This window comes from Pristiophorus japonicus, chromosome 16 (assembly GCF_044704955.1).
Source record: "Pristiophorus japonicus isolate sPriJap1 chromosome 16, sPriJap1.hap1, whole genome shotgun sequence".
In the NCBI taxonomy this organism is placed as follows: Eukaryota; Metazoa; Chordata; class Chondrichthyes; family Pristiophoridae; genus Pristiophorus; species Pristiophorus japonicus.
Genome location: NC_091992.1, coordinates 10,326,809 through 10,392,844, shown reverse-complemented (window position 1 = coordinate 10,392,844; position 66,036 = coordinate 10,326,809). Strand labels below are relative to the sequence as shown.

The 66,036-nt window shown below is 48.6% G+C and overlaps 2 protein-coding genes across 2 annotated transcripts in view; one reads left to right on the top strand and one right to left on the bottom strand.

Moving 5' to 3' along the window:
- Positions 1-5,342: 5,342 nt before the first annotated feature.
- Positions 5,343-41,842, bottom strand: nle1 (notchless homolog 1 (Drosophila)). Its single transcript, XM_070858052.1, has 13 exons — positions 41,646-41,842; positions 34,631-34,785; positions 32,137-32,354; positions 30,580-30,659; positions 26,751-26,827; positions 25,277-25,374; positions 21,207-21,399; positions 18,724-18,859; positions 15,971-16,017; positions 12,155-12,357; positions 10,115-10,274; positions 8,161-8,231; positions 5,343-5,530 (listed from the first exon to the last, which is right to left on the bottom strand). The coding sequence occupies exons 2-13, from the start codon at positions 34,763-34,765 to the stop codon at positions 5,518-5,520; spliced, it is 1,431 nt and encodes a 476-aa protein (XP_070714153.1). The 5' UTR covers positions 34,766-34,785; positions 41,646-41,842; the 3' UTR covers positions 5,343-5,517.
- Positions 41,843-53,409: 11,567 nt separating this feature from the next.
- LOC139226312 (aldehyde dehydrogenase family 3 member A2-like) overlaps positions 53,410-66,036 on the top strand; it is a 28,424-nt gene continuing 15,797 nt past the window's right edge. Inside the window, exons 1-5 of the mRNA XM_070856974.1 lie at positions 53,410-53,573; positions 60,631-60,803; positions 63,023-63,254; positions 64,566-64,651; positions 65,636-65,844. Of these exons, the coding sequence (XP_070713075.1) occupies positions 60,642-60,803; positions 63,023-63,254; positions 64,566-64,651; positions 65,636-65,844 (689 nt within the window). The 5' untranslated portion in view covers positions 53,410-53,573; positions 60,631-60,641. The remainder of the gene's footprint in view (positions 53,574-60,630; positions 60,804-63,022; positions 63,255-64,565; positions 64,652-65,635; positions 65,845-66,036) is intronic.

Sequence of the window (66,036 nt, the reverse complement as noted above, 5' to 3'; positions counted from 1 at the left end):
GGTGCCGGATAAGGGAGTTTTGGATTAGGGAGGTTCAACCTGTAATACTTTACCGACACCATTTTTAAAATGTTTGGTTCGTTTGGAGATTTTGCATTGTGGGGAAACACGGGTGCAACCCAGTGTCACTCCTCGCTGCAACTCGTCGAATATTGAAGTTCCAAGGCACTGGCCCACGACAAATAATTTCCTTATTTTAGTTGAGTTTAATTCAGAAGGTTGTGGGTTCGAGTCCCACTCCAGGGACTTGAACACATAAATCCAGGCCGACACTCCAGTGCAGTACTGAGGGAGTGCTGCACTGTCAGAGGTGCCGTCTTTCGGATGAGACATTAAACCGAGGCCCCGTCTGCTCTCCCAGGTGATTGAAATAATGACGTGGGATCTTTTACAAAGAAGAGCAGGGGAGTTCTCCCCAGTGTCCTGGGCAATATTTATCCCTCAAGCAACATCAGTATACAAGTAAATGATCTGGTCACTATCTGTTTGTGGGAGCTTGTTGTACGCAAATTGGCTGCCACATTTCCTACATTACAAGTTATTGCACTTCAAAAAGAACTTCATTGGTTGTAAAGCACTTTGGGACATCCTGAGGTCGTGAGAGGTGTTATATAAATGCAAGTCTTTCTTTTCCTCAATCACCAACTCCAGTTGGGCATTGTACAGGCCTCACAAACCTCCATCTAACAAAAAAAAAAGTTGCCCCTGCTCTCTATCCTAAATTGTTTAAAATTCTCCTGGTTTTGCAAGAGACGAAAGAAAGGAAAAAAAAAACGTAAATGAAATATTCACCACAAAGGTGAGGGAGCCAAGGTGCATGATGTTGGACATCACCCAAACTGGAAAGTGTAGAAGACAAGGTAAATTAAAATGTAGTATTACACAGAATTACATCGAATGTACAGCACAGAAACAGGCCATTCGGCCCAACAAGTCCGTGCCGGTGTTTATGCTCCACACCAGCCTCGTCCCACCTTACTTCATCTCACCCCATCAGCAAATCCTTCTATTCCTTTCTCCCTCATGTGCTCATGTAGCACACCTGCAATACTGCGTGCAGTTTTGGTTTCCATATTTACGAAAGGATATACTTGCTTTGGAGGCAGTTCAGAGAAGGTTCACTAGGTTGATTCCGGGGATGAGGGGGTTGACTTATGAGGAAAGGTTGAGTAGGTTGGGCCTCTACTCATTGGAATTCAGAAGAATGAGAGGTGATCTTATCGAAACGTATAAGATTATGAGGGGGCTTGACAGGGTGGATGCAGAGAGAATGTTTCCACTGATGGGGGAGACTAGAACTCGAGGGCATAATCTTAGAATAAGGGGCCGCCCATTTAAAACTGAGATGAGGAGAAATTTCTTCTCTCAGAGGATTGTAAATCTGTGGAATTCGCTGCCTCAGAGAGCTGTGAAAGCCGGGACATTGAATAAATTTGACAGAAATAGACAGTTTCTTAAACGATAAGGGGATAAGGGGTTATAGGGAGCGGGCAGGGAGGTGGACCTGAGTCCATGATCAGATCAGCTATGATCGTATTGAATGGTGGAGCAGGCTTGAGGGGCCGTATGGCCTATTCCTGCTCCTATTTCTTATATTCTTATGTTCCCCTTAAATGTATCTATACTATTCACCTCAACCACTCGCTGTGGTAGCGAGTTCCACATTCTCACCGCTCTCTGGGTAAAGAGGATTCTCCTGAATTGCCTATTGGATTTAATAGTGATTATTTTATATTGATGTCCCCTCGATCTGGTCGGCCTCCACCAATGGAAACACCTTCTCTGTGTCTACCCTATCAAACCCCTTCATCATTTTAAAGACCCCACACTTCAGCCATCTCTTGCCTAGAGAAAAGAGCCCCAGCTTGTTCAGTCTTTCAGGGACTGTTTCTAGAACATTACAACAGTGACTACACTTCATTGGCTGTAAGGGGCGGCTAGATAAGTATATAAGGGAGAGGGGAAGAGAGGGTTACGCTGATGGGGTGAGATGAGGAAAGACGGGAGGAGGCTCGAGTGGAGCATAAACGCTGGCATGGACTGGCTGGGCCGAATGGCCTGTTCCTGTGCCGTAAACAATAGTTAGATTGGTTTTACAAAGCTTGTGTTTTCAAAGGCGCTATATAAATGCAAGTTGCTGTTGTCGCTCTTTGTAGGAACGTAAGAAATAGGAGCAGGAGCAGCCCATTTGGCCCCTCGAGCCTGCTCCGCCATTTAATAAGATCATGGCTGATCTGATCATGGACTCAGCTCCATTTCCCGCTCCCCATAACCCTTTATTCCCATCACTCAAAAATCTATCTATCTCTGCCTTAAATATATTCAATGACCCAGCCTCCACAGCTCTCTGGGGCAGAGAATTCCACAGATTTACAACCCTCTGAAAGAAGAAGTTCCTCCTCATCTCAGTTTGAAATGGGTGGCCCCTTATTCTGAGACGATGTCCCCTAGTTTTAGTTTCCCCTATGAGTGGAAATATCCTCTCTGCATCCACCTTGTCGAGCCCCCTCATTATTTTGTATGTTTCGATAAGATCACCTCTCATTCTTCTGAACTCCAAGGTGCCACACAAAAGGTTACTGCAGAAGATAGAGGTACGCGGAGTCAGAGGAAATGTATTAGCATGGATAGAGAATTGGCTGGCTAACAGAAAGCAGAGAGTCGGGATAAATGGGTCCCTTTCGAGTTGGAAATCGGTTGTTAGTGGTGTGCCACAGGGATTGGTGCTGGGACCACAACTGTTTACAATATACACAGATGACCTGGAAGAGGGCATAGAGTGTAGTGTAACAAAATTTGCAGATGACACAAAGATTAGTGGGAAAGCGGGTTGTGTAGAGGACACAGAGAGGCTGCAAAGAGATTTGGATAGGTTAAGCGAATGGGCTAAGGTTTGGCAGATGGAATACAATGTCGGAAAGTGTGAGGTCATCCACCTTGGGAAAAAAAAACAGTAAAAGGGAATATTATTTGAATGGGGAGAAATTACAACATGCTGAGGTGCAGAGGGACCTGGGGGTCCTTCTGCATGAAACTCTTTTAGGAGCAAACAAAAAACATTAAACCGTGCCCCCCGATCTGGGGGAAACACCAACATTTACAAGGCCCTTTTTTTATTTTTTTGGTTTTTCTTTGGGCACAGAATCAAAATTTTTCTCCAAGTGCCCCCTATAAAAAGGGGAGGGGGACACTAAAAGCACCGGCAATTAATCCTTCTGCATGAATCCCAAAAAGTCAGTTTGCAGGTGCAGCAGGTAATCAGGAAGGCAAATGGAATGTTGGCCTTCATTGCAAGAGGGATGGAGTACAAAAGCAGGGAGGTCTTGCGGCAACTGTATAGGGTATTGGTAAGACCGCACCTGGAGTACTGCGTGCAGTTTTGGTCACCTTACTTAAGGAAGGATATACTGGCTTTGGAGGGGGTACAGAGACGATTCACTAGGCTGATTCCGGAGATGAGGGGGTTACCTTATGATGATAGATTGAGTATACTGGGTCTTACTCGTTGGAGTTCAGAAGGATGAGGGGTGATCTTATAGAAACATTTAAAAAAATGAAAGGGATAGACAAGATAGAGGCGGAGAGGTTGTTTCCACTGGTCGGGGAGACTAGAACTAGGGGGCACAGCCTCAAAATACGGGGGAGCCAATTTAAAACCGAGTTGAGAAGGAATTTCTTCTCCCAGAGGGTTGTGAATCTGTGGAATTCTCTGCCCAAGGAAGCAGTTGAGGCTAGCTCATTGAATGTATTCAAGTCACAGATAGATAAGATTTTTAACCAATAAGGAAATTAAGGGTTATGGGGAGAGGGCGGGTAAGTGGAGCTGAGTCTACGGCCAGATCAGCCATGATCTTGTTGAATGGCGGAGCAGGCTCGAGGGGCTAGCCGGCCTACTCCTGTTCCTAATTCTTATGTTCTTATGTTCTTGTGTGTATAGGCCCAACCTACTCAGCCTATCTTCATAAGTCAACTCCCTCATCTCTGGAATCAACCTAGTGAACCTTCTCTGAATAGCCTCCAATGCAAGTATATCCTTCCTTAAATATAGAGACCAAAACTGTGCGCAGTACTCCAGGTGTGGCCTCACCAATACCCCGTACAGTTGTAGCAGGACTTCTCTGCTTTTATACTCTATCCCCCTTGCAATAAAGGCCAACATTCCATTTGTCTTCCTGATCACTTGCTGTACTTGCATACTAACTTTGTGTTTCGTGCACAAGGACCCCCAGGTCCCTCTATACTGTACCACTTTGCAATTTTTCTCCATTTAAATTATAATTTGCTTTTCTATTATTTCTGCCAAAGTGGATAACCTCACATTTTCCCACATTATACTCCATCTGCCACATTTTTTCCCCACTCACTTAACCTGTCTATATCCCGTTGTAGATTTTTTTGTGTCCTCCTCACAATTTGCTTTCCCACCCATCTTTGTATCATCAGCAATATTGGCTACATTACACTCGGTCCCTTCATCCAAATCATTTATATAAATTATAAATAGTTGAGGACCCAGCACCGATCCCTGCGGCACCGCACTAGTCAGGGTTTGCCAACTGGAAGATGAGCCATTTATCCCGACTCTCTGTTTTCTGTTAGTTAACCAATCCTCTGTCCATGCTAATATATTACCCCCAACCCCGTGAGCTTTTATCTTGTGCAGTAACCTCTTATATGGCACATTATCGAATGCCTTCTGGAAATCCAAATACACCACATCCACTGGTTCCCCCTTATCCACCCTGCTCATTACATCCTCAAAAAACTTCAGCAAATTTGTCAAACACGATTTCCCTTTCATAAAACCACATTGACTCTGCTTGATTGAATCATGCTTTTCCAAATGTCCCGCTACTGCTTCCCTAATAATGGACTCCAGCATTTTCACAACCACAGATGTTAGGCTAACTGGTCTATAGTTTCCTGCTTTTTGTCTGCCTCCTTTTTTAAAATAGGAAAAAAGGAAGACTTGAGGGAGATGAGGAGTTCCACAGTTTTAAATCCCTGGGCAAAGAATGAAGAGTAGACATGTTGTAATGGATGCTGATTTCAACACCAGGGTGAACAAGCATGTGTTTGAAGCTCTGGCTTATGACATTCACTTTTTTTTTTAAATAATCCTGAATCACAATCCTGCAGGATAGGTTTCCTTTGTTCCCTCTCGTATCTACCAGTTCCGCTATGAGATGGTGGGGCTCCCTCACAGCAAGAAACCCTACACATCACATCACATGCAAGGCCGCTGATCCGCAACTTTCTTTGGGGGAGAAGGGCGGGGAGAAATGGATGAAGCTACGTAATGGTGACCACCCAAAACACTGGTAAACTCCTGGAGCCCCATGTGATTGAAAATGGACTTTGGTTTATTCCGTCACCATGAACCAGCTACCCCAGTCCTTAACTGAAAGGTGTACATTTGGTGCAGCAAAGGGAGTAAAGCGAGGCACAGTCTGCAAAGGTGAAATTCCAGGCCAAAGTCCAGCGATCTCTTCAAAATGGTGGCCCTGCTCTGCTCCATCACCACCTCCAGCTGTAAAACACAGGACACACAGCTCAATACAAGATCGCGCTTCTTTTTATGCTCGCATTATATATTAACAACTTAATATATATATACAATGTTCCCGGTTAAGCAACGCCTCGATTTAAAAATTCTCATCCTTGTTTAAAAATCCCTCCATGGCCCTCGTCCCTCCCTATCTCTCTAATCTCCTCCAGCTCCACAACACCACCCCCCCCCCCACGCTCCCCTGCCCCGCCCCCCCCCCACCCCCCTGCCCCGCCCCCACCAAGATGTCTGCGTTCCTGGGCCTGGGGCAAACTGATCTCAATGGGCCTATAGTTATATTTCTTCATGTTCATCACATTACGTGTATGATTCGGATTCTGACTATGGAAACATAGGCCAGTATATTCAACAATGAAAGCATATATTCTGTAACAAGTAGGTATATATTCTGGTTCTGGTAACATTGCAATACTAGATTCCTATACATATATGTACATTTCTCTTAATAACATGTGAAATAACACAAGCTAGTATATATTCTGTTCTGTATATAGGTACATGAGTGTATTTAGGTACTTCTGTATATAGGTACATTAGTGCATATGGGTCCTTCTGTATATAGGTAGATTAGTGTATATAGGTACTTCTGTATATTCGTACATTAGTGTATATAGGTCCGTCTGTATATAGGTACATTAGTGTATATAGGTCCGTCTGTATATTCGTACATTAGTGTATATAGGTCCGTCTGTATATAGGTAGATTAGTGTATATAGGTACTTCTGTATATTCGTACATTAGTGTATATAGGTCCCTCTGTATAAAAGTACATTAGTGTATATAGGTCCTTCTGTACATAGCTATAAACAAGTGAATCTATTTTCCTTGGTCTTGTATTTCCGATCATTGTCTATTCTATTCAGCCTATTTGGGAGGCCTTATATTTTTTTCCCCACATTTATTTGGTGGGCCGATGTTCTTTGGTGAGCCTGGGGCTGCAGTCCCATCCGCCCCGTGGTTAATCCGCCCCACGGTGAATCCGCCCCAGACTGCAGCAATAACTCATCGTATTGCCGATCAGAGGTAGGGAACATGTCATGCTATTCTGTGCTGTAGCGCACGTGAAATCCAATACATTGCAATGACCTCCCCAGTCTGTCCCCTTCTTCCAAATCCTAATCCCTTGCTGATCTCATGACCTATCCTCGTCTCTTTCACTACCTCCTCGCTACATTAGCTTCGATCAAACTTGAACACAGAGACTCCCAGCTCAGTCCCAAATCAACAGCTTTTTGGATATTAAGGGAATCAAGGGCGATAGGGATAGTGCAGGGAGGTGGAGTTGATGTAGAAGATCAGCCGTGATCTTATTGAATGGCAGGGGCAGGCTCAAGCAGCCGAATGGCCTACTCCTGCTCCTAATTCTTACGTTCTTAAACATGGTCATACCGACTACTCCAAATATGGAAACAAGTTAGAATCGTAGAAATTTACGACACAGGAGGCGGCTATTCGGCCCATCGAGTCTGTGCCCTGCATTAAGGAGAGAGGGGAGCATGATGCCAATGCTGCATCGCTATCACCGCGGCAGCAATACTGGACCGTGTTCGGCACCGATTTATGGGAGCTTTCCACCCACTATTTTACTTTAATTAATTTTCGCTCGCCTCATCAGTTATTTTCTGGGCCATGAACTTTTGTGGATTGTTTCGAAACCCCATGTTATGATTCCTCATTGGAACTTCAACTCAGGCATTGCATGATCCAAGGAATTAGTACTGTGCACCCAGTGTTAGCCGTGGCTCTCGCCTCTGAATCAGAAGGTTGTGGGGCTCAAGTCCGACTCCAGAGACTTGAGCACAAAAATCTAGGCTGACACTCCCAGTGCAGTGCTGAGGGAGCGCCGCACTGCCGTCTTTCAGATGAGACGTTAAACCAAGGCCCCGACTGCTCTCTCAGGTGGACGTAAAAGATCCCATGGCACTATTTTGAAGAAGAGCAGGAAAGTTCTCCCCGGTGTCCTGGCCAATATTTATCCCTCAATCAACATCAGATTATCTGGTCATTATCACATTGTTGTTTGTGGGAGCTTGCTGTGCGGAAAATGATTGCCGCCTTTCTCACATCACAACAGTGACTACACTCCAAAAGTACTTCATTGGCTGTAAAGTGCTTTGATACATCCGGTGGTCGTGAAAGGCGCTATATAAATGCAACTCTTTCTATCTTTTTCTTTTAATAATAATTTAAAAGCAAAGTATTGCAGATGCTGAAATTCTAAAATGCTGTAAACACTCAGCAGGGCAGGTAGTATCTGTAGAGAGAGAAACAGAGTTAACGTTTTAGGTTACCAGATCAGAATGTGACCTGAAACGCTAACTCGGTTTCTCGCTCCACAAATGCTGCCTGATCATCTGAGTGTTTCCAGCATTTTCTGATTTATTTAATAATTATTGAACACTAACTTTCAGCTATTTATCATCGCTGAGAGCAAGGAGAATTTGAAAAAAAAGTTAGAGGGTGGCATCCGTGTATTTACAAATGTAAAGACAAAAAGTTTGGAGAAAGTTTAGTTGAAGTTCCAGTCTCTCTAACTTTCTCATTCCCACATACCATTCAACAGATCAATCATACCTCCTTTCCCTACTTACATTCTCAACACTTTGTCTTTTCCACCACTTGCTACTCTTTGCCCATCGGGACTCCAATCAACAGCATAAACCTGAAAGTACAAAAACAGGAAGATTTTTATTCTCTGAAGCACATGTGTATCGTAGTCACTGCCGTCCCACAGCCGTCAACACGACAGCCAAATGGCTATTTACTTACAAATGGTTCCTGCAGCATCAAATTGGCACTGCATGGGCTGAGGGAATCCCTGCAAATATAACTACAATAGTGTGTGAATACAGGCACAGACAGACTGATAGAGATCACCCCTTAAAAGTTCCCGGAAAAACGACAGATAATTCAAAGTTACTCAGGGTATCAGGTATGGTAGCATAGCGGTTATGTTACTGGGCTAGCAACCCAGAGGCCTGGACTAATTGATCCGGAGACGTGAGTTCCCACCACGGCAGCTGGGAAATTTAAATTCAGTTAATTAAATAAATATAAAATCTGGAATAAAAAAAACACGAGTATCAGTATAGGTGACCATGAAACTAGGATATCTGTCGCCCTTAACCGGTCTGGCCTACTACTAGGCAGTCCCTCGTAACGAGAATGACGCTGTTCACACCAAAAAAAGATGGCTCACAAGTGTGACAATGAGTTACATCTTAAAGGGTGGAAGATGCCTGTGCGTGGATTTTTTTTAAACGTGTGGTGACCATTGCTTGAGTAGACGTTATTGAGTAGACTGGATCTTTACTCGTTGGAGTTCAGAAGGATGAGGGGTGATCTTATAGAAACATTTAAAATAATGAAAGGGATAGACAAGATAGAAGCAGAGAGGTTGTTTCCACTGGTCGGGGAGACTAGAACTAGGGGGCACAGCCTCAAAATACGGGGGAGCCAATTTAAAACCGAGTTGAGAAGGAATTTCTTCTCCCAGAGGGTTGTGAATCTGTGGAATTCTCTGCCCAAGGAAGCAGTTGAGGCTAGCTCATTGAATGTATTCAAGTCACAGATAGATAGATTTTTAACCAATAAGGGAATTAAGGGTTATGGGGAGTGGGCGGGTAAGTGGAGCTGAGTCCACGGCCAGATCAGCCATGAGCTTGTTGAATGGCGGAGCAGGCTTGAGGGGCTAGATGGCCTACTCCTGTTCCTAATTCTTATGTTCTTATGTTGCACACCAGCCACCACGCGGGCTTGACAGAGCTAGGTCTTGGTCCAGTGGCAAGGATTAACCAAGACGACTGGAGACCAGCTCTGCTGCATGGACCCAGTGCGCGCACATATCGCAGTGTGGGCTGGCCCGTGCTGCCCCTGGGCCCTCGGCTCTTCTGGGCCCCAAACTCTCGCCTCTCCTGGGCCCCGATCACAGCCCTTTACGAACTCTTGCCGCTCCTTCGCCCCGAACTCGCCGCTCCTGCCCGCACTGCAGTCAGCCGTCGCCCTCCTGCAGCAGCATGCGCTGCTCCCTGCAGTGCTCCCTCTAATGGCCCCGGCCTGCTGATGGTCTTGCAGGCTGGGACCGCGCCGATTTCTGGGACCACGCCGATTTCCGGGCCGGGCCGGGCCACCGCACACTGTTCCCTCTAATGGCCTCTTGAACCACTGCAGTCCGTGAAGGTACTCCCATAGTGGCGAGATTGACCAAGACGACTGGAGACCAAGCTCTATTGCACCTCCCGTGGGCCACAACCCTGCCGCTGTTAAATGCTGCTACGCTCCTGGTCCACGACCACTCCATTGTTAACGGTCTGGCCTATATGTGTCTCCAGACCCAATGCAATGTGGTTGACTCTTAGCTGCCCTCTGAAATGGCCTAGCAAGCCACTCAGTTGTACCAAGCTCCGACTGTGGGAGTATCTTCGCCACAAGGACTGCGGCTCACCATCTTCTCAAACACAATTAGGGATGGACAATAAATGCTGGCCTTGCTAGCAACGCCCACATCCCAGGGACAATTTTTTATTTAAATCGAAGACAGCTTACCTCATCTGCATGACCAGGAAGGTCAACAGACAACTTCTGCGCCTTCACATCCCACACCTTCAACGTGCTGTCACTGCTGCCACTCGCTAGCAGACGGCTATCCGCTGACCACGCAATCTGATACACCGCCGACACGTGACCGCGGAGGGACGCCAGGTATCTGCAAACACACACAAGTTTCAGATTACTCGCAAAATGGACAGACGCTAGCCCCTGCGTCATCGAACAATTACCCACGTCAACCAACCAGCATCAGTCTACTGCCCGGGTCAACATCAAGAACAACTTCCAGTTATACAGCGCCTTTAATGTTAGAAAAACGTCCAAGGTTGCTTCACAGGAGCGATTATCAAACAAAATTTGACACTGAGCCACATGAGGAGATATTAGGTGACCAAAAGCTTGGTCAAAGAGGTCAGTTTTATGGAGAGAGGTAGAGAGGCGGAGAGGTTTAGGGAGAGAATTCCAGAGAGGGCCCAGGCAGCTGGCCACCAACGGTGGAGCGATTAAAATTGGGGATGCTCAAGAGGCCAGAATTGGAGGAGCGCAGAGATCTCGGAGGGTAGTAGGGCTAACTGAAGTGTAGAGCTCCCACAGTTCTGCCCCAAGAATGTACCTGCACCCCCAATCTCAGTGGACCAGCCCTACTGTCCCCAGAGTGGATTTTTCCATTTTCCCTCATCAGTCACTCTCATCGTGACGTCTCTGAGTAAATTGGTGCTGAAGCAAGACCAGTTTTGGACTTTTGGCTCCACAGAAAGTAGGCACTGGATTGGAGAAAGACAATGTTCATCTCACCTTGCTGACACCATGGGAGAGGATCACCTCATTCATCTGGACTTGACTCAACAGCTCAGAGGTGAAGGGATGCTGTGCCAATCCACCCCATCCAATTCACCCATTGCTTCTTTTTAAACCATTTGGACAAGATTCTCATGAAGAAATACTTGCGTTTATATAGCATCTTTCACAGGCCTCAGGGCTTCACAGCCAAGGAAGCACTTTTTGGAGTGTAGTCACTGTTGTAATGTGGGAAACGCGGCAGCTTAATGGTGCACAGCAAGCTCCCACAAACAGCAATGTGATAATGACCAGATAATCTGTTTCAGTGATGTTGGCTGAGGGATAAATATTGGCCCCAGGACATGTCCACCCAAAACATTAAGCTAGCTTTGCACACGCTGATGGGATCCGCTATGTATTTCCAACATTTTCTGGTCTTGCATTCAGCATTTGCAGTTTTGTTTCTTTTTTTATCTGCACCCCATAGTCCCGACGTTAAGGTGAGACGGAATTAATCCAAGTATGTGGAGTTGCCATGCTCCCCTAACCCCGAGAGTTGGGGCACTTTGCTGCCATCGCTGAACAGGACAGTTCGGTCTCGACTGACACTGGGCCAGTCTCCGACCAGTCCATGCCACTGAAGGTTGGCACTCATCAACACATCGAGCTGTAACAATCGCCCCCACACCGTACGCTGTTCCAAATCAGAGGTGGCGTCTTTCAATTGAGACGTTAAACCGAGGCCCCGTCTGCCCTCTCAGGTGGATGTGAAAGATCCCACGGCCAGTATTTCTCATTTATGATTCCAAACCCTGCTTCAGTGGCTCCATGGGCTGCACTCTCTGTTCTGAGTCAAGCACCACTCCAGGGGCTTGGGCACCAGTGCAGTGCCGAGGGAGGTGCCGTCTTTCGCATGAGACGTTAAACCGAGCCGCCGTCTGCCCTCTAGGATGGATGTAAAAGATCCCACGGCCACTATTTCAAAGAAGAGTAAGGGCCGGTGTCCTATCCCGCAGTCAACAACATAAAAAAAAAACAGATTATCTGGGTCACTACCACATTGCTGTTTGTGGGAGCTTGCTGTGCGCAAATCGGCTGCCGCGTTTCCCACATCACAACAGTGACTACACTTCCAAATAGTGCTTCATTGGGTGCGCAGCGTGTTGGGACGTCCTGAGGTGGTGAAAGGCGCTATACAAATGCAAGCTCTTTCTTTCTTTTAAGGTCGGACTTGTTGCAGCAGCTTAGCATCCTTACTTGCCCGTCCTGCCGTCCCACAGTTTCACCGATTTGTCAAACGACGCGCTGGCGACAAGCCTGGTGTCGGGGGAGAAGCAGACTTCGTTTATCAGAGCCTGGTGGCCTGTCATTCGCGCCAGGGGCTTCTTATCCTCGGCGGGCGCCCACAGGAAAAGCGTGAAGTCGTCCGACCCGGAAACCAGTCTCTCGTGCCCCTGACCCTGAGGAAATGAAAGAGAGAAAAGGTCACTTGGGGAGGGGGGGGGGGGGGAGGGGGAGAGTCATTTCGCCGAAAGCGACTCCAATATCATAAAGCCAGTTCTGACACAGGATCCAACATTCCCAGCCTTGCCATTCTCCTTGGATTCTCACCATCCCACACGATTGGCCCACTGGGGAAAGAAAACGTATAAGATTGCTTCTATGTCTCCGTCACCAAGCACACACAGACTGGTCTAGGGTAACTCATTGGCTTTACAAACCTCTCCATAACGAGACACCCAACCACGACTCACTGTCCTGCTCTGACAGGACACACAATCGTTGGGATCTCATCGCTCTGAAGGTAAGGGAGAAGGAGCTACGGGACACAAGCCCGCGCTCATCACTCTGTAGGACAGCATGCCATCTCTCAGCGTCTGACATTGTGAGAGTTCAGCTCACTCTGGTGGAAAAGAAATGAACTTCTCCAGCACCTTTCACGACCTCTGGACGTCCCAAAGCCCTTCTCTGTCTCAGCCGTGGCTCAGTGGGCAGCACTCTCATCTCTGAGTCAGAAGCTTATGGGTTCCAGTCCCACTCCAGAGACATGAGCACCCAAATCCAGGCCGACACTCCAGTGCAGTGCTGAGGGAGTGCTGCACTGTCGGAGGTGCCGTCTTTCGGATGAGACGTTAAACCGAGGCCCCGTCTGCTCTCTCAGGTGGATGTAAAAGATCCCAGGGCACTATTTCGAAGAAGCGCAGGGGAGTTATCCCCGGTATCCTGGGCCAATATTTATCCCTCAATCAACATAACAAAACAAACAGATTATCTGGGTCATTATCACATTGCTGTTTGTGGGAGCTTGCTGTGTGCAAGTTGGCTGCCATGTTTCCCACATTGCAACAGTGACTACACGCCAAAAAGTACTTCATTGGCTGTAAAGCGCTTTGAGATGTCCGGTGGTCGTGAAAGGCGCTATAGAAATGCAAGTCTTTCTTTCTTTTTCCCAGCCAATGAAGTATTTTTTGAAGTGTGGTCTCTGTTGTAATGTAGGAAAATCGAGACCATTCAGCTCCTCGAGCCTGTTCCGCCACACAGCTAGATCATGGCTGATCTGTACCTCAACTCCAATCCTGCCTTTGATCCACATGGCTCCGGTTGGGGTGGAGTGTAGAATGTTTCAGTGTAAGGGGTGTCACAGTTGTGTGAGGTGGACTGGTTGGGCTGGGTGCTCTTTGCCTTTCCGCCATTGTTCGTGGGTTTATATGTAACCTTCAGGGCTGCTGACCGAGGGCCGCGTGGCTCTTTGTCGGCCAGCTCGGACACGATGGGTCGAAATGGCCTCTTCTGCGCTGTAAATTTTTATGTTTCTATGATTCTAATAAAAATCAGTCTTAAATTTTGATTGTATCCCAACATCCACAACCTTTTGGGGAGAGGTCCAGATTTCCACTACGCTTTGGGTGAAAATGGGCTTCCTTATTTCACACTTGAACGGCCGGCCTAGCTCTAATTTTCAGATCGTGTTCCCTCGTTCTTCATCCCCCACCAGAGGAAATAGTTCCTGCGTATCTATCCTATCAAATCACCCCTCAATCCTCTATGCTCAAGGGAACACGAGCAATCTGTCCTCATAATTTAACTCTTGAAGCCTTAGAATCATTCTGGTGAATCAAGGGCAATCTATCGTTTCTGTGGTGCAGTGCCCAAAAGTGAACACAGCACTCCAGCTGCTGTCTAACCAGAGCTTTGTACAACAATAACATAACTTCCACCCCCATTGAGGGCCCGAAGGCCTCCTCCTGTTCCATTAGCCTTTGTGATTACTTTTTGTCCCTGTTCACTAGCTTTTAGCATTGTGTGTAGCTGGACACCCAAATCAATAACCAGGGGGCATAGATTTAAAGTAATTGGTAGGAGGTTTAGAGGGGAGTTGAGGAGAGCTTTTTTCACCCAGAGGGTGGTGGGGGTCTGGAACTCGCTGCCTGAAAGGGTGGTGGAGGCAGAAACCCTCATTGCATTTAAAAATTACTTGGATGTGCACTTGAAGTGCCGTAACCTACAGGGCTACGGACCAAGAGCTGGAAAGTGGGATTAGGCTGGGTAGCTCTTGGTGGGCCGGCACGGACACGATGGGCTGAATGGCCTTCTTCTGTGCCGTAGATTTCTATGATCTCTGCTCCTCTACAGCTCCTCGCTGTTCAGAAAAATGTCCTGGTTTGTCTTCCTTGGTGAGGTCAGACTTTCCCACGCGCAACTCCATAAAGCCACAGTACTGCCCACTCACTGAATCTGCCCGTGTGGCTTTATAAATTGCCACTTCCGTCCACACAACTTGCTGTGCCTCCTAACTTTAATGTCACCTGCAATCTTGGGCATACAACTCTCTATTCCTTTATGCAAGTTATTGCTAGGTGTGGTGACGAGCTGGATTGATTGATGATGAAAAATCTGTCCATCTCCACCTTAAATAGATTCAACGATGCAGCCTCCACACCTCTCGCGAGAGCTGTGGAGGCTGGGCCATTGAATATATTTAAGGTGGAGATGGGCAGATTTTTGAATGATAAGGGAGGCAAGGGTTATGGGGAGCGGGCGGGGAAGTGGAGTTGAGTCCATGATCAGATCAGCCATGATCTCATAGAATGGCGGAGCAGGCTCGAGGGGCCGTATGGCCAACTACTGCTCCTATTTCTTATGTTTATATGGAACACCATGCATCACATCATGCTAATCAGCATACGTTCCCTTGTAAGCGCACTCTCTGTCTCCTATCTCCCAACCAATTACCAACGCACGTCGCAAGTTTGCCTCCAATTCCGTGCGCCCTCAGATTTACATAAGAACATAAGAAATAGGAATAGGAGTCGGCCATATGGCCCCTCGAGCCTGCTCCGCCATTTAATACGATCATGGCTGATCCGATCATGGACTCAGGTCCACTTCCCTGCCTATTCCCCATAACCCCTTAATCCCTTATCAGTTAAGAAACTGTCTATCTCTGTCTTAAATTTATTCAATGTCCCAGCTTCCACAGCTCTCTGAGGCAGCGAATTCAACAGATTTACAACCCTCAGAGAAGAAATTCCTCCTCATCTCAGTTTTAAATGGGCGGCTCCTTATTCTAAGATTATGCCCCCTAGTTCTAGTCTCCCCTATCAGTGGAAACATCCGATCTACATCTACCTTGTCAAGCCCCCTCATAACCTTATACGTTTTGATAAGATCACCTCTCATTCATCTGAATTCCAATGAGTAGAGGCCCAACCTACTCAACCTTTCCTCATAAGTCAACCCCCTCATCTCCGGAATCAACCGAGTGAACCTTCTCTGAACTGCCTCCAAAGCAAGTATATCCTTTCGTAAATATGGAAACCAAAACTTTACGCAGTATTTCAGGTGTGGCCTCGCCAATACCTTATATAGCTGTAGCAAGACTTCCCTGCTTTTATACTCCATCCCCCTTTGCAATAAAGGACAAAATTCCATTGGCTTTCCTGATCATTTGCTGTACCTGCATTTGCTAACAGCCTTTCGGGGCTGAACTTTATCAAACGCAAGTTAAATGTCAGGCCACCTACAGCAGGTCTGGGAAATCAATAGCTTTGAGCTTTTATTCTGTTCCCTTACCCTGGTTTGCTCATATCTCTGCAGAGCCTTTCGCTTCAGTTCTTCCGCTGAAAAACAAACCATTCAGAGAAAATGAGAAGGGGACAGGCTCCAGTAGTTTCATCAATAGACCTTTACCCGCTCACTCACACGAGCAACGTTGCAGTTCCTCAAATTAATTTTAAAACATTTAATTGTGCCAGTGTGCAGGGAAGAGGCCTCCCACCTGCATTGTTTTCTAGTGCCCTGTATGACGTGACTAAGCTGGGCTATATTTAGAACACATTGTGGAGCGGGGGAAGGGGAGAGACTCTGCCTCTCGCTGCTTTTTATATACAGGTCGATGCTGGCTTGACAACAACAACTTGCATTTATGTAGCTCCTCCAACGCAGTACTGTTGCACCTCTCTAGTCCGGCACCCTTGGGGCCAGACCAGAGGATTTTCCGGACCACGGGAGGTCACGCCGACCCTAGCGTTGTCAGCAGTACCCTAGACTTACCGGGTGCTGCTGACAACGACCCGGCCGCGTTCTGCGCATGCGCGGCGCAGAAACCGACTGTGCAGCATTTCTCAGGCCCCGCTCCTCGCTCCCTCTCCGCACCGAACCAACCAAGGAGGGAACACCGGAGGAAGCGGCGAGAAGAGGAGCAACCAGCCCCAGGACACAGCGCTGGACGCGACCCCCCCACCACCCCCGCCGGGAATGATGCCGGACCAGGGATGTTGCTGGACCAAAGAGTCCCGGACTGGAGAGGTACAACTTGTACAATGTCCCAAGGCACTTCACAGGTGCGATTATCAGACAAAATCTGACACCGAGCCACACAAGGAGATATTAGGACAGCTGACCAAAAGCTTGGTCAAAGAGGCACGGTTCTAAGGGTTATCTTAAAGGTGACGAGCGAGACGGAGAGGTTTAGGGAGGGGATTCCAGAGCCTGGGCAGATGAAGGTACGGCCACCAATAGTGGAGCGATGAAAATCAGGCAGCCGGAAGAGGTCAGAATTGGAGGAGCGCAGAGATCTTGGAGGGTTGTGGAGCTGGAGAAGGTTACAGAGATAGGGAGGGGCGAGGCCATGGAGAGATTTTGAAAACGAGGGTGAGATTTTTTCAATCGAAGCCTTGCCGGACCGGGAGTCGATGTAAGTCAGTGAGCACAGGGGGTGATGGGTGAACGGGACTTGTTGCGAGTTAGAATATGGGCAGCAGAGTTTTGGATGAGCTCGTGTTTACAGCGGGAGCAAGGAGGGAGGCCGGCCGGGAGAGTGTTCATCCTGCTACACTCAGCACCGTTAAGCGGGCGGCAGACCCGCAGCCCGAGTTTATCCAGGGGTCGGATTTAGCAGCCTGTGCACCAGGCTCTCGGACTTCCGAATTAAACAGGGTCGATGTAAAATCAGCCACGGAATCGCGGGCAGTGTGGGCGAGATCAGAAACCGAAGCACTATATCCTCCGCAATCAAAAAGTATATAGAGAGCCCTGGAAAAGGTGTACGTAAGATTGGCGAGGACAATACCAGAAACTGAGAAGTTATCGCTACCAGGAAAGGCTGAGGCTCTTTTCTCTAGAGAAGAGAAGGTTGAGCAGGTGACCTAACAGAGGGCTTTATAATTATGGAAGGGGTTCGATAGGGTAGACGAACAGAAGATATTTCCACTTCTGCGAGGAGACCAAAACTAGAGGCTACAAGCATAGGATAGTCAACAATAAATACAATAGTCAGGAGGTTGTGGGTTCAAGCCCCACTCCAGAAACTAAAGCACATAACCTGCGTTGCATTGGATGCAGTTCAGAGAAGGTTCACGAGGTTGATCCCCAACATGAAAGGGTTGCCGTATGAGGAAAGGTTGAGCAGGTTGGGCCTGTACTCATTGGAGTTTAGAAGAATGAGAGGTGATCTTATTGAAAGATACAAGATTCTGAGGGGGCTCGACAAGGTAGATGCAGAGAGGATGTTTTCCGCATGGGGGAATCTAGAACTCGGGGGCATAGTTTCACAATAAAGGGTTGCCCATTTAAGACAGACGAGGAGGAAATTTCTTCTCTCAGAGGGTCGTGAGTCTTTGGAATTCTCTGCCCCAGAGAGCTGTGAACGCTGGATCATTGAATAGATTTAAGGTGAAGATAGACAGATTCTTGAACTATAGTGGAGTCAAGGGTAATGGGGAGCAGGCGGGGAAGTGGAGTTGAGGCCAGGATCAGATCAGCAATGATCTTATTGAATGGCGGAGCAGGCTCGAGGGGCCAAATGGCCGACCCCTGGCTCCTATTTCTTATGTTCTTATGACAGGCCAGTACAGTTGCAAACCACCCAGTTGAGTTACAGGGCGACTGTAACTGTCTGTATGTATCAGGCTTCAGGTCAGTGACAGAGTCTCATCTTTTGATATTTTGGAGTGTGGAGGACATGTAGATCCCACCACCGTGGAACGAAGAGAGTGAGCAAATGGAGGAGGTTGTCTTTCCGTGTAAATTTGAGTACAGGTTGGACCTCCCTTACCTGGGACTCCCTTATCCGGCACCACCCCTCGTCCGGCATGATTCTAGCAATTGGGGGCGCGTGCGCAGAACGCAGCCGACCTCCACCCCGACTTTGTGGCCGCGCCGACACTCGCTGGGACCGCGCCGACCTTCTCCCGCCCTCCCGCCTCCCCACATCCGGCAAAATCCCTTATTCGGCACAGGCCAGGTGCCGAGGATGCTGGATAAGGGAGGTTCAACCTGTGCAAATATTGATTAAGGAAACACGCCAAGGAAAGGCAGCAACCTACGAGAATCATCGATGTCCTGGGGGACAATTGTGGCTTCGGCTGGCTCGAAGGCTCCAGTCCGCAGTACGTAGTCGGTGCTGAGAGCCATTGTGTTCACCCAGTGGGCGTGACCCTGCAGTGTTCTGCACAGGACCCCCTGAAAACAAGCCAGACAAACAATCACCAAACCGCGCTCAAATTATTTTGTACAGAAAGAAAAAAAAATGACTGAGACCTTAATATACAGCGCTGTACATTCACAAGGTCATGCGTATAATCCAAAACACAATATGTACATAAAACAGTCTGGGCACAAATTATTCCTTTTCAACACACAACGCCTTGATCCCTAAACTCTTAAAGCATTAACTCACAAACCAGGTGAAGCAGTTTGAAGATGATCTTGAATGACACAGAAGAACTCAGACTGTTGACCATGGGAATGGCTTGGAGTGAATGTACAGCCAGCAATGAGAGCAACTGACCCAATACAGGTCGTTATCATTATGAAGGGGGTTGATAGTGTAGCGGTCGGGAAGATGTTTCCACTTTTGGGGGAGTCCAGAACTAGAGGACACAAATTAAAGATAGCCACTAATAAATCCAATAAGGAATTCGGAAGAAATCATTTTTTATTAATTTATGGGATGTGGGCGTTGCTGGCAAGGCGGCATTTATTGCCCATCCCTAATTGCCCCTTGAGAAGGTGGTGGTGAGCCTCCTTCTTGAACCGCTGCAGTCCCGTGTGGTGAAGGTGCTCCCACAGTGCTGTTGGGGAGGGAGTTCCAGGATTGTGACCCAGCAACAATGAAGGAACGGCCGATATATTTCCAAGTCGGGACGGTGTGTGACTGGGAGGGGAACGTGGAGGTGGTGGTGTTCCCATGCGCCTGCTGCCCTTGTCCTTCTAGGCGGTAGAGGTCACGGGTTTGGGAGGTGCTGCCGAAGAAGCCTTGGCGAGTTGCTGCAGTGCATCCTGTAGATGGTGCACACTGCAGCCACGGTGCGCCGGTGGTGGAGGGAGTGAATGTTGAAGGTGGTGGATCGGGTGCCAATCAAGCGGCCTGCTTTGTCCTGGATGGTGTCGAGCTTCTTGAGTGTTGTTGGAGCTGCACTCATCCAGGCAAGTGGAGAGTATTCCATCACACTCCTGACTTGTGCCTTGTAGATGATGGAAAGGCTTTGGGGAGTCAGGAGGTGAGTCACTCGCCACAGAATACCCAGCCTCTGACCCGCTCTTGTCGTCACAGTGTTTATGTGGCTGGTCCAGTTAACTTTTTGGTCAATGGTGACCCCCCAGGAGGTTGATGATGGGGATTTGGCGATGATTCTTTGCCCAGAGAGTGGTGAGAATGTGGAACTCGCTACCACTGGGTGTGGTTGAAGCAAATAGTATAGATGTATTTAAGGGGAAGCCAGATAAACACATGAAGGAGAAAGGAATAGAGGGATATGCAGACAGGATGAGATGAAGGAGGGTGGGAGGCAGTTTGTGTGAAGCATAAACACCGGCACAGACCAGTTGGGTCGAATGGCCTGTTTCTGTGCTGTATATTCTATGTAATTCTGTGTAAAAACTGGTGAAAAGCTGGCTGCCACAAAATAAAGTCCACGCGTATTTCCGTTTCTTCTCCCCTTTTCTCCAAATGTTGAATTTTAAGCATCAAAATGGTCCCTCGGAAAATCTGATTCTACCAGCGAAGGGCATTGTTGTTTCAGGGTGTTTACTGTCCCACCCAATTCCTGCACACGTGGTGAGAGATCCCAATGCTCCCAGTCGATAGCTTGTTCTCATATTGAACTCTGGACACCTCACAGCAAACCAACAAGATGCGGCAGTGTGAAGGAGCGCTCAGGAACACACATCATCGCTCCTGCCAGCAACTTGACTCACTCCATCACACCAACCCCTTTCCACCCAAGATCACTACCCTTTAGCCCTGCTCTCCTGGATAGAATCACAGAAATTTATGGCACAGAAGGAGGCCATTCGACCCATCGTGTCCGTGCCGGCCGACAAAGAGCCATCCAGCCTAATCCCACTTTCCAGCTCGAGGTCCGTAGCCCTGTGGGTTACGGCACTTCAAGCGCACATCCAAGTATTTTTTTAAATACTTGGTGAGGGTTTCTGCCTCTCCCAACCTTACAGGCAGTGAGTTCCAGACCCCCATCAACTCCGGGTGAAAGAAATTCTCATCTCCTCTGTAAGCTTTCTACCAATTACTTTAAATTTATGCCCCCTGGTTGTTGGTCCCTCTGCTAAAGGAAACGTGTCCTCCTTATCCATGTTATCTAGGCCCCTCATAATTTTATACACCTCAATCAAATTTTCCCTCAGCCTCCTCTGCCCCAAGGAAAACAACCCCAGCCTATCCAATCTTTCCTCACAGCTAAAAGATCCTCCAGTCCTGGCAACCTCCTCGTAAACCTCCTCTGCACCTTCTCCAGTGCGATCACATCCTTCCTGCATTTCAGACCCGCCGTTTTAAGTGAAGCCTACTCACGTCTTGGGCTCTCCATACTTTAATCGTCCTGTCCTGCGACGCGGAGAAGATCAGACCATCACCGCCCCACTTCACACAGGTCACCGACTGCGTGTGCCCGCTCAGGATTTTGTTGCAGTGTCCCAGCACCGTGTCCCACACACGGATACTGCCGTCCTTGGAGGCGCTGGCCAGGTAACGGCACTGCGGGTTTCTAGCAGCGCAGGGGGAAGAAGAGTTAATACAGGCTGAATCCACCCCCTCCACCTCCCCACCGCCCCACCCCCCGCCCGCCCCCCGCTTATCCGGAACTCTCGGGACCTGGCCTGTTCCGGATAAGGGACATTTTTTCCGGACGAGGGGTGGTCACGTTAAATTGGATGGTACATGTACTGAGCAAGGGGATATTGGGGCCTGGCTGGCTTGGGGCTGGGAGTGCGGCAGAGAGATCATTGTGGCGGGGGGGGGGGGGCGCGGGTGACGGTGGATTACTGGGTCAGGCCAGTGATTGCGGGAGTCGGCAGCAAGAAAGGACTTCAATTTGTTCATGTCGGAGTTCTGCGCATGCGCCACCCAGTGGCCAGAAATGGTTCTGGACAAGGGGTGGTTCTGGATAAGGGAGTTCTGGATAAGGGAGTTCTGGATAAGGGAGGTTCAACCTGCACTTCATTTAAAAAAGCCAACTTCTCACCTTAATCAGCATTGATTAACATAGGGCTGGATCTTCCCTTTGAGGGGGATGGAGTATAAAAGCAGAGAAGTCCTGCTACAACTGTACAGGGTATTGGTGAGGCCACACCTGGAGTACTGCGTACAGTTTTGGTCTCCGTATTTAAGGAAGGATATACTTGCATTGGAGGCTGTTCAGAGAAGGTTCACTGGGTTGATTCCAGAGATGAGGGGGTTGACTTATGAAGATAAGTTGAGTAGGTTGGGGCCTATACACATTGGAGTTCAGAAGAATGAGAGGTGATCTTATCGAAATATATAAGATAATGAGGGGGCTCGACAAGGTGGATGCAGAGAGGATATTTCCACTCATAGGGGAAACTAAAACTAGGGGACATAGTCTTAGAATAAGCGCCACCCATTTAAAACTGAGATGAAGAAAAATTTCTTCTCTCAAAGGATTGTGAATCTGTGGAATTCTCTGCCCCAGAGAGCTGTGGAGGCTGGGTCATTGAATATATTTATGGCGGAGATAGCCCGATTTTTGAGCAATAAGGGAGTAAAGGGTTATGGGGAGCGGGCGGGGAAGTGGAGCTGAGTCCATGATCAGATCAGCCATGGTCTTATTGAATGGCGGAGCAGGCTCGAGGGGCCAAATGGCCGACTCCTGCTCCTATTTCTTATGTTCTCATGTTTGCGATCTGGGTTTCGCCCTGCTGCGATCCTCGGGTCGGGTTTTGTGGCAGCGTTGAGCGGACCGCCTTGAAGAGCTGCGCCAGGTGTGTATATCGCCCGTGGCTGCGACCCCGGCAGTACTTTGGACTTTTCCCGATCCGCCCGCCCAGAAATGCGCCCCGCAATAACCACCTGGGAGATCTGAGCGGTCCGGCATAGCCGGCGGCCGTGAGGAAGGTAAAGTTCTCCGAAGGTTGTGGTGGTGTGGGCAATGTTTTCGTGGGGGAGGGGGGCGGGGGGGGGAGGAGGTTTAAGGTTTTTTTTCCCCATCTCCCGCGGCCTCTCTCGGAGCGCACACGGCCCGGCACTGTAGTTCGCGAGATTTCTATCCTTGTGCCACGAAAGATGTACAACGCCTCCCTTCGCGCTACGCTCCCTGACACAGGGCCCAGATGCACAAACTTACATTCTAAAGCGCAAACTATTCCCGGCCGCTAACTTTCCCGCCCCACCGCCATTATCGCCCGAAAAGAGAAAAGATTAAAATCCAGCCGATAAACTGGAAGCACTGGCCGTACCGACTGAGAACGAGAAAGTTAAGGGCACAAAGCAGTGTTCCCCGCAACGGTATCAGACCCACCCCCCCAATCCCATCACCAATCCAGCTTGTCATTAGTATTTCAATAAAACATTTTAGCCAATGCATTGTAATAGTGAAAAGGATAGAGAGGCACTGGAGAGGGTGCAGAGAAGATTTACAAGGATGATACCAGAAATGCGAGGGTATACGTATCATAGAAACATAGAAAATAGGTGCAGGAGTAGGCCATTCGGCCCTTCTAGCCTGCACCGCCATTCAATGAGCTCATGGCTGAACATGCAACTTCAGTACCTCATTCCTGCTTTCTCGCCATACCCCTTGATCCCCCTAGTAGTAAGGACTACATCTAACTCCTTTTTGAATATTTAGTGAATTGGCCTCAACTACTTTCTGTGGTAGAGAATTCCACAGGTTCACCACTCTCTGGGTGAAGAAGTTCCTCCTCATCTCGGTCCTAAATGGCTTACCCCTTATCCTTGGACTGTGACCCCTGGTTCTGGACTTCCCCAACATTGGGAACATTCTTCCTGCATCTAACCTGTCTAAACCCATCAGAATTTTAAACGTTTCTATGAGATCCCCTCTCATTCTTCTGAACTCCAGTGAATACAAGCCCAGTTGATCCAGTTTTTCTTGATATGTCAGTCCCGCCATTCTGGGAATCAGTCTGGTGAACTTTCGCTGCACTCCCTCAATAGCAAGAATGTCCTTCCTCAAGTTAGGAGGCCAAAACTGTACACAATACTCCAGGTGTGGCCTCACCAAGGCCTTGTACAACTGTAGTAACACCTCCCTGCCCCTGTACTCAAATCCCCTCGCTATGAAGGCCAACATGCCATTTGCTTTTTTAACCGCCTGCTGTACCTGTATGCCAACCTTCAATGACTGATGTACCATGACACCCAGGTCTCGTTGCACCTCCCCTTTTCCTAATCTGTCACTATTCAGATAATAGTCTGTCTCTCTTTTTTTACCACCAAGGTGGATAACCTCACATTTATCCACATTATATTTCATCTGTCATGCATTTGCCCACTTACCTAACCTATTCAAGTCACTCTGCAGCCTCATAGCATCCTCCTCGCAGCTCACACTGCCACCCAACTTAGTGTCATCCGCAAATTTGGAGATACTACATTTAATCCCCTCATCTAAATCATAAATGTACAGTGTAAACAGCTGGGGCCCCAGCACAAAACCTTGCGGTACCCCACTAGTCACTGCCTGCCATTCTGAAACGTACCCATTTACTCCTACTCTTTGCTTCCTGTCTGCCAACCAGTTCTCAATCCATGTCAGCACACTACCCCCAATCCCATGTGCTTTAACTTTGCACATTAATCTCTTGTGTGGGACCTTGTCGAAAGCCTTCTGAAAGTCCAAATACACCACATCAACTGTTTCTCCCTTGTCCACTTTACTGGAAACATCCTCAAAAAATTCCAGAAGATTTGTCAAGCATGATTTCCCTTTCACAAATCCATGCTGACTTGGACCTATCATGTCACCTCTTTCCAAATCGGGAAAGGATGAACAGGCTGGGTCTCTCTTCTCTAGAAAAAAGGCTGAAGGGTGACCTAATTAGGGGTCTTTAAAGTTCTGAAAGGTTTTGATTGATTGGATAGATTGATTGGATAGAGAGAGAACATTTCCATGTCTGGGGAAGAGCAAAACTAGAGGCCATCAATATATTTAGTCACCAAGAAATCCAATGGGGAATTCAGAAGAAGCTTCTTTACCCAGAGAGTGGTGAGAGTGTGGAACTCGCTGCCACAGGGAGTGGTTGAGGCGAATAGTATTGATGTATTTAAGGGGAGGCTGGACAAGCGCATGAGGAAGAAAGGAATCGAGGGATATGTTGATGGGGTGAGATGAAGAGGGGTGGGAGGAGGCTCGTGTGGAGCATAAACACCGGCACGGACCAGTTGGGCCGAATGGCCTGTTTCTGTGCTGTAGACTCGATGTAATTCAATGTAAAAACAACACTTCTGTCACACAAGTCCCTGAGCTTCAGCACTGAGTTCTGTCTAGACATATAAAACACTGGAAGCGGTACCAGTGCTCTCGGCTACGAAAATTAAAAGCACAGCCGACAGCCGACAACATTTTGTCACTGGCCTCAGACCTCGATGAATTATTCACTCACATATGTAGCGGTTCCCAGCAGAGACATGTAATCCACTTAGAGTGGCCTGTCAGGACCTTTCCGATTTGCTTGCCTGTGTTGGGGTCCCACAGGAATATCTGAAATGACACAGGTGACTTGCAACTTTACCCAGAGATACGTACGACTCTTTTAAAAAAATAAATAAATAAAGTACACACACTGCCGATACTTCAAAAATGACCCGCCGTACATATCCCCCCCCACCCCGACTCCAGTTGGTGTTTTCAGGCCACATTTGACAAGTCAAAATGTTCAACATCTCGCTGTTTACTGAGATAAGCAGGTGTTCGAGAGAAATGTAAAATGTCGTGGCAATATATTTAAACGTGCAATTTAAACAAAAAAAATTCTCCTCCTCATATTTCAATGGCACCTTCTCCCCCTTTGATGAGCGGGTAGGGGGGGGGGGGTGGAGGAGGGGGGGGTGACAGAGGTTTGAACGTAAAGCGCCAATTAATGACCAGAAAAAAAACTAACACCTGTTGACTGTTTTGACAAATATAGAGGAATCAAAAAGGCTAATGGAATGCTGGTCTTTATATCTAGAGGACTAGAATACAAGGGGGTAGAAGTTATGCTGCAGCTGTACAAAGCCCTGGTTAGACCACACCTGGAGTACTGTGAGCTGTTCTGGGCACCACACCTTAGGGAGGATATATCGGCCTTGGAGGGAGTGCAGCGTAGGTTTACCAGAATGATACCCGGACTCCAAGGGTTAAATTACGAGGAAAGATTACACAAACTAGGGTTGTATTCCCTGGAATTTAGAAGGTTATGGTGTGATCTGATCGAAGTTTGAGATATTAAGGGGAACTGAGGGTAGATCGAGCGAAACTATTTCTGCTGATTGGGGAGTCTAGGACTAGGGGGCATAGACTAAAAATTTGAGCCAGACCGTTCAGGAGTGAAGTTATGAAACACTTCAACACACAAAGGGTGGTAGAAGTTTGGAACTCTCTTCCGCAAACGGCAATTGATGTTCGATCAATTGTTCATTTTAAATCTGAGATTGATAGATATTTGTTAACCAAAGGTATCAAGGGGTATGGGTCAAAGGTGGGTGTAATGTATGGATATGTGAGTATGCTCATGGGTTTGTAGAGCTGTTGCATTGTGAGTGGCTTAGTCAGTCACGTGATGTTCACAAGACTCAATAAAATCCCAGCCAGTTGGGTTCGGGGGATCCACGATGAGGAAGGTGGTTGAGAGTGGTGGATGAACTGGTAATGTGTAGTGCGATTGTTAAGCCTTTGTTAATAAACCAAGTATTTCTTAATAGCCATGTGTTGCTATGGATTCTTAAGCAAAGAACCCATGAAGCAAATACACTGCAGCAGGTACATGGAGTTCGGTAGCCGATCCGCCATGATCTCATCGAATGGCGGAACAGGATCGAGGGGCCGAATGGCCTGTTCCTATGATCCTTGAAGAGGGGTTTTTAAAGCTGAAGTACCTGACTATTCTTGCACCCAGACGCCAGCTTTTTCCCGTCGGGAGACCAAGCTATGCTCAATACCCAGTGCGTGTGACCTGAGGAAAGAAATTAAAATCATTAGAGGCACGTTAGCTCAAGGCAATACTTCCGACTCCTGAATTATTAATGAAACACATTACACAGACGGAACAGTATTTCAGTCACACTGATTTTTGGGGGAAGGTTTTTTTTCGTCAGTCAATAGTAGCAAGGACTCGATCTCATTTAATTTGCTGCCACACTAATTCCACGGAATGAAAGCGAGACGGATAATCAAAGGGAAGGTGCAGAAATGGAGGGAGTTGGCGAGCTGCGGCCAGAGGGGAAGCTTCATTCGTAATTGCAGAGAGTGGGAGCACTCCCGCCTTGAGATCAGGCTCTTCAAACAGCAGCGTGGACGGGATTAACTCTGTCCGCTATTTTAAAATGGGCCAACGCCTCCATTATAAAAAGACACGCAATCTAATACTATGCACACAAATTATGTCTTCGGATGGCAATGTTCAAGGGAGGGGGGGCCCCCAATTCCAATGCTTTTCTGTCTCTACATGGTTATTGACTGATGGCCGAGCAGAGTTTCAGTGCTGCATAGTAACATTGAATTTGCATTTATTTAGTGCCTTTCACAACCTCAGAACGTCACAAAGCACTTTACAGCCAATGAAGTACTTTTTTTTTTTGAAGAGTAGTCACTTTTGTAATGCAGGAAACGCAGCAGCTAATTTGCACACAGCAAGCTCCCACAAACAGCAATGTGATAATGACCAGATAATCTGTTTTAGTGATGTTGCTTGATGGGGGAAATATTGGCCCCAGGTCACCGGGGATAACTCCCCTGCTCTTCTTCGAAATAGCGCCATGGGATCTTTTACAACCACCTGAGATGGGACCTCTGTTTAACGTCTCATCCGAAAGATGGCACACCTCCAACAGTGCAGCGCTCCCTCATCACAGCACTGAGTGTCAACAACAACAACTTATACTTATATAGCGCCTTTAACGTAGTAAAATGTCCCAAGGTGCTTCTCGGGGGCGTTACGAAACAAAACGGGTCAGCCTACATTATCTCTGGAGCGGGATCTGTACCCATGACCTTCTGACTCAGAGGTGAGATTGTAACCCACTGAGACACAACTGATACGTGACAGACTAAATGCCACAAACCATCCCCAAATGGCCAGCTGCATCAAATTAACTTTACTTTCTCTTTTTTGGGGGAGGATGAATAATCCACTCATCACGGTGAAGTCGGCACTGGGATTTGGAACGCTCTGTTTTCTCTGCATCAAGCATCCCAGGCAGGGTGCAGCATGGCTTGATGCAGAGTAAAGCTCCCTCATCAACAACAATGTGCTTCAGCCCCAACTGGAGAAAGAGCGCCACCTGCTGCATTGGCCTGATATTTTTCTATCTCTTCCCACCATCCTGATGCCAGGTATCAGAGATTGTCGTTCTGAGGAATGGTTAAGGAAGTTGGGCTTGTGTTACATAGGATATACAGCACAGAAACAGGCCATTCAGCCTAACCAGTCCATGTGAGCGTGCGTGAGAGGGAGGGCGAGGGCTGCGAGCGAGGGGGAGGGCAGGGGCTGTGAGCGAGGGGGAGGTAGGGGGCTGCGAGCGAGGGGGAGGGAGGGGGCTGCGAGCGAGGGGGAGGGAGGGGGCTGCGAGCGAGGGGGAGGGAGGGAGCTGCGAGCGAGGGGGAGGAGGGAGCTGCGAGCGAGGGGGAGGGAGGGGGCTGCGAGCGAGGGGGAGGGAGGGGGCTGCGAGCGAGGGGGAGGGAGGGGGCTGCGAGCGAGGGGGAGGGAGGGGGCTGCGAGCGAGGGGGAGGGAGGGGGCTGCGAGCGAGGGGGAGGGAGAGGGAGAGGGCTGCGAGCGAGGGGGAGGGAGAGGGAGGGGGCTGCGAGCGAGGGGCAGGGAGAGGGAGGGGGCTGCGAGCGAGGGGGAGGGAGAGGGAGGGGGCTGCGAGCGAGGGGGAGGGGGCTGCGAGCGAGGGGAGGGAGAGGGCTGCGAGCGAGGGGGAGGGAGAGGGCTGCGAGCGAGGGGGAGGGAGAGGGCTGCGAGCGAGGGGGAGGGAGAGGGCTGCGAGCGAGGGGGAGGGAGGGGGCTGCGAGCGAGGGGGAGGGAGAGGGCTGCGAGCGAGGGGGAGGGAGAGGGCTGCGAGCGAGGGGGAGGGAGAGGGCTGCGAGCGAGGGGGAGGGAGAGGGCTGCGAGCGAGGGGGAGGGAGAGGGCTGCGAGCGAGGGGGAGGGAGAGGGCTGCGAGCGAGGGGGAGGGAGAGGGCTGCGAGCGAGGGGGATGGAGAGGGAGAGGGCTGCGAGCGAGCGAGGGGGAGGGAGAGGGAGAGGGCTGCGAGCGAGGGGGAGGGAGGGGGCTGCGAGCGAGGGGGAGGGAGAGGGAGAGGGCTGCGAGCGAGGGGGAGGGAGAGGGAGAGGGCTGCGAGCGAGGGGGAGGGAGGGGGCTGCGAGCGAGGGGGAGGGAGAGGGAGAGGGCTGCGAGCGAGGGGGAGGGAGAGGGCTGCGAGCGAGGGGGAGGGAGAGGGAGGGCTGCGAGCGAGCGGGAGGGAGAGGGAGAGGGCTGCGAGCGAGGGGGAGGGAGAGGGCTGCGAGCGAGGGGGAGGGAGAGGGCTGCGAGCGAGGGGGAGGGAGAGGGCTGCGAGCGAGGGGGAGGGAGAGGGCTGCGAGCGAGGGGGAGGGAGAGGGCTGCGAGCGAGGGGGAGGGAGAGGGCTGCGAGCGAGGGGGAGGGAGAGGGCTGCGAGCGAGGGGGATGGAGAGGGAGAGGGCTGTGAGCGAGGGGGAGGGAGAGGGAGAGGGCTGCGAGCGAGGGGGAGGGAGAGGGAGAGGGCTGCGAGCGAGGGGGAGGGAGGGGGCTGCGAGCGAGGGGGAGGGAGAGGGAGAGGGCTGCGAGCAAGGGGGAGGGAGAGGGAGAGGGCTGCGAGCGAGGGGGAGGGAGAGGGAGAGGGAGAGGGCTGCGAGCGAGGGGGAGGGAGGGGGCTGCGAGCGAGGGGGAGGGAGAGGGAGGGGGCTGCGAGCAAGGGGGTGGGAGAGGGCTGCGAGCGAGGGGGAAGGAGAGGGAGAGGGCTGCGAGCGAGGGGGAGGGAGAGGGAGGGGGCTGCGAGCGAGGGGGAGGGAGAGGGCGAGGGCTGCGAGCGAGGGGGAGGGAGAGGGAGGGGGCTGCGAGCGAGGGAGAGGGAGAGGGCTGCGAGCGAGGGGGAGGGAGAGGGAGGGGGCTGCGAGCGAGGGGAGGGGGCTGCGAGCGAGGGGAGGGGGCTGTGAGCGAGGGGAGGGGGCTGCGAGCGAGGGGAGGGGGCTGCGAGCGAGGGGAGGGGGCTGCGAGCGAGGGGAGGGGGCTGCGAGCGAGGGGAGGGGGCTGCGAGCGAGGGGGAGGGAGAGGGAGGGGGCTGTGAGCGAGGGGAGGGGGCTGCGAGCGAGGGGGAGGGAGAGGGAGGGGGCTGTGAGCGAGGGGAGGGGGCTGCGAGCGAGGGGAGGGGTGCACGCGTGCGTGAGGGATTGAGACTTGAACCCACAACCTTGTGATTCAGAGGAGAGTGTGCTACCATAGCTGACAGGTATAAACTAACCAATCTAAGTCATGTCCTCCGGTCCCATTTTCACGGTGTTACTTAAAAATAGCACATTCGGAAATAAAGGCCTGCGAGAAGGCCAGTCTCCATCGCGCTCAGTCTTCCCGGGAAACGCATCAGGATCGCAGACCAAAAAGGAAAGGGGCTGTGGTGGTGGGGGGGGGGGGGGGGGCGGGGGGGAAGATTGTATTTTCTGCAGGAACACCAGTATTAAAGTGAACCTACCTTTAGCTGTGAAGTGCGGAGTTTCAGTCGACAGATCCCAGAACCGCACGGTGGTGTCCCCTGATCCACTCGCGAGATACCTTGAACATCAGGGACATCGGGTCAATACTGCGCACAACAAACCATTAGCGCAACAGAGCAGTGTACAATAAGCAATACCGACCATTAGTTTTGTCTACAATAAGCTGTACAAACCGCCACAACCACATAGTTGCCGCACTTTACAACAAAAAGTGTGATCAAGCAACCTTCGCGTAGTTAAAGACTTCTGAAAACCCAAAGTTTGCCAAAACCAATCTGCTTGCACTTGTGGAGGAGTTCAAAAGTAGGGGCCATAAATATAAGATAGTCACTAATAAATCCAAGAGGGAATTCAGGAGAAGCATTTTGAAGATGGTCTTGACACAGAAGAATTCAGACTGTTGACCATGGGAATATATCTCGGGAAATCCACCTTAGAGTGAATGTACAGCCGGCAATCAGAGCAACAGACCCAACAGAGAGAGGTCTTCAACATTATGAAAGGGTTCGATAGGGTCGTTGTCGGGAAGATGTTCCCACTTGTGGGGGAGTCCAGAACTAGAGGACACAAATATAAGAGAGTCACTGATAAATCCAGTAGGGAATTCAGGAGAAATTGCTTTACCCAGAGAGTGGTGAGAACGTGGAACTCGCTACCACAGGGAGTGGTTGAGGTGACTAGTATCGATGCATTTAAGGGGAAGCTGCATGAACACATGAGGGAGAGAGGAATAGAGGGATATGCTGATAGTGTGAGATGAAGAGGGGTGGGAGGAGGCTTGTGGATTTGTACAGAACGAGGGTGGAGAAAAATAACACAATGGGAGGGGCAGGCTCCTAACACCTGCCTCGAGAATGACACTGGTGGAGACCGGTGTCGCCCGCACACCCTCTCGGCCAAGGAAAGCTCTATACCACGATGAGGGGGGAGAGAAAATATAATCATATGTACACCTCCTAAAACTAAAGCACAGGCCTGGAGTCAAAAAGGAAAACTGCAAATCTGACATAAAGCAGCAGGAATGCACAGGGTAACATTTCAGGTGGGATGAATTTTTTTTTTAACTCCAGAGAGTATAGGCCCAATCTACTCAATCTCTCTTCATAGGACAATCGTCTCACTACAGGTACAATGTCCTGAATCCGAAATTCTGAAAACTGGAATTGTCCGAAAACCCGACATGTTTGAGGCAGCCAAGATGGCGGCATCGGGCGGCAAGGCACGAGGAAACCGGTAAAAATACACAGCGCCGGGGGGGGGGTCTCGAGAATCAGCAGGCGGTGAGGAGCGAGGAATCGGCCGGGGGGGGGGGGGGGCGAGGGAGCAGAGGACTGGCGATGAGCGATGGGGAGCGCCAACATCGAGGTCCGAAATCCGGCAAAACCTGAAAACCGGCACAGTCTCGGTCCGTAGGTTGCTGGATTTCAGATGCTGTACCTGTAAAAGTATTTTTTTCTTTCCCTTTAAACAAGGGGAAGTGCATTAAAAGGAAGAGACCTGACTATTTTGTGGAATACGCTCTTCGGGAGACTTGCCTGCCAGTAGGGCTGAAAGCCACAGAAATGACAGCCTCCGTGTGTCCCTCCAGGGAGCTGGTGCAGCGAGTCACGGCCCGGACCCGAAACACCGCCTGTGGCTGATAAATAATGTCGATAACCTTCTCTGTCTCCAGCTGGTGCTCTTGCAGCGTCTTCTCCAGCGAGGTGACGATCTCCGTCTCATTCACGTAAAAGGCCAAAGGCAAGGGATCATCCTGAAAAGATGAGACCAAATGAAAATCATTCCATTTGTGCTGCTCTTTTTCACCCCCCACTCAATTCCTCAGATTTTATGACAAACATACGGACAATGGCAGACAGGTAAAGACGCTCTGGTCCAGCAAGCCTGTCCGATCCCTTTGCTGAAAAATAAGAAAGCAAATGGTACGTTGGCCTTTATTACAAGAGGATTTGAGTATAAGAGTAAAGACGCCTTACTGCAATTATATAGGGCCCTGGTGAGACCGCACCTGGAGTATTGTGTACAGTTTTGGTCTCCTTACCTAAGGAAGGATATACTTGCCATAGAGGGAGTGCAACGAAGGTTCACCAGACTGATTCCTGGGATGGGGGGATTATCCTATGAGGAGAGATTGAGTAGACTAGGCCTATATTCTCTGGAGTTTAGAAGAATGAGAGGTGATCTCATTGAAACATACAAAATTCTTACAGGGCTTGACAGGGTAGATGCAGGGAGGATGTTTCCTCCCGGGCTGAGGAGTCTAAAACCAGGGGTCACAGTCTCAGAATAAGGGATCGGCCATTTAGGACTGAGAGGAGGAGAAACTTCTTCACTCAGAGGGTGGTGAATCTTTGGAATTCTCTACCCCAGAGAGCTGTGGATGCTCAGTCGTCGAGTATATTCAAGACAGAGATCGATAGATTTTTGGATATTAAGGGAATCAAGGGATATGGAGATAGTGCGGGAAAGTGGAGTTGAGGTCGAAGATCAGTCATGATCTCATTGAATGGCGGAGCAGGCCCGAGGTGTCGTATGCTCCTAATTCTTATGTTCCAATGACAAAATGTTCTGATAAAGGAATGAGATAAACTATTCCATTAACAACTTGCATTTAGATAGCATCTATAATGTGGTAAACTGTCCCTCGGTGTGTCACAGAAGGGTGACCAGACATAAATTGAACCTGAGACAAAGAAGGAGATACTAGGAAGGGTGACTAAAAGATTGGTCAAAAAGGCAGGTTTCAAAGCAGCGTCTTAAAAGCAGAGGGAGAGGCAGAGAGCATCACTCTGCAGTTTTTCTGATGCTAGCTGTTGCTGATAATTCTGCCAATCCCACTTACACCTCCTCTAGACCCATCTTTTGTTTCTTTACATGTCCCGTTACCATCTCCTTTCGCCGCGCACCATCATCCCTTTGATCTCTCTAATCTCTCCTGCCTTCCACCCTATCACAGACCTTCCCTTTTGTTCTTGCCTCCCCTCCCACCGCCTCTACACTTGCTTAAAAACCGTTGACAGCTCTAACCTTTTCCCGTTCTGGCGAAAAGTCATCAACCTGAAACGTTAACTCTGTTTCTCTCTTCGCAGATGCTGTCTGACCCGCTGAGTATTTCCGGCATTTTCTGCTTTCATTTCAGATTTCCAGCATCTGCAGTATTTTGTTTAGGAAGGGAATGAATTCCAGCCCTTCGGGTCTAGACAGCTGAAAGCACGGCCGTCAATGGTGGGGGCGAGGGGATTGGGATTGCACGAGAGTCACATCAAGTGTCTCAGTCCCTAAAATATAATAACAACAACTTGTATTTATATAGCGCCTTTAAGGTAGTGAAGTGACCCAACTTCACTTCACAGGAGTATTATGAGATAATAATTTGACACCGAGCCGCACAAGTAGAAATCAGCGCAAGAGACCAAAAGTTTGGTCAAAGAGGTAAGTTTTAAGGAACTTCTTGAAGGAGGAAAGAGAGGTCGAGAGGCGAAGAGGGTTAGGCAGGGAGTTCCAGAGCTTGGGGCCTAGGCAACAGACGACACGACCATCAACGGTTTGAGCGATTATAATCAGGGATGCTCAAGTGGGCAGAATTAGAGGAACGCAGACATCTCAGGGGGGGTTGTGGGGCTGGAGGAGATTACAGAGATAGGGAGGGGTGAGGCCGTGGAGGGATTTGAAAACAAGGATGAGAATTTTGAAATTGAGGCGTTGCTTAACCGGAAGCCAATGTCGGTCAGCGAGCACAGGGGGTGATGGGTGAGCGGGAGTTGGTGCGAGTTAGGACACGGACGACCGAGTTTTGGATGACCTTAAGTTGACGTAGGATAGAATGTGGGAGGCCAGCCAGGTGTGCGTTGGAATAGTCAAGTCTAGAGGCAACAAAGACATGGATGAGGGCTTCAGCAGCGGATGAGCTGAGGCAAGGGCGGAGACAGGCGATGTTATGGCGGTGAAAATAGACAATCTTCGTTCTGCTGCGGATACGTGGTCGAAAGCTCATAACTGTATAAAAGTATTTTAAAATGCTTTTTTTACCTTAAGCAACAAAGCATTGCACACGAGCTGCAATTTGTCGGGTGTAATGTCCACCGGGACATCAAAAGGTGAGCCCAGGATTTCGCCGCCTTCATCCTTGAACTGCACCAGCAGTCGCTGGATATTCTCCTTCATTGTGGAACACTGTGGAAGAGCTGGAAAATAGAGCGAGAGAAGCTGGTCACACATTCAAGCTCGCCATGCCAGCACCACTCGCTTTAAGCGAAACCAGCCAGTTGACATTTCTGACAAAAATAGAAAAATTAAATACTTGCCGCTCAGATTGGTTTTTTGTAAAGGACAGTAAAACAATCTGCTCAACCGGTTGTGCCCAGGAATCCATTGTTTTATACCGATAAAAAGACTTGCATTTATATAGCACCTTTCACGACCACCAGACACCTCAAAGTGCTTTACAGCCAACGAAGTAATTTTTGGAGTGTAGTGACTGTTGTAATGTAAGAAACACGAGAGTCATCCTCGCTCAAGGGACCACCTATGATGATGATGATGATGATGATGATGATGTAAGAAACACGGCAGCCAATTTGCGCACAGCAAGCTCCCACAAACCATCATCATCATAGGCAGTCCCTCGAAACGAGGATGATTTACTTCCACGCCAAAAAGGGATGAGGTGAATGATCAGCCATGATCTTATTGAATGGTGGTACAGGCTCGAAGGGCCGAATGGCCTACTCCTGCACCTATTTTCTATGTTTCTATGAGTTCATAGGTGTTTCAATGAAGGGCCTAATATTCCAGATCCCGAACTACATATTGAAGGGTGGAAGATGCCTGTGCGTGGATTTTTTTAACGTGTCATGGCCGTTGCACATCAGCCACCACACGGGCTTGACAGAGCTAGGGGTTAACCAAGATGACTGGAGACCTGCTCTGCTACACGGACCTAGTGCGCACACATATCGCAGTGTGGGCTGGCCCGTGCCGATCTGGGCCCCAATCTCACACCTCTCCTGGGCCCCGATCACACCCCTCTACGAACTCTCGCCGCTCCTTCGCCCCGACCTCGCCGCTCCTGCTGTACCTGCCCACGCTCCAAATCAGCGACCTGGGATATGGCGATGTCCAACCCAGTCGCCCTCCTGCAGCAACACACGCTGCTCCCTGCAGTGGAATGCCACCGCACGCTGCTCCCTCCAATGGCATCCGGCCTGCTGAGCAATGTGCGCTGGTCCGGCCCAGAAATCAGCGCGGTCCCGGCCTGCAAGATCATTAGTAAAAAATCACTTGCCTTCTCGAGCCCGCATTTCCCATCTCCCTTTTGCTGCCAGGTTTTCTGAGGCCCAGGAAACCCAGCCGGCCACTCTTAAATGTAAATCAGGCTCCCAACTGCACTGTCGGAGCCTGATTTAAATATGACAATCAAGTGACCCGCCTCTCCAAGATGGGACACATGAACGCCTTGAAACCTTTGAGCGTAAAGACGGCAATGTACAGGTTGGGGGCGCGTTCCCCATTTTTTAGGGTTTAACCCCACCCCACCCCACCTGACTCCCTCCTGCCTATCGTGGAGGGCTTAATAGCGAGGCCTTAATTATCCGTTTACTTTTACACAAACAACAATGTGAGAAATGACTGGATAATGTGTTTTAGTGATATTGATTGAGGGATATATACGACCAGAACACCGGGGATAACTCCCCTGCTCTTCTTCAAAATAGTGCCATGGGATCTTTCACGTCCACCTGAGAGAGCAGACAGGGCCTCGGTTTAACACCTCATCTGAAAGGCGGCATCTCTGACAGAGCAGCGCTCCCTCAGCACTGCACTGGGAGTGTCAGCCTGGATTATCGTGCTCCAGTCCCTGGAGTTGGACTTGAACCCACAACCTTCTGACATTAGAGGCGAGAGTGATGCCCACTGAGCCACAGCTGACACTACATCTGTATTATTAAAAAATCTTGTGTACACAGATCCTGTTCAACATCTTGTTTTCACAATTTGTGATCACGGTTTTATGTCACCATTTAACAATGAAACTCTCACTATGTAAACATTTAGAACGGAAGTATGAGATTAGATGGTGTAGGGTGGGAGGAGGCTCGTGTGGAGCATAAATATCAGCATGGACCAGTGGGGCCGAATGGTCTGTGATGTCAAATTCTATGTAATATTTAGAAATGAGGCAATATGTTGCATTCAATCTGTGACCCAATTGAGATTAGGGTGTGTTTAAAAACATGTTTCATGGTCACATGCATTGTAAGAACACAACATAAGAAATAAGAGCAGGAGTAGGCCATTCGGTCCCTCGAGCCTGCTCCGCCATTCAATGAGATCATGGCTGATCTTCGACCTCAACTCCACTTTCCTGCACTATCCCAATATCCCTCGATTCCCTTAATATCCAAAAATTTAGCGATCCCTGTCTTGAATATACTCAAAGACTGAGCATCCACAGCCCTCTGGGGTAGAGAATTCCAAAGATTCACCACCCTCCGAGTGAAGAAGTTTCTCCTCATCTCAGTCCTAAATGGCCGACCCCTTATTCTGAGACTGTGACCCCTGGTTTTAGACTCTCCAGCCAGAGGAAACATCCTCCCTGCATCTACCCTGTCAAGCCCTGTAAGAATTTTGTATGTTTCAATGAGATCACCTCTCAGTCTTCTAAACTCTCGAGAATATAGGCCTAGTCCACTCAATCTCGCCTCATAGGACAATCCCCCCATCCCAGGAATCAGTCTGGTGAACCTTCGCTGCACTCCCTCTATGGCAAGCATATCCTCCAGGTGTGGTCTCCCCAGAGCCCTATATAATTGCAGTAAGACGTCTTTACTCTTATACTCAAACCCTCTTGTAATAAAGACCAACAAACCATTTGCTTTGTTAATTGCTTGTTGTACCTGCATGTTAACTTTTAGTGATTCGTGAACAAGGACACCCAGGTCCCTCTGAACACCAACATTTCCCAATCTCTCACCATTTAAAAAAAATACTCTGCTTTTCTATTTTTCCTACCAAAGTGGATAACTTCATATTTCTCCACATTATATTCCATTTGCCATGTTCTTGCCCACTCACTTAGCCTGTCTATATCCGCTTGAAGCCTCTTTGCATCCTCCTCACAACATACATTCCCACCTATCTTTGTACCAAACTTGGATATATTACATTTGGTCCCCTCATCCAAATCATTGATGTATATTATGAATAGCTGAGGTCCCAGCACTGATGCTTGCAGCACCCCGCTAGTTGCAGTCTGCCAACCCGAAAGTGACACGTTTATTCCTACTCTCTGTTTTCTGTCCATTAACCAATCCTCAATCCATGCTTATATATTACCCCCAATCCCATGAGCCCTCATTTTGTTCAATAACCTCGTGTGGCACCTTATCGAATGCCTTCCGAAAATCCAAGTACACCACATCCGCTGGTTCTCCCCTTATCTATTCTACTAGTTACAACCTCAAAAAACAGATTTGTCAAACATGATTTGCCTTTCATAAATCCGTGTTGACTCTGCCCAATCCTATTACTATTTTCTAAGTGCCCTGTTACCACGCCCTTAAGAATAGATTCTAGCATTTTCCCTATAATATATTATTGGCAGGTCATTTAAAACACTTTTGGCGGTTAATATTATAAACCACCATTCCAGACTCTATACTTACAGAAATTATACACAATAACAGACATTACTCCCTGAACTTCAGCTGCAAATCTAGTCCCTGCATTTAGCTGATGAATATTTCTGCGCTCCCTCAATAGATGACTCCGTATTTATGCCCAGCTCTCCACTAATTTCCATTCAACACAAATATATGAAACACTGGACTGACTGTAGCCACATGACATTATACAATGTCCTTTGTGGAACATGAAGGCAATCTCCAGATATAAACGTGGCTTTCAAAAGGGAATTGGATAAGTACCTGAAGGACGAAAAAATTGCAGGGCTACGGGGAAAGGGTGGGGGAGTGGGACTGGCTGAAGTGCTCTTGCAGAGAGCCGGCACGGGCTCGACGGGCCGAATGGCCTCCTTCTGTGCTGTAACCGTTCTATGAACTGGGTGCAGAGGGGATATCAGGGACAATTCAAGAGATTTGTGTGACAAAAATGAAGCATGTTCCCCAATGATAGATAACTTGGTGTATTGAGTCTTGCTGCTCACAGCGCAGTGATGGTTACAGTTAGTTACTGCTAGTTGTTGAGAATACAATCAGTTATGCAAAGAATATTTGTTCATGGGATGTGGGCATCACTGGCAAGGCCAGCATTTATTGGCCAGCCCCAATTGCCCTTGAGAAGGTGGTGGTGAGGCACCTTCTTGAACCGCTGCAGTCCGTGGTGCTACAGTGTACTTTGTAGCAGTTTAGTACAACTGAGTCAACCACATTGGAGTCACAATAGACCAGACCGGGTAAGGGTGGCAGATTTCCTTCCCTAAGGACATTGGTGAACCAGATGGGATTTTACGACAATCTGGCAGTTTCTTGGTCAGCATCAGCATTACTGATACTTGCTTTTTAATTCCAGATTTATTCAATTAACTGAATTTAAATTCCCCAGCTGCCGTGGTGGGATTTGAACTTGTGTCTCCAGATGATTAGTCCAGGCCTGTGGATTACTAGTTCAGTAACATAGCTGCTATGCTACCATACTGTAAAATGATAAATAAAACAGAAAACTGCTGGGAGTGCCCAGTCAATCAGTATCCAACAGCGAACGGCTGGTTAACCACAGAGTAATGCAGCATCGAAGGAGGCCTTTTCGCCCCAGAGCACCAAGTACAGAGGGGGTGGATATTAAATTTTGTGTTGGGAACACCGATCAAGCAGAGTGCTTTGTCCTGGCTGTTGTCGAGCATCTTGAATGTTGACGTGGCTGCATCCATCTAGGCAAGCGGCCAGTACTCCAGCACTCTTCTCACTTAGGCCTTGTTGGTGGTGGACAGGCTTTCAGGGGTCAGGAGGTGAGACACTTGTTAAACAGACATATCTGTTGGTTTATATCCCGAGTTAGAGTGTTTACTGAAATAAATAGGATTATGTGGCAGCACAAGCTACAGTTCAGTTAATGGAATTATGTGGCAAGCGTATCCAGTTAGACCCCTGGGCTCACTGCATTAACTTAGATAGCGGCCAAGTAAATGCACAGAGTGTTTTACTGGGGACATGAGGTCCATTTACAGGGTGCCCAGTAATACTGAACCCAAGGAGAATATCTAGTTTAAAAAAAACGTAACAGGGAATATAACCCAGACCAACCACCCCCCCCCCCCCGCCCCCATCTCATCAGTGGGTCGCACTCTCGCCTGAGTCAGAAGATTATGGATTCAAGTCCCACTCCAGCTGCTTGAGCACAAAATGCAGACTGGCACCCCAGTGCAGTGCTGAGGAGGTGTTGCACTGTCAGAGGTGCCGTCTTTCAGAAGGGACGTTAAACCGAGGCCCCGTCTGCTCTCTCAGGTGGACGTAAAAGATCCCGCGGCACTATTTCCAAGAAGAGCAGGGGGATTTATCCCGCATGTCCCGGGCCACTATTTATCCCTCAAACCAACATCACAACCAGATTATCTGGTCAGTATCACATTGCTGCTTATGGGAGCTTGCTGTGAGCAAATTGGCTGACATTACAACTGTGACTACACTTCAAAAGTACTTCATTGGCTGTAAAGCACTTTGAGACATCCAGTGGTCATGAAGGGTGCTATAGAAATGCAAGTTCCTTCTTAAATCGAGTGATTTGCTTCTCCGACGTCCCAATGAGTTTATTCAGGGGGTAGCTGAGCTATGCTGAGCAGGAGACGCTAGGTGCATTAAAAGTGGCCTCAGCTCCATTGGGCAAGGTGGCAGTAAACCAGCCAGGGTTCCGGCTCCTAACCGTTGTCCAAGCAGCCACACATAAGTCCATTGGCTATGTAGGCGAGGACAGCAGGGATAACTCCCCCTGCTCTTCTTCGAAATAGTGCCATGGGATCTGTTACGTCTACCTGAGAGAGCAGACGGGGCCTCGATTTAATGGCTCATCTGAAAGACGGCACCTCCGACAGTGCAGCACTCCCTCAGCACTGCACTGGGAGCATCAACAACTTATACTTATATAGCACCTTTAAATGTAGGAAAATGTCCCAAGGTGCTTCACAGGAGCGTTAGCAAACAAAATTTGAGAGGGGGAGAGAGAGAGAGAAAGAAAGAAAGAAAGAAAAGACGGGGCCTCGGATTTACGTCTCATCCGAAAGACAGCACCTCCGACAGTGCAGCACTCCTTCAGCAGTGCACCAGGAGTGTCAGCCTGGATTATGTGCTCAAATCTCTGGAGTGGGACCTGAACCCACAACCTTCTTACCAGAGTCGAGAGAGAGAGGGTGCTACCTGCTGAGCAATGGCTGGCACGAGTAAGGGAGGGCAATCACAGTCTAGTATTCCATGGGCTGTAAAGCGCTTTGGGACGCCCAGTGGTCATAAAAGGCGCTATGTAAATGCAAGTCTTTATTTTGTATTTCTCCCCCACACACACCCACCCCCACATACACACAGCACCAACACCAATCCCCCCCACACACATAACCTCCACACCACATACGCGCAACTTCCCCCCACACACACACACACACACACGAGGGGGCAACCTCCCCCTACGCACAACCTCCCCCTCCCCACACGCACAACCCCCACCCCACACACACCTCCCCACATCCACCCTACCAAACTCCAGAATAGGAAGATGGGGGAAGGAGGAAGCGTGACCAGTTATGCCCAATGGCCAGTCTGTGTGCTGTATGTAATCCTATGACAGTGACAAAGGTGGGGTTTGTAAAGGCCGGGTTGTGAGGGGGACACGTGGGTTGCGGATTGCCACTGTATCAGAATGTTGCAACAGTAGCAGCAGAGTGTGACACTGGCCGGGAGCCGGGAGCCAGCCCAGGGACATGCTGAGCAGCGCAAGGTGCTCAATCCCCACAGGGAGAGGGGGAGAGGGAGAGGGAGAGGGAGAGGGGGGGCGTCTGAGACACATATTTAACCCCCCGGGGATCGCCTTGGTTACTAACCCGACAAATCCGGCTGCGGGAGGCGAGGTCCGGGGACAATGGCACGCACTCGCGCTGTGTTTGCGGGACTCTTCGGCAGCGAACAGCACGCTTTCAAATTGAACTTTTTGTTTTACACAGAACAGATTGCCCGGGCCTGGCTCCCCCCCACAGCACTGTCCCTCCCCGGAGCTGGCAGTGACAGCAAGAGTATCCGCTCCCTCGCTCTCTCCCGTCCCACCAGGGGGCAGTGCCGAGAGCGCCCCTACTGCCTGGGATGTTAAAACACAAATAAAAGAATTGAAAAAATACACCACATATTTTTATTAATTTAAATTAAAGTTATTTATGTATTATAAAAAAATATATTTTTCTGATTTTTTAAAGGTTTTTTGAAATTATGGTTTAAAATATACAGTAGTGGGGAGGGCTTTTAACAATAAAATGTGTTTTTAAAATTTTATTTTATGATGTTTTTGTGTATTTTAAAACTCTTACGCCTGTAAAAGTAGGCTATGCGCCTGCTTTTATGAGGCACAAGAGTTTTGAGGACATCCGCTGGGCAAGATATGGGTAAATACCGCAATCTTGCCCATGTGAATGTCCTGGATGTGGAGATATGGAAGATCTGTCAAGATCCAGTTTAACAGATCGGAAAAGCCGGTTTTCAGCGCATGCACGCTGTGCGCTGAAAACCGGCTTTTGCGATGCCTTCCCGGTCTATACACACTTCGTATGGACCCGGGGTGGCCACGATTTCTGGGCCAATATCTTCACCCAACATTTTTTAGACCCATTATCCAAAGGTTTCAAAACCATTCTTTAACATCTGGCCTCTGGAAGGGCAAAAGAGACAAACACATATTTTGTAAAAGAACTCTCTGCTAACATATATATGTGACATATATATGCCCCTTTCGGTGCTTGTTAAGAATCTGTTCTTTCCGAAAACTCTCCAGTTCTGACGAAGGGTCATCGACCCGAAACGTTAACTCTGCTTCCTCTCCTCAGATGCTTCCTGACCCACTGAGATTTCCAACATTTTCTGTATATACGTGCCTATACTCATTGTTGTTCAGAAGACTGAGAGGTGAAGCGTATAAGACTCTGAGGGGGCTCGACAGGGTAGATGCAGAGAGGATGTTTCCCCTCGTGGGGGAGTCTAGAACTAGGGGGCACAGTCTCAGAATAAGGGGTGGTCCATTTAAAACGGAAATGAGGAGAAATTTCTTCTCTCGGAGGGTTGTGATTCTTTGGAATTCTCAGAGCTGCAGAGGCTCGGTCATTGAATATATTTAAGGTGGAGGTAGACAGATTTTTGAAAGATAAAGATAAGGGTTATGGGGAGTGGGCAGGGAAGTGGAGATGAGGCCAAGATCAGATCAGCCATGATCTTATTGAATGGCGGAGCAGGCTCGAAGGGCCAGATGGCCTACTCCTGCTCCTATTTCTTATGTTCTTATGTTCTAACAGCATATTTACTCTAGTTTCTAGACAAGTTTCTTAACTTGACCCATTACCATCTCCTTTTGCCTTGCACCGTCATCGCTTTTGACATTTGATAGCTACTGCCTTCCACCCAATCACAGATGGTCCCTTTTGTTCTTTCCTCCCCTCCCCCCTTTCCCTGCCCCGTACTTGCTTAAAATCTGTTACATCTCTAACTTTTTCCAGTTCTGATGAAGGGTCATCAACCTGAAACGTTAACTCTGTTTCTCTCTCTGCGGATGCCGGATTGCCATCGGCCTCGGTGAATCTGGCAGTTTTACTTTGGTGTCGCCAGCATAAGAACATAAGAAATAGGAGCAGGAGTAGGCCGTCCAGCCCCTCGAGCCTGCTCCGCCATTCAATAAGATCATGGCTGATCTGATCTTGGCCTCAGCTCCATTTCCCTGCCCACTCCCCATAACCCTTGACTCCCTTATCTTTCAAAAATCTATCTCCACCTTAAATATATTCAATGACCCAGCCTCCATAGCTCTCTGGGGTAGAGAATTCCAAAGATTCACGACCCTCTGAGAGAAGAAATTCCTCCTCATCTTCGTTTTAAATGGACGGCCCCTTATTCTGAGACAATGCCCCCTAATTCTAGATTCCCCGACAAGAGGAAACATCCTCTCAGCATGTACCCTGTCAAGTCCCCTCAGAATCACTATTTACAATCTAAATTAACGACTTGGATGAAGGGACCAAGTGTGATGTAGCCAAGTTTGCTGATGATACAAAGATAGGAGGAAAAGCAATGTGTGAGGAGGAAACGAAAAACCTGCAAAAGGACATAGACAGGCTAAGTGAATAGGCAGATGGAGTATAATGTTGGAAAGTGTGAGGTTATGCACTTTGGCAGGAAAAATCGGAGCAAGTTATGATTTAAATGGAGAAAAATTGCGTAGTGCTGCAGTACTGCCGGACCTGGGGATACTGGTGCATGAAACACAAAAGGTTGGTATACAGGTACAGCAAGTGATCAGGAAGGCCAATGGAATCTTGGCTTTTATTGCAAAGGGGATGGAGTATAAGAGCAGGGAAGTCTTGCTACAGCTATACAGGGTATTGGTGAGGCCACACCTGGAATACTGCGTAAAGTTTTGGTTACCATATTTAAGAAAGGATATACTTGCTTTGGAGGCAGTTCAGAGAAGGTTCACTCGGTTGATTCTGGAGATGAGCGGGTTGACTTATGAGGAAAGGTTCTGTGGTTGGGCCTCTACTCATTGGAATTCAGAAGAATGAGAGGTGATCTTATAGAAACGTATAAGATTATGAGGGGGCTTGACAAGGTGGATGCAGAGAGGATGTTTCCACTGATGGGGGAGATTAGAACTAGAGGGTATAATCCTAGAATAAGGGGCCGCCTATTTAAAACTGAGATGAGGAGGAATTTCTTCTCTCAGAGGGTTGCAAATCTGTGGAATTCGCTGCCTCAGAGAGCTGTGGAAGCTGAGTCATTGAATAAATTTAAGACAGAAATAGACAGTTTCTTAACCGATAAGGGAATAAGGGTTATGGGGAACGGACAGGGAAGTGGAGCTGAGTCCATGATCGGATCAGCCATGATCGTATTAAATGGCGGAGCAGGCTCGAGGAGCCGTATGGCCTACTCCTGCTCCTATTTCTTATGTTCTTATGTTTATCTAGAATCGTATATGCTTCAATAGGATCGCCTCTCATTCTTCTAAACTCCAATGAGTATAGGCCCAACCCGCTCAACCTTTGTTCATAAGACAAATGAACCTTCTCTGAACTGCCTCCAATGCAAGTATATCCATCCTTAGATAAGGAGACCAAAACTGTATGCAGTACTCTAGATGTGGCCTCACCTATACCCTGTACAGTTGTAGCAGGACTTCCTTGCTTTTATACTCCATCAGCTGCGTTAAACCCACGTGGTGGGAGCCGGCAGTGTGAGGACTTGGCCAGATTCAGGGTTATTAGCACTGGGCAATTGGCGCACTTTCATTTTGCAGTGCCAGTATCTCATGCTGAAATCCCAGAGTCACTGCCATCCTCAATCAGCTTTTGTGCAGAGGATGAAAGGTGAGGCTGATAAACATGGCGGCAACGGCATTGATAAGGTTCCCAGTGATAGCGTTCACTGTACAATCATCTCCTTCTACAGTCTATATTCGAAATTGGTTGTAAATCCCCTCAGTAAACTGATTCAAGATATGGTAGGCAAGGTCACTGGTGTTCCTGGAAGAACAGAGAGAACCTTGGAATACAATCTCACAAACATTGGTGTAATTTATTTGCTTCATGGGTTCTTTGCTTAAGAAGGTCTGTGATAGGGTGGAAGAACATAAGAACGTAAGAAATAGGAGCAGGAGTAGGCCATTTGGCCACTTGAGCCTGCTCCACCATTCTATAAGATCATGGCTAGAGTGATTTAAGAGACAAAAGGGACAATGGGCAAAAATGAGATGGTAATTAGGAAACAAAAGATGAGTCTGTTGAGACTGGGATTTCAGCATGAGCTATTAAGAACTAGTTGGTTTATTAGCAAAAGTTTAACAATCACATTACACGTTACCAGTTCATCCACTAGGCTCGCAACTGCATACCTCATCGTGGATGATCGAGACCCAACTGACTGGGGTTTTATTGAGTCTTGTGAACATCACGTAACTGGCTAAGCCACTCACAATGCAACAGCTGTACAACTATTTTGGTAGAACATTAATTCAAGTTCCCCCTTTTGTTATGGCACAAAACCCCCCACAAATTAACTAATAAACATTAAAGGAAATTGAAAATCAAATTAAATTAAAATTTTGTTCCCTGTTGAAGTGATGCACTCCAGCCCCTCCAGTGCCTACCTCTCGCAGAAGGCCGCGAGCGTACCGGTGGACACCATGTGCACCATCTCCAGGGACACCCTGGCGTGAACATAGCCGCAGAAGAAAGTCAGGCAGTCGGGCTGAACGACCCCCTTGACCGCCCACTCCATTGGGGACCCCAAGCTTTTGGTCACCTGCCCTAATATCTTCTTACATGGCTCGGTGCCAAAGTTTGTTTGATAATGCTCCTTGCGATGTTTTACTATATTAAAGGCCATAGATAAATATAAGTTGTTGTTGCTGTTGTAAACAGTTGTTGATCCAGCGCAGATAAACAGCACACATTTGAGCAAGTCAACTAGAAAAGGATGGAGAAGATATAAACAGGAAAAGATATGGCTGTCTACGGTTTATCACAACATAGATGAAATTAAGAATGAGCGAATATGAGAACTCAATTAGATTAACAAAGTAAGGTTTTAATGAACTGACATAATGGAAAAGATGGGGTGAGTCAGCCTAGGAATACTGAGAAATTACTGAAAGGGAGGAGCTGAGATCTGCCAGGCAGCAAGAAAAATGGCCTTTTGAAGCACAGATAAAGACGTGGAGTTGCTGTTTTAGTTTCACAGTGACTGTCAGGTGACAGAAGTTTGCATACCAGTGAGAATAAAAGATAGGAGAGCCTAGTGGCCTGCAGACAGCTTGGACTAAAGACACCTGAGATCAAACAATTCCAAAGATTGTGGGTTCAAGTCCCACTCCAGAGATTTGAGCACAAAAATCTAGGCTCACACTCCCAGTGCAGTGCTGAGGGAGTGCTGCACCGTCGGAGGGGCCATCTGACGGAATGAGGCTTTAAAGCAAGGCCCTGTCTGCTCTCTCAGGTGGACGTAAAAGGCAACACTTGGGGTATTGTGTCCCAGTTTTGGTCTCCTTACCTAAAGAAGGATATACTTGTCATAGAGGGAGTGTAACGAAGGTTCACCAGACTGACTCCTGGGATAGGAGGGATTGTCGTATGAGGAGAGATTGAGTAGACTCGGTTTAGAAGAATGAGAGGTGATCTCATTGAAACATACAAAATTCTTACAGAGCTTGACAGGGTAGATATAGGGAGGATGTTTCCCCTGGCTGGGGAGTGTAGAACCAGGGGTCATAGTCTCAGAATAAGGGGTTGGCCATTAAGGACTATGAGGAGACATTTCTTCACTCAGGGTAGTGAATCTTTGGAATTCTCCACCCCAGAGGGTTGAGGAGGCCCAGTTGTTGAGTATATTCAAGACAGATTGATAGATTTTTGGGAATTAAGGGATATGGGGATAGTGCAGCAAAGTGGAGTTGAGGTCGAAGATCAGCCATGATCTTATTGACTGGCGGAGCAGGCTCGAGGGGCCGAATGGACTACTCCTGCTCCTAATTCTTATGTTCTTATCCCACAGCACTATTTCAAAGAAGAGCAAAGGAGCTCTCCCTGGTGTCATGCCCTCTGAAATGGCCCAGTGAGACACTCAGTTATAGCAAAGGGCAATTAGGGTTGGGCAATAAACACAGGCATCCTGTGAATGAATTTTTTAAAAAAGAACTAGTACTCCTCAGTGCTCGGGATGTCACAAAGCGCTTTCCACCCAATTAGGTACTTTTGAAGTTACTGTTGTAATGTAATTGACAGCAAGCTCCCACAAACAGCAATGTAAGCCAGAGGTTTTTTTTTTGACAATCCAGTAGTTTCATGGTCACCATTACTGACACTAACTTTTTAATTCCAGATTTATTTAATTAACTGAATTTAAATTCCCCAGCTGCTGTGGTGGGATTTGAACTCATGTCTCAAGATCAAATGTCCATTTGCAACCTTGCTCAAACACTGGATGAAACGCCATTGCCCTAACAATGCACCTACCCCCCATCATCGTTAAAGGACCCCAACTGTTCAGTTCCTACTGCAACCTTCCTTGTGGCCTCACAACAACAACAACAACGTGCATTTATATAGCGCCTTTAACGTAATGAAATGTCCCAAGGCGCTTCACAGGAGTATTATGAGATTTAAAAATTTGACACTGAGCCGCATAAGTAGAAATTAACTCAGGTGACCAAAAGTTTGGTCAAAGAGGTCGGTTTTATGGAGCGCCTTGAAGGAGGAAAGAGAGGTAGAGAGGCGGAGAGGTTTAGGGAGGGAGTTCCAGAACTTAGGGCCTAGGCAACAGAAGGCACAGCCACCAATGGTTGAGCGATTATAATCAGGGATGCTCAAGAGGGCAGAATTATAGGAGCGCAAACATCTTGGGAGGGGGCGGGGGTGTTGTGGGGCTGGAGGAGATTACAGAGATAGGGAGGGATTTGAAAATAAGGATAAGAATTTTGAAATTGAGGCGCTGTTTAACCGGAAGCCAATGTAGGTCAGCGAGCACAGGAGGTGATGGGTGAGCGGGACTTGGTGTGAATTAAGACACAGGTCAGCGAGCACAGGGGCGATGGATGAGCGGGACTTGGTGTGAGTTAGGACACAGGTCAGCGAGCACAAGGGGTGATGGGTGAGCGGGACTTGGTGTGAGTTAGGACACAGGTCAGCGAGCACAAGGGGTGATGGGTGAGCGGGGCTTGGTGTGAGTTAGGACACGGGCCAGCGAGCACAGGGGTGATGGGTGAGCGGGACTTGGTGTGAGTTAGGATACAGGTCAGCGAGCACAAGGGGTGATGGGTGAGCGGGACTTGGTGTGAGTTAGGACACGGGTCAGCGAGCACAGGGGTGATGGGTGAGCGGGACTTGGTGTGAGTTAGGACACGGGTCAGCGAGCACAGGGGTGATGGGTAAGTGGGACTTGGTGCATGTTAGGACATGGGTCAGCGAGCACAGGGGTGATGGGTGAGCGGGACTAGGTGCGCGTTAGGACATGGGGTGAAAGCTCAAGGTTCAGTACCGATCAGAAACGGGGGTGGGGGGCCAGGCTGACTCTTTTTACAGCTGGGAGCGAGTGAGAGAGGAGGCGTTGAGTGTCGGACTCGGGGCTGGATTCAGGTCCCAGAGCAGCGGGAGGAGGTGTTTGAACTGGCTGAACATCAGGACATCTGCTGATCAGACTGCAGTGGATTGAGGGAGGGAGCTCTCCCCACTGGGAACACACGTTCCTCACACTGGAACAACAAACCTATCCCACAGCAGCTATCACTGAAATAGAAAGAGAAAAACAAAACTCCAAATGGCCGAATCTTTCAAATGAAAAGTCAGTGGAGGGAGCACTGGAAACCATCATCATCATCATAGGCAGTCCCTCGGAATCGAGGAAGACTTTATTCCACTCAAAAAATGAGTTCTCAGGTGACTGAACAGTCCAATACGGGAGTTACAGTCTCTGTCACAGGTGGGACAGACAGTGGTTGAAGGAAAGGGTGGGTGGGGAGCCTGGTTTGCCGTACGCTCCTTCCGCTACCTGCGCTTGTCCTCCACATGCTCTCGGCGATGAGACTCGAGGTGCTCAGCACCCTCCCGGATGCTCTTTCTCCACTTAGGGCAGTCTTTGGCCAGAGGACTCCCAGGTGTCGGTGGGGATGTTGCACTTTATCAAGGAGGCTTTGAGGGTGTCCTTGAAACGTTTCCTCTGCCCACCTGGGGCTCGCTTGCCGTGTAGGAGTTCCGAGTAGAGCGCTTGCTTTTCAAGATAGGCACAAATAAAAACACTTGCTATTCAATAGCCTTCGGTCCTGCTAATACAAAGGAACACATCTCGACGATACAAATCAAACCCAGACTGGAAAAAGCAGAAACTGGGCGAGTCTCCATTCTCTATAAGGAAAAAAAAACGTTTCTTATCTTATCGTTTCAAAAATTCATTTTAAAACTGCGATGAGCAATGTTTTATTTAGTCTTATGGTTTTTGCTGAAAGGCTCATTGCTTCTTCATTCACCCCTGACCTTTTCACTGAACCCTTGACTGGTTATGCGATCCTTGCTATTTCATGACATGCGTTAATAACTCAGACAAGGGGATGAGAAGCAATGTCCACAGGAAATGGCTGAGGCAAACAGCTTCGATACTGTCAGAAGTGTTGTGTTCAGAATAAATCCACAGGACTATATCGCAAGCTCAAACTGTTGTAACCTTGGTCTCTTTATTTCAGACTCTAGAGTGAGGAAGCAGCATGGTGAGTCACCTTTTATACCTGCTTGCCCCAGGGTGCACAGGTGACCCTGAGGTCTCCCACAGGTGAGCCCCCTGGTGGCAAGTTTTACATTTGGGTAAGGAACATACATAAGGTACATAACATCACTCCCCCCCCCCCCCCCAAAGTCTTATTGTGCAAGTTATTTGCAAGTTGAGGCGATCTGGCGCCCCACGCCCCCGGGTCGATCGCCTGGGTTGAAGTCCTGACATGGTGGGTTCATCCCTGTGGTTGACGGCGAAGTTGATCCTGTTAGTGGGTCACTGGGGTCCGGGTCCTTTCAGTGTCATTCGCAGTTTGGTCTCGTCCCACTGCTTTACTTGTTAGCCCGGTACATGGTTTCACAATCAAACATTCCGTTTTCATCACATACACTCCATTCCCCCCCTTGGCTAATGTGGTGCTGGCGGCCCGACTGGGGCCCTGAACATGGTCGACATCACTTAGTCTGATGTCGCGTGGAGGGGCCGTGCACTTATGGTGCATTCTTTGCTGATGGCATGCGGAAGGCTCGGTTCTGACTGATTTGGTCTGGTGATTGCGTAACACCCAGGATGGCCGGGTCTGTGGGGAGTCTACCTTGGCACGCGTGGTGTAGGTTTAGTGATTTGGGCGCTGACCCTGAGGTCTGGCAAGCCCAGGATGGCCGCAATGGCCTTGAGACTTTCGGTAGTGGCGGGAGGCCTGGTGGTCCCCGTGGACATTGGGCTGTAGTATGGGGGCCCCGGACCACCGACAGTGTGCAATTGGCCTGCCCTGCTTTGCAACGTTGGGGTGGATCTATCGTCTTTTTGCAGATAGGTTGCCACATCCCGTCTAGCAGTTCGCCTTTGGCAGGTGGTAACATGGGATCCTGGCTGGTCCAGGTCCTAAGCTGGGGGGGCCGTTATGGTTGATCCCTCACTTTCTACCACTTCCACGACCGCGAGTGGGTGTGCAGGCTGCGCCGTTTCCACCCCGGGGGCGGGCAACGGTGGCCAACTGAGAGCATAGGTGCTGCTCTCTGTGCCTGGCCTGTGGCGGATCATGTTACAGTGCACATGGCCTTGCTCAGATCTAGGGATTCGGCAGACAGCAGTTTGCGAAGGATGACCTCGTGGCCAATTCCAAGCATGAAAAAGTCCCGCAACATTTCCCCCAATGAGCCTGTAAAGTCGCACTGCCCCGCAAGGCGTCTTAGGTCAGTGACAAAACTCGCCACGTTCTGGCCCTCGGAGCGACGGTGCGTGTAAAAGCAGTACCTGGCCATCGGGATGCTCTCCTTTGGCTTGAGATGTTCCTTAGCCAGTGTACACAGCTCTGCGTAAAATTTGTCCGTTATTTTGACCGGTGCCAGCAAATATTTTAGGAGGCCATATACCAATGACCCACATACGGTGAGGAGAATCGCCCTGCGCTTGGCTGGCGTCTGAGCCTTGTCCAATTCGTTGGCCACCAAGTACTGGTCGAGGCGCTCAATGAAGGCTTCCCAATCATCACCCTCAACAAATCTCTGAAGAATACCAACGGCAGCCATTACCGCGTGAAAGTTCATGATCCGTTACTCGTCGCCAATTTTTTGTGTTCAGAATAAATCCACAGGACTATATTGCAAGCTCAAACTGTTGTGACCTTGGTCTCTTTATTTCAGACTCTAGAGTGAGGAAGCAGCATGGTGAGTCACCTTTTATACCTGCTTGCCCCAGGGTACACAGGTGATCCTTAGGTCTCCCACAGGTGTGCCCCCTGGTGGCAAGTCTTACATTTGGGTAAGGTCAACATACATATATAACAAGAAGGAAACTAGATGAGTATATGAGAGAAAAGGGAATAGAAAGATAGGCTGAAAGGCTGAGATGAGGTCGATGGAAGGAGACTCGCGTGGAGACATTAATAAACTTGCAGAATGGGTGTGTAATTGGCAAATTAATTTCAGTATGGACAAGTTCAAGATGGCATATGTTGGTCGAAAGAATAAGGAAGCCACAAACGGCTTGGATAATAATCATCTAAATGGAGTAGAGGAGCAAAAGGACTTGGGGTTACAGATACACAAATCACTAAAAGTAGTGACGCAGGGTTAATAAAGCAAACCAAGCACTGGTGTTCATTTCTGGAGGGATAGAATTGAAATGCAGAGAGGTTATGTTAAACTTGTATAGGGCCTTGGTTAGATCACACTTGGAGAACAGTTCTGGTCTCCATATTGTAAAAAAGATATAAGGGCATTGGTGAAGGTGCAAAACAGATTCACAAGGATGACACCAGAACTGAGAGGGTATAACTATCAGGAAAAGCTAAACAGGCTGGGGCTCTCTAGAAAAGAGAAGGTTGAGGGGTGACCTGATAGAAACATAGAAAATAGGTGCAGGAGTAGGCCATTCGGCCCTTCAAGCCTGCACCACCATTCAATATGATCATGGCTGATCATACAACTTCAATACCCCATTCCTGCTTTCTCTCCATACCCCTTGATCCCTTTAGCCGTAAGGGCCACATCTAACTCCCTTTTGAATATATCTAACGAACTGGCCTCAACAACTTTCTGTGGTAGAGAATTCCACAGGTTCACAATTCTCTGAGTGAAGAAATTTCTCCTCATCTCGGTCCTAAATGGCTTACCCCTTATCTTTAGACTGTGACTCTTGTTTTGGACTTCCCCAACATCGGGAGCATTCTTCCTGCATGTAACCTGTCCAATCCCAGCAGAATTTTATATGTTTCTATGAAAGCCCCTCTCATTCTTCTAAATTCCAGTGAATATAAGCCTAGTCGATCCAGTTTTTCTTCATATGTCAGTCCTGCCATCCCGGGAATCAGTCTGGTGAACCTTCGCTGCACTCCCTATTGAGGATAATGAAAGGGGTTTAGAAGTAGAGAAAATGCTTCCACTTGTGGGGGAGACCAAAACTCGAGGTCATAAATATAAGATCGTCACCAATAAATCCAATGGGGAATTCAGGAGAAACCTCTATTACCCAGAGAGTGATGAGAATGTGGAACTCGCGACCACAGGGAGGGTTGAGGCGAATAGCACAGATGCATTTAATAAGAAGCTGGATAAGCACATAAGGGAGAAGGGAAGAGAGGGATATGTTGATGGGGTGAGATGAAGAGGGGTGGGAGAGAGAGGGGGCTCCTGTGGAACATAAAGGCTGGCATGGACCAGTGGGGCCGAATGGCCTGTTTGTGTGCCGTAGACTCCATGTCATTTTTAACATTTCGGTTAAAGAAATGCAGCTGAGGAGTTGGGATTAAAAAAAAAATAACTTTGAGGAGTGAAAACAAAGTTTTTGCAACAGGAAGGAGCCATGCAAGATCGCATTTTGAGTTGTGCGACTGGTTTGTCCCTCTCCGGCTGCCGCTGCTCGGCAATTTATTAATTTATTGTCCCGGCGATTTAAAGCAGTGAAACAGCTCGGGAATAGCGGAGAGATCCACACTCGCAAAGTTGCGGAGAGCGAGAGGGTACTGCCCCCGGGGCTGAGCGGCTTTCCTGGCTGCTCGCTCGCTCCTGATATCCAGGACCGTAAGTGGCCTTTTCCCTTTTCCCTTTTCCCTCTTCCTCAGCTTCCGTCTTTAGTCATTGTGAGACGTGCGAGTACCATTTTGTCAAATGTCTTGGGAGGGTGTGGTTGGGATTAGTTGATCGTTGAGGCGTTGTCATGGGTTGTACCCAACTCCATCTAACTCGTCAACTCCTTCCAACTCCGTTAGTTGTTTTATTGATGTCGTGTCATGGGTTGCACTCAACTCAACTTAACTCTATTCTGCTCCATCCCACCCCACTCTCTTCCATTCAACTCCACTTCATCATGAGTTAGTTTATTGAAGTTTTTGTCATGGGTTGTTCTTGCACTCCACTCCAACCCATCTTCTCTCATGCTCCAGATATCGGATCAACTTGACAGATTTTTATTAGACAGAACACACCAGTACTATGCGATCAGAGTTCATTCACCCTTGTGTCCCTTTTTATACCTTTCTTGAAACATACCAACTTGCGCAATTCTTCGTCTGCAATTGTCACTCACTGATTCAGCAGATGTCACATGACCTGGTTTTGAAATAAAACCTGAGTTTCCCAATTATTATGTATTGCTTAAGGTTGCTGAGTACTGCATTTCTCTGTCTTTGATTTCACTTTCTCCCCCTGCCCCCCCCCCCCCCGACTACCTCACAGTCCCCATAAAATTTAATTGTTTGCCTTGATTTTTAAAAATTCTTGTCCTCCATGGCCTTGCCCCTCCCTATCTCTAATCTTCTCTAGCCCTACAACTATGTTTGTTGCATCTCAATAAATTATGAAATCAAGTGCCCCTGATTAAAGGGGGGGCACTAAAACCGACAAACTTAAAAACAAATTAAACTTTAGATGTTTTAGGTGGTTCAAATTAAAATTCTCATCCCGGGGATGATGATGCACTCCAGTTCCTCTAGCGCCCACCTTTCGCGGAAGGCCGCGAGCGTACCGGTGGACACTGTGTGCTCCATCTCCAGGGACACTCTGGCTCGGATGTAACTATGAAGAGAGGCAGGCAGTCTGGCTGAATGACCCCCTTGACTGCCTGCTGCTTGGACTGGCTGATAGCCACCTTGGCCATGCCCAGGAGCAGTCCTACGAGGAGGCCTTCTGACCTGCCCGCTCCCCTCTATAGGGTGCCCAAAGTGTGGGACTGAAGTGCAACCAGAATTTGAGGAGCAGCCCCTTCAAATAATGAAACAGGGGCTGCAACCTCACACGTTTGATTTAAAAACATGGAACACGGACTCTTTCAGACTGCAGAAATTGCAGGTGGCCTGGGAGCCCATGAACCAACTTAAAAACTTATTGCATCGGACTGCTCCCTGCAACACTCTCCAGGCCAAGTGCCCAATAAATAAAGGGAGAACTCCTGTGTAGAGAGCACTCCATTGGGGACCTCTGCCTCCTCCGGATGGCAAGATGGTACGCCATGGCGTGTCCGGACGGCAGACGAGGCTGGCCAGGTGGAGAGTGTGCAAGAGCAGCCCGTAGAGGAAACCTCTCCGCGCAGAACTGAAAGGCACGGAGGGGATTTCCCGGAGGAGGCTCAAGTTGTGAGGTGCCACCTCCCGGGGGAGGTTTCGGGGCTTGGTGCCGATGAGGAATTCTGTCTGGACGGGGATCAGTTTGGACAGGATCTCCCCACGTGCTTGAGCCTCCTCGACGCACCTAATGGAGTCAGGGCAGTGTCTCCAGCCCCACAACACCACCCCCCTCCCCCCCCCCCCCCGGCACTGTCGAGATGTCTGTGCTCCTTTAATTCTGGCCTCTTGAGCATCCTCTATTATAACTGTTCAACCTCTGCCGGCTGTGTCTTCAGCTGCCTGGGCCCTAAGCTCTGGAATTCCATCCCTAAACATCTGTGTCTCTACCCCTCCTCTTTTTTTTTGAGACGCTCCTTAAAACTTACCCCTTTGACGTAGCTTTTGGTCACCTGGCCTAATATCTCCTTGTGTGACTCTGTATCAAATGTTTGACGCTCCAGTGCAGCGCCTTGGAATGCTTTACTATGTTAAAAGGTGCTATATAAAAACACAAGATCAATTATTTGCTAGCTTAATTAGGTTGTTTTTATTATTTGTATTTAGCTTACAATTTTAGATAAGTATAAACTTTGGGCTGATTTGATTAAAGTTTATAAGATGGTGAAGGCAATAGAATGTGTTTTGTGTAGATTGTTTATTTAGATTAAAATAGGTTAGAGGGGACTGGCGGTGGGGGGAACGGGGACACAATTTCAAGTTGTATAAGGGCAGATCCAGGTTAGATGTCAAGAGGTGGTTCTTTTCCTGGAGAAGAGAATCTGTGGGACAGGCTGGCTGCTGGCTTGTGCAGTGAGTAGGGATCCACTGAATTCCTTCAAATGAGAGCTGGATCTGTTTCTGGCTGTGGTGGGGATCACCTCTTACGAAAACAAGTACTGTACAATGTTAATCCGGGCCAAAGCTATATCCTGGGCTAGTTTCGATTGCCCAATGGGTTGGAGAGAAATTATGCACATTTTTATTAACCCTAATTGAGGTGATTGATTATCTGTTTGCCACTCTGAGGAGAGATTACACGGCTTCCTGGTGGGGTGGGGAGGAGGCATCTTCTCGGGCAGTGCCCTGGAGTTGAGGATGACTTGCTTCCCACACTAAAATGAGTTCTAAGGGGACCAATGCTGGCCAGATCCCGAACTTAATTTTGAAGGGTGGAGGATGCCTGTACATGAATTATTTTAACGTGGGGTGGCCGTTGCACAACAGCCACCACACGGATCTGACGGAGCAAGGTCTTGGTCAAATGAAGGGGATCCAAGATTATTAGAGACCAGGCTCTGCTTCTTGGGCCCAGCACACTCTCACACCCTCTTCCCCACCCCACCCCCCCCCCCCCCCTTCCCTTCAAGCTCCCAGTGTAGGAAGTGGGGTGTAGTGATACATTCTTACCACAGGCACCGTGGCTCAGTGAAATATTTATGGGCTCCCACTGAGTGTGAGGATTCATCTCCTCAATATGGAATGATCTCTGTATGTGCATTATTTTAATTGCATAATTACTTCATTAAATATGTTGCCGATGTATTGTTGGAGATTGAGGCAGTAGGTGAAACCTTTTGCACAAAATAATCTTGTATTCTATACTATATTCCATTATTTCTGCAGTTAAAGTATTGTAAGACTGTACAAAAAGGTTACATAGAATTTTACAGCGCAGAAACAGGCCCAACAGATGCTGGTTATTCTCCACGAGCGAGTGTGCATATTTTGATCCACAAGACATCGCAGTTGTGCACCACAGGCTGGATGTGCCGGGGGTGTTTTACTGTCTACCATTATTCTTGCATTCAGTTATGAGATGGAAACCTCCGTTCCTGCTTTTTAACCTTCTCGTACTAGCTTTTTTGCCTTTAAGTTCCCACACACTCATTGACTCAGAGTGCCATGTCTGATGTTTCTCTTCCTGCACTTGATAACTTGTTCAAACGCCTTTATCGTCTAGTGCGTCCTTTGGTACTGTTATGTATGTAAACATTGTAACTGTGTAAGACTTGCCACCAGAAGGCACAACTGTTGGAGGCCCAAGGGTCACCTGCACACCTCGTGCAAGGGAGTATAAAAGGTTGTCTGCCATGCTGCTTAGGCACTCTGGTGTTGTATTAGATACTAGGGTCACATCAGTTTTAGCTCACAGTACCCAGTCTTATGGAGTTCTTCCATAACAGGTACAGCCCGTCCTTGGAGCCAAGTAACTCTGAAGGTTCTTCCGTCATCATTATCTGCGTGTTCTTTTTTGGCATCTTTTTCTGGTTCGCTTTATAATAGTGTCTCTTTGTTCTGATGTACCTTGATTTGGTAATTGTGCTGTCCCAGATAAGAACCGAGAATGAGCATTTCTACACTCTCTCTCTCCTGATTGCTGTTCAACTTTCCCAGTCCGACAGAATCTCTGCTGCTGTTGCCATGGTGTACCCATCTCATAGTCGCCGTTTCTCTTTTTTTATTTTATTGCTCTATTCATTTCATTTCTCAAATTATTTCATTTCCCCACAGAGCACAGCAAATAACGCATCAATTGATTAGACACTTTAGCTTGGACTTTAACTTCGTGTATAACTTTCAGGATGTGTTACTAAAAGGGATGAGTTCACAGGTGTTTCAATGAAAGACCTAATATTCCAGATCCCGAACTACATCCTGAAGGGTGGAAGATGCCTGTGCGTGGATTTTTTAATTGTGGTGGCCGTTGCACAGCAGCCACCACACAGGCTTGACAGAGCTAGGTCTTGGTCCAGTGGCAAGGGTTAAGCAAGATGACTGGAGACCTGCTCTGCTGCACGGACCTAGTGCGCACACATAATCGCAGTGTGGGCTGGCCCGTGCTGCCCCTGGGCCCTCCTCTCCTGGGCCCTTATCACGTCTCCCTGCGATCTGTCGCCGCTCCTGCGCCCCGACCTCTCCGCTCCTGCTGTACCTGCCCACACTCCAATCAGCGACGTCCAATCCAGTCTCCCTCTTCACAGCCATCACTCTCCAACATGTGCTGCACCTTGAAGCAGCATGCTCCTTTTTGAAGACTTTATAGGTATATTCAGTCCCTTGTCACCTGTTCCACCATTTAATTAGGTCGTGGCTGATGATCTGTACCTTGACTTCAGTTATCTATCTTTTGGTTCCGTACCCTTTAATACCCAATTCCTAACAAAAACCTTATCGATCTCCGTTTTGAAATTTGAATTGATTCCCCACCCTCCAAGCCCCAACAGCTTTCTGGGGGATGAGTTCCAGATTCCCACTACCCTTTGTGTGAAGAAGTGCTTCCTGACATCAGCCCTGAGTGGCCTGGCTCCCATTTTAAGATTATGCTCCCCTTGTTCTGGACCCCTGCCCCCTACTACTATCACCCCCACACCCCCTCCCCCCCCCCCCCCCCCCAACCACCAGAGGAAATGGTTCCTCCTCCCTATCTGTTCTATGAAATCACCGTCGTCGTCGCCACCATACTGAGTTCCTGAGTGACTGAACAGTCCAATTTGGGAATGACAGTCTGTCCCACCTGTGACAGACTGACAGTCGTTGAAGGAAAGGGTGTGCTCTGCACTCTCCCGGATGCTGCTCTTCCACTTAGGGTGGTCTTTGGCCAGGGATAGACTCGGGGATAAGGTGTCAGCCATTTAAGACTGAGATGAGGAGGAATTTCTTCACTCAGGGTTGTGAATCTTTGAAATTCTCTGCCCCAGAGAGCTGTGGGTGCTGAGTCTCTGAATATATTCAAGACTGAGATCGATAGATTTTTGGACTGGAGGGGAATCAAGAGATATGACAATTGGGTGAGAAAGTGGAGTTGAGGTTGATGATCAACCATGATCTTATTGAATGGCGGAGCAGGCTCGAGGGGTCGCATGGCCTGCTCCTGTTCCTATTCCTTATGTTCTTATAGGGTGGTGTTTGGCTGACACTCTGGTAGCAATTGGAGGCCTGGTTCCCATCCATGAGATGGGGGGAAAAATTGGAGGGTAGGTTGCTCTAGCTCACCTGTTGGCCATTTATATTGTGGTGTGTCAGCTGAGGCTTGGGAGCAGATTGTCTGGGGCCCTGTAACCTTGGTCAGTGGTTAATGGAGAAGGGGCTGAAGGGGAAGAAAAATAAGTTAAGAAAAGTAAGAGCCATAACTATTGAGACTGTGTTGTTTTTTTTAAAAGTATCTGGAAATTGTGAGGACGAGGTGGTGGATGGGGGAGAGACTAGTTTACATACTCGGAGAAGGGAGCTTTGTCCATGGTCTCTTGTCTTATGATCGTTTGCTGATAAATTCCACAAAATGAAACACATTGTTTACTGAGCTCCACGTTGGGCCCTGAGTGTTTTATTTGCCAGAAATTGCGACCTAGTTGGTACTGAATGGCCCTGAACAGGCTTGGCTGGGGAAGAAGGTTTGATGAAGTTGGGATGGGAAGTGAGGGAACGGTGAGCTTGAAGTTTGGGTAGAGTAAGAAGGGGGAGCAGAGTGTGCAGGCAGCTGATCAGAGTGTGAAATCTGTCAATGGAAAGATTGAGGGAAGGCGAGAGGTTGTTGGGGGTGGGGGAGGAGGTCCAGGGGGAGTGAGAAGGCCAGAGTTGGGTAGAAAGGTTCCAATTTAAAGGTGGGTGTGAGGGGGAGCTTTCTTGCTGACCAGTGGAGGCTGTTATGTATGCAAACCTCACCAATGTGTAAGACTTGCCACCAGGGGGCACACCTGTTGGAGACCTAAGGGTCACCTGTACACCCTGGGTAAGCAGGTATAAAAGGCAATCCACAATGCTGCTTCCTCCCTCTGGAGTTACATTAGAGACCACGGTCACAATGGTTTGAGCTTGCAACAGTCATGTTGAGTTATTCTGAATATAAGAGGCAGTGCCAGAGGAAGAGCTCAGAATCATGGTGAGCTCAAAATTCCTTCAGGTGAGGGTGTGTGGTTATTGTAATGTATACACTTTGTATGCTCACGGGTTTGTTGAGTTGTGAGTGGCTTAGCCAGTCACGTGATGTTCACAAGACTCAATAAAACCCCAGTCAGTTGGGTTCAGGGGATCCACGATGAGGCAGGTGGTTGGGAGCCTGGATGAACTGGTGATGTGTAGTGTGATAAACCTTTGCTATTAAGGACTAGTTGGTTTATCAGCAATGTGTTGCTATGAATTTTTAATCGCAGATGAAGCAAATACATTACAGGTGGAATTCCTTCAGATGAGGATGTATGGTTCTGATGACTGGTTAAAGATGAAATGTTCACCTCGTTGCTCTTTACAGATACTGATCTTTTGCGGATTCCCAGCGTTTCCTGTTTTAGTGACAAACCTTTCCACAAACATGGTCCTCCATATTTATTGCGCTTTAGCCTGCCCCAGCATGACCTACTCCGCCTTTTTTATAAAGTATTGCCGCTTCCTGAATCACCAGCCCAAATCACACCCGAATCAAGATGGCCAAACGCAGCAACATTCAAACACACAGTAGGCCCCTGTGTTTATTTGTGTATCGAGACACTGTTCCGTACACCAGTGTAGACAACTCACCGGTGCTTTGCATCCCTTGGCAGGTTGGCACATCATGGAGCAGATTGAGCTTGTTGTGGCCGGTGCGAGAGCCGCCTACAATCTGGGGAAAAGCCGGCCGCTGGAATTCCGGGTTCAGCAGCTGAAGGCGCTGGAGAGAATGCTCTTCGAGAAGAAGGAGGAGTTCTCGCTGGCTCTCAAGAAGGACTTGCACAAGGTTTGAAACAAAGCTCTCGTACGCGATCAGCACCTTAACCAGGTTCCGCAACCCTCCCTTCGTGGTCCTCGCCTGCGATGCTGCGATTATTTAGCGTGTGTCCGGCCACCCCGAATGTGTGTTTTTTATTTTCTGCTCTTGTTCTCGGGTCTTCACTCTCTTCCCTTGGGGAGCATTGCGAAGTAGTGGAAGGATTCTCTGGCTGATTAACAGTTGGGGAAGGGGCTGGCACCTCAATGGGTGGCACCTGCACCTCCTCCAAAGTCAGTAACAGTGGGAGCTTCATCCATCTCCATTCCCTCCCCCTCAACCCCATGCTCTTGGTCTGGAGGGTGGGATTGGAAGATGTTCCCCCTCTTCAGGCTCGTCCTCATCTGAATCTTCTGCATTGTCAGGGTCAGCCTCCAGTTCTGCAAAAATATAATCAAACACAGGCAAATGGCTAGCAGCAGAGGAGAGGGCAGAGTGGGTGGCATGACTAGGCTTACAAAGCATATGCTGATTTGAAGGACCACGATGAATGATAGCACATTGCATCAACCGAAGCATAGCTGACGGAGACATCCCCATGAACCGAAGCATGGCTAGCCTGCGCAGTACTTAACATTTAGCTAAGCCAGACTCTGGAATTTGCAGAACTGGACCTCTCCCTAGAGTGCGGGCCCAGCTTGTGCAATGGTGGTTGCTTTTCTCCAGGCAGGACCCATCAAAGCAGCGACCCTATCTTCCAATCGTGTTCGTGGCTGCTGATGTGCCAGGCCTCCTGCTGTTTGCGTTCTTTCCCTTTTTATGTGCCACCTTCCTCTACAAAGATGAAGAAAATGCAACATTTTGGAGAGGGTGTCTTTCTGCTGGGTGGGTACCTAGTGTGGTACTTGGCCACATGGACCAGGTTTGGTTTTCGGTCTTTACCGTGCCGACTGATCTGTCATGTGGGTGGTAGGGGAGACAAAACCCAGCCAGTGTTCATACTCTGTTTACTACCCAGTGACCCATGCGTACGTATGAGGGGTGGGGCGGGAGATGGGTGTAAGATTCTCAGAGATCTTTGATTCCAAAAGATTCAATGTTGACTCAAATTGGTACCCCGAGATTAAAATTTTATTCAGTATAAGCAAGGATCAACATTCCTCCTGGTGGGTTAAGCAGCGATAAACAAAGCATAGTCATACTGAGCCGTTCTGCCTTGGGGACACCCCCTGGCACAATCCCCTGAGCCTGCTATTCTCTCCTTCAGTTGTCAGGCCCCATCTTTTCCAATTAACTCTTCCTGGGATATCTTTTTTTTTTTAAATATACCTTTTTTTTCCCTATTCAAACCTCCCTGGAGGTTTCCTGGACCAGGACCAATGCACTTAACCTTCTTTGTTTCCATGGGGCCTCCTGTGTCACCCTACCTTAGCCAGATTTGTCTCCCATAGTAGCTAACCTACTTTAAAAACAAAGCATTTGTTTTATTTTTAAGTTCTATGCACATAGGCTCACTATCTGTCTGGTTGCTATGCTATCTGGTCTAGTTCTTGCTTGAGCAGTTCACAGCCCTTTTCCAAGGTCCTGCTGCAATATTTCACTTCGCCATTGTTTAACAATGTATATAATGTGATCGTTAGTCAAGTTAACCATTATTTTCCCCCCAGTTGCCTTTGCTGCTAAGCTGGTTACCTTGCTTTTGCGAGCTAATTATATATTGATATAATTTCTGTCAAGTCATTATTAATAAGCAAAGTTTAAAAAGGAATAACAGGAAAATTCTGGAGATGCTCAGCAGCATCCGTGGCGAGAGAAAGTAAACGTTTCGGGCCAATGATCTTGCGTCAGAGCTGGAAAAAGTTAGAGATATAACCGGTTTTGAGCAAGTGCAGGGGCCAGAGGTCAAGGATGTGCATGTGGCAGAGCGTGGCAATGAGCATGGATCTCGATGTGGCGAGGGCAGTGGTCTGAATGCTAAATAGTTAATAAGGAAATTGGCTATAATCTCAGGAGGAGCATCGTGTGTGGACAGCAGTGGGCTTTTGGCTATGAAACCACGTGACCAACTGCTTAGACAACCAGGCTGCCTTTTTTTTTTTGGAAGGGTTGTCCTGTGAGTGAGATACCAGAACACTGTCCATTTCCCTGGCACCCACAGACACAAGTTAGTATCTTGAAGGGGGTGGGTGGGGTGGGAGATGGGAAGAGATGCTTAAAAATTACTTCCCGTTTTTTTTTTGAATTGGCAGAATGAGTTTGCGGTGGAAATCTACGAGATGTCCGGCATTCTGAACGAGATCACTCTGGCCGTGAACAAACTGCCCGAGTGGGCCGCCCCAGAGCACGTGTCGAAGAGCATGATGACGCTGATGGATAGTGTCTACATCCACCGAGAGCCTCTCGGTGTGGTTCTGATCATCGGGGCCTGGAACTACCCGCTGGCCCTCATCATCCAGCCTTTAATCGGGGCGATCGCAGCAGGTGATCTTCAGCTTAACTACTTCCCGAACCTCCGCCGGAAACAGTACAGTGGATAATAAATGACCTTATTTTCAAATCCCTCCATGGCCTCGCCCCTCCCTATCTCTGTAATCTCTTCCGGCCCCACAACCCCTGCCCCCCACCCCCGAAATGTCTGCGCTTCTCTAATTCTGCCCTCCTGAGCATCCCTGATTATAATCACTCAACCATTGGTGGCCATGCCTTCTGTTGCCTGGGCCCCAAGCTCTGGAACTCCCTCCCTAAACCTCCGTCTCTCTCTTTCCTCCTTCAAGCCACTCCTTAAAACCTACCTCCTTTGACCAAGCTTTTGGTCACCTGTGCTAATCTCTACTTATGTGGCTCGGTGTCAAATTTCTTAACTCCTAACACACCTGTAAAGGGCCTTGGGATGTCTCACTGCATTAAAGGCGCTATATAAATGCAAGCTGTTATTTCCTGTGTCCTGGTACGTTTTTCAATTGCTGTTTTGCTGACTTCCATTGATGAATTTTCTAGTTTTTCTGCTCCTCTCCTGAAGTTGGCCACATGTTGGGGGGGGGGGGGGGGGGGGGGTGGCTTAGTTTAGGCCCATGAGACACGAGCCCTGATTTTTAACCCAACTCTCCAGGTGGGTTTGGGGTCTGGTGCCTGGTTTTTGACCCGGCCCGACTTCTCGCTTGGGTTGGGGTACAATCGGGGGAGGGTGGGGTTTGAGTCTCGGCCGGTTGTTCGATCATGCCGGGGGGTGCATTGCAGCCCAGTCCGGTCCGGTTTTCCCCTCGGAACTCAATATAAGATCAACACGAAATAAATCCAACAGGGAATTCAGGAGAATGTCTTTACCCAGAGAGTGGTGAGAATGTGGAACTTATTACCACAGGCAGTGGTTGAAGCAAATAGTATAGATGCATTTAAGGGGAAGCTGGATAAGCATATGCGGGAAAGGAAAGTATGTACGTTCTGTTTGTAGCCACCAGATGGCGTCATTGTTGGAGGCCACTGAGCAGCACGCACATGGTGCTGCTCAGGTATAAAAGGCCAGCCATTTTTGGAGTCAGGCACTTTGGGCCTAAATAAAGCAGAGCCAAGGTTGTCCCTTGCTTAGTTAAACATTACTCAATTTGAACCTTTATTGCATACATAACAAATAGAAGGATATGTTGATGAGGTGAGATGAAGTAGGGTGGGAGGAGGCTCGTGTGGAGCACAAACACCAGTTGGGCCGAATGACCTGTTTCTGTGATGTAAAATTCTATGTAATAAGGTTCTGGTTGCCAGTGATGATTTTTTGTGTCACAATCCCGTTCTCAGGAAACGCTGCAATCGTGAAGCCTTCTGAATTGAGTGTGAATACCGCCCAGCTGCTGGGGAATCTCCTCCCTCAGTACTTGGACAAGGTGAGTGTGGGCCGGGCTGGGCAGTGACTGGACTACATTGGGTAAAACAATGATGACCACTTGCCTGCTTTTAACATCTGTCCCTGGTACTGCTGCCATTTTATTGAAAGGTAGAACTGACTGGTGTAGGGTGAGAAATTGCGTCTGTCACAGTGCGATCAGAAGTCTGGGCAGGGCAGGCAGAGATCTGATCTAACGAGTGGCCATTTTACCTCTGCTTTGTGCCCCAACAGTAGGTTGTATCTGGTCGCACGGGAGGGGGGGTGGGTGGGGAACCTGAAATCTAAGCGGAAATGCCTAGTAAGTCCCTTGAAATGCACGCACTTGAGTATGCTCACAGATTTGTAGAGCTGATGCATTGTGAGTGGCTTAGCGGGTCACGTGATGGTCACAGGACTCAATAAAATCCAATTCAGTTGGGTTGAGGTCATACATGATGAAGTATGCAGTTGTGAGCATAATTTTTGTTGTGTTGACTTGAGGAATAAATATTGGTCGGAGGACACCAGGGATAACGCCCCTGCTCTTCTTTTGAAATAGTGCCATGGGATCTTTTACATCCACCTGAGGGCAGACTGGGCCTCGGTTTAACGTCTCATCCGAAAGACGGCACCTCCGACAGTGCAGCACTCCCTCAGCACTGCACTGGGAGTGTCAGCCTAGATTTATGTGCTCAAGTCTGTGGAGTGGGACTTGACCCCACAACCTTCTGACTCCGAGGCGAGGGTGCTACCCACTGAGCCACGGCTGACAAAGTTATAATAGCACTTTTCGATTCGTATATCGAGATATGGAGCTGAGGTACCGATCAAACATGATCTAACCAAATGGTGGAATAGGCTCGAGGGGCTCAATGGCTACTCCACTTCCTATAAAAATTTTCATGTTGGCGAAAAAGTGACAGTATAATTGGTCTTTGGTGCAGGAGTGAATAGGCTTGGAGGGCTCAAGGGGTTTTACCTAATATGGGGTTCCTTCCTCCAGGAGCTTTACCCTGTAATTAATGGAGCGGTGGAGGAGACAACCGAACTGCTGAAGCAACAGTTCGATCACATCTTCTTCACTGGCAGTACTGCCATAGGCAGGGTTGTCATGGAGGCTGCTGCCAAACATCTGACCCCTGTGACCCTGGAACTTGGAGGGAAAAGTCCTTGTTACGTTGATGGTGACTGTGACCTGGACGTTGCCTGCAGGTTAGTTTCTGGTCAAGGGTGAGGTGAGGATGGCTGGTGAAAGAAATGGAAAGACTCCTGCAATGTATGCACCTGGTGAGCATGCTCACAGGTTTGTAAAGCTGTTGCTCCTCAATTTCTGGCTGCACTTCAGTCCCACACTCCTGATCTTTGGGCACCCTGTGCGGAGGGGAGCGGGTAGGTCCGAGGGCC

Coding starts and splice junctions, on each gene's coding strand:
- nle1 (XM_070858052.1), bottom strand. CDS start 34,765: ATGAAGGAGAATATCCAGCGACTGCTGGTGCAGTTCAAGGATGAAGGC. Junction 25,375..26,750: donor CTGGGTGCAAGAATAGTCAG/GTACTTCAGCTT, acceptor GTGTCATTTCAG/ATATTCCTGTGGGACCCCAA. Junction 12,358..15,970: donor AGAGATATGAGCAAACCAGG/GTAAGGGAACAG, acceptor TCATTTCCTCAG/GGTCAGGGGCACGAGAGACT.